The 72,089-nt window shown below is 38.1% G+C and overlaps 2 protein-coding genes across 2 annotated transcripts; one reads left to right on the forward strand and one right to left on the reverse strand.

Annotated features, from left to right (window-relative positions):
• The first annotated feature begins 7,513 nt into the window (after positions 1–7,513).
• Positions 7,514–26,763, forward strand: LOC136235389 (uncharacterized aarF domain-containing protein kinase At1g71810, chloroplastic). Its single transcript, XM_066025037.1, has 21 exons — positions 7,514–8,003; positions 8,687–8,731; positions 8,901–8,939; positions 11,019–11,189; positions 11,360–11,512; positions 11,614–11,649; positions 13,623–13,666; positions 14,940–15,030; positions 17,315–17,356; positions 17,468–17,576; positions 19,177–19,291; positions 19,382–19,431; positions 19,544–19,622; positions 21,871–21,921; positions 22,051–22,192; positions 22,278–22,322; positions 24,004–24,102; positions 24,186–24,227; positions 24,946–25,089; positions 25,618–25,737; positions 26,257–26,763. Exons 1-21 carry the CDS (start codon positions 7,626–7,628, stop codon positions 26,359–26,361), a joined length of 2,100 nt encoding a protein of 699 aa, XP_065881109.1. The 5' UTR covers positions 7,514–7,625; the 3' UTR covers positions 26,362–26,763.
• A 31,356-nt stretch (positions 26,764–58,119) lies between these two features.
• LOC136200984 (shikimate kinase 3, chloroplastic-like) lies at positions 58,120–61,934 on the reverse strand. Its single transcript, XM_065991501.1, has 11 exons — positions 61,800–61,934; positions 61,165–61,384; positions 60,842–60,900; positions 60,652–60,739; positions 60,472–60,544; positions 60,094–60,181; positions 59,403–59,485; positions 59,183–59,312; positions 59,023–59,101; positions 58,457–58,521; positions 58,120–58,370 (listed from the first exon to the last, which is right to left on the reverse strand). The coding sequence occupies exons 1-11, from the start codon at positions 61,845–61,847 to the stop codon at positions 58,302–58,304; spliced, it is 1,002 nt and encodes a 333-aa protein (XP_065847573.1). The 5' UTR covers positions 61,848–61,934; the 3' UTR covers positions 58,120–58,301.
• Between the last annotated feature and the right edge of the window lie 10,155 nt (positions 61,935–72,089).

Here is a 72,089-nt window from a genome sequence, read left to right on the forward strand (position 1 = left end):
TGCCGCTTCACAACAAAAGAAAAATATACAAACAAAGCACATCAAAACAAAAAGAGATCTTACACCAATTTTCTATACTTGTGTAAAAGCTAGATTGATTTTGTAAATCATCTAAGGTGTTCTTCATTTGAAAAGAACAAACTTGTATCAATTATAAATTGAGAGTGTTGTTCTGAGTATTTGGTTTTAAATACTCAGTGGTAGAGAAATCTAAGTATTCGGTTATAGCACTTAGTAGGAGTTGAGTAGACGAATAGAGGAAGGTACTCTTGCATATTCAACTGCCTTGTAAACGGTTTGTGCTCTACCCTTAAAGAGCTCAGTATTGGATTTAAAAAGCCCGGGGGGACTCTGGGGACTGGACGTAGGCGGAGAGGCCGAACCAGGATAAGTCGTGCTGAGTAATCTCTAACTCTCTCTCAATATATATATATATATATATATATCTGTATGTGTTGCTTGTTATATTTACTCGGTATATAAATTGTTTAAACTGACACTGAGTAAATAAGAGTGCTGAGTTGGAAGCTGACCACAAAAGTATCAATTCTCAACTCATATGTAAAATAGTTCTAGTCAACATCTAACTAGAGCTGTCTTACGCTACAATCGGTCGTGCTGACCAAAGCTGAGTCAATAAACTCAAAAAATTATATTAAGTCAGCATAATTAAATTTAGAAAAAGTTATATTAGTTCCTAACCCCCCCCCCCTTGGAACTAATCACACGGGACCAACACCTGGGGCCTTGGAGCCCCCCATGCTAAAAATCACCAATTGAACATCCTTTTCAGATATAGGTTTAAAAGTTGCTCGATACAAATCTTCCGGAGGCCTAGGAAAGGTTGTCGTAGTCACCACCCGCTGCCTAGGTCCATAATCACAACTAAAGAGCCTTTGATAGAAACCAACAGCCAAATTTTTAATCTCATTAACATCATATACCCAATTCCCCTGCTCATTATTGATTGCTTCCACGCGATTCTTTTGTCTTCTAATAACAGTGGATAAGTGAAAGTACCTAGAGTTTCTGTCCCTTTGGGTAATCCACTCTCTTCTAGATTTTTGGAACCATAAGAGTTCCTCTTAAGATAGAACCTTGAATAATTCTCGTTGCAGTTCATTGTGAAAATGACACAGATTGTCAACTGGCTGTGTTTCAAGTTGCTTTTGGATACTAGCAATACGTCTAAGTAAAGACCTCTTACGAGCAAGAATATTACCAAACACAGACTTATTCCATTTGGTTGCTTCCTCTTTGAAATTATCAGCTGCCAGAATAGCATCATTCGACGGTTTCCACATCGACTTAACAAAATCTTTGAAAAGAGGATGAGTTTCCCAAGCCAATAAATAACGAAAAGGTTTGGCCATCGGAGGAGAATAGCTGCCATCCAACCTAAAAAGGATCGGACAGTGATCAGAATTCCTAAAAAGGAGATTTAACACAGAGGAATTCGGGAACGCAAGCTTTCCAAGATCATTCCAGTATGTTTTATCAAGGCGAACAAAGGTCCTGTTTCGCTTCCAAGTAAAACGGTGACCAGAAAAACCAAGATAAAAAATACTAGAGCTATCCATCTCCCTTTTATGCCTCAAACAACGATTGATATAATGAGAACTCCCTCATTTTTAGTCCTACATTGAAGATATATCATTAAAGTCGGTCAACAGAAACCACAGACCTGAGATATCAATACTAATAGCATCAATATTTTCCCAAAGGTGCTTGCGATTCCACGGGATATGAGAAGCATAGACAAAAGTAATTTTACAAATTTCTTTACCATTCCCCAGGACAACACAATGAATGAACTGGGGATGAGTAATTAACGCAACAATATAAATAACGCAAGGGTTCCAAAAGATCCAAATTCCACCAGACCGACCTTGGGCTTCAGACCTAATACACTCCCACCTACGGAACTTGTTAATCACTTTATCCGCCATTGAAATATCTACTTGTAGAATAATTAGATATCAACTATTATGATTCCTCCATATTTTTTTATTAACTATTATGATTAGATGTGAAAAAATGTATAAAAAAAATTAAAAAATATTTTTGTCTATTGTACTAGTTGGACAAAAAAAAATTCAAAAGATTTCGCCGAATTTATAAATATTAATCTTAAATCCTATTATTAAATCATAAAAAAAAATGAATTATTTTTTTTAGAACCAACTGATATGGTGCGGGTTAAAAGATAAAATATATGTTTTATAATCCCTGAAATTGATCAAACTTGATAACGTTAGGGGTAAAATTGCTCTTGACTGCAACATTAGGGGTACAATTTCACCATTTTAGACGTTAGGGGTAAAATTGCTCATGACTGTAAATGTTAGGAGTATTTTTACCCTTTATCCCAAAAATTATTAATAAAAAAAATGAAATAAGGAAAGGACTAGTAGTGAAGAGAGATTCCTCAATAATAGAGAGGATGTAGATGTGGAGTACGGATGACTATCAGTGGGTACCCAGCACTACCCGATCCAAATGATTACTTGTACCATATATAAAAGTGTATGAGACGAGTATAAGTTCAAAAAAATTACATGTGACGGGTATGAGAATAATCTCCGAGTACCCGTTATCCGGTATCCCCATATATTTCACTTTTATCCATTGATTTAACCACTAAGCCAATTTATTTTTATTGATTAAGGTTGATCTAAAATTTTTGGATTTGGAATATTTATTAAATTTGTTGATGAATTTTTTGTGAATGATTTATTAAATTTGTAATGTTTTTTGTTCTATGTAATGATTATTAACAGGTAATAGTACCTAGGATTTAAATGAGACGTGGATGAGATTCATAAAGTATACTCGTTACAGTAATGAGACGAGTACAAGTAATTAAAAATATAAACGGGTAAAAGTTTGAGATTGACATTACCCGTGAGTACTCTACCTGTTGTCATCCCTAATAGAAAGATTCTTAATAATTTGAAGAGTCTTCAAGATGCCGTTGAAGTTGGGTTTTAACTCTCTCTACTCAAATTTCAACTCAAAATACGACTAAAACGCTATTGAAAATGCTATTAATCTCATTACTCAAGCCCCTTTTTTAAGGGTTTTTATACTCTTTTCTCTCTTTTGCTATACATGCCTCCTGTAAAGGTCTACTTTTTAATTTTTGTTTGGTTTATATATTTATTTACTTATATCTTTTTATCCTCTGTTTAATTTCACCTTTGAGGGTTCGGCTAAAAGTAAGTCTTACTTTGTTTTTACCACCATTGGATGAACTTACTTTGTTAAAGTCCATTACCATCCAATGGTGAAAAAAACAAAGTAAGACTTACTTTGTAAAACACAAAGTAACCATAGAAGACACCTCATTTTTTATTCTTTTATTTTATGTTTGATAAAATTTTGAAATAACTGTTTTTTTAGCATAAAAGCAAGTAAAATTCCAACAACAAACATTAAAATGGAATATGTAAAGGGTGTTGTTAAACCCAGCCCCAAATTCCCACCCCTAGCCCCATGAAAGGACGAAAATGCCCTTTCATGGGTTTTGGGAGGGGAAAAGCTATTTTTTTTGCCAATCCGACACGCGGGCGTGTGGATATCACGCCTTATCGCGTGGTCGGGCGTATGAGTATCACGCCTCACCGTGTGGTCGGGCGTGATAGCCCCATGCCTCACCGCAAGGTCGGGCAGTTGGCTGTCACGTCCGACCACGCGGTGAGGCGTGATATCCACACGTCCGCGTGTCGGATTGGCAAAAAAAAAATAGCTTTTTAACCCCGTAAATAGTTCGTTAAACCCGTAAATAGGCCGTTAAACCCGTAAATAGGCCGTTAAAACCGTAACTACAGAATTATACTTAAAACCTAAAAATACCATATAATTTAGTCCTAAAATCAGTAAAAATAATATAAGTTAATTAATAAATATTATTAAGCACAACATATAAAACTAATATAATCTAGTCCAAGCCTCTCTCCTTTCAGCGTATAGATTCTCCAAGTGACGAACACTTGGATGACAAAATAAACGCCATTGGGTGGCAATGGGAGGCACTGGAAATGTAGGATGTAAATAAAGACGTATGTAGTGATGATAACTCCCCAAATGACAAATCACAATCTCTCGCTCTGGTGGTCTTCCATCGTCCGAACGCATCGGCAGTATAGTGCAACATCCTAACTGTTGTGTAATAAAGAGAAAAATTACTGCGTTCAATATAGATGCATCAACAAATAAGTCATCCGGACTCACCATCCAGTGGGACTCACCACAACCCGCTCCTGCCCATTTAATACGTGTGAGGGCAGCATCAAATCCGTTCCCGTACACTGGCGCATATAGATCACAGTTTGCCCGCATCTCATTCTCTATGAGCACTCTCATCAGCTTCCACTCCTCTTGGTTATAGGTGATGGCATCGGCTAAAACACGAAATCCACAGTTACCATTTGCTACAACATCATGGAATCCAGTAATAAATGGTATGATGAGACCTTGAACCCGATGTAAATGGTGGTAACCGGCGATATCCGCATCAAATCCGACTGAAAATATTAATATATGAAATTTATCAATAAAAATATATTTACTTTAACTTCAACATATATATAAATGAAATAAAATATACCTGACATCTGGCTGTTATGCACAGATGAGGATGAGGAACGGCCTCGACTACGACTACTCCTCGAACCTGAGGACCGTGCTCGACCTCTTGGTGCCTGACTGTACTCCCATGCACTCGGATTTCGTTTCGTCGACGAATTTCCCTTTGGTCTATCCCTAACAGTGTCTTTGACCTCAGGTTCTTTGAAGCCACTCTGTTCCGGGTTTATCTGATCATGAATGTACATTGATATGCAACGCACCATTGAAGGATCTAATTTTTCAACCTTTTCCACAAGAGATTGAAAAAATCGGTGATTCTCAGACCCGTCAGCATATACTGGAGTAGTAACTGGTATGTCACTCAACCCTTCAAACGCAAGAGATCTCCAAAAAGGATGGATGCGGTCAACACAGACCGATTCATCTGTGTCAATATATGTTTTAAGCTCACATGCACACGGAATGCTATGAGTCATGGGCAACACGCATCCGCATTCACTTACCACATCCATACTCAATCCGTGCATCCGCTTGAGCTCAGCATTTAGTACAGCCAAGCAGTAATGTGAAACGTGTAAGTCGAGATACATGAAAGGTGCTCCACAGTGATTCACCGCAGATCTTCTTCTCGACTCCTCGAGTGAGTATCTGATTATATACAGTGAAGGATTACAAAACTAATGTATTAAATTTTAAAAGATTAAAGCAAATAACAGAATAAATGTCTTACTTGATCGCCTCGATCTGAGCCTCAATGTCCTTGTGCACCTTCGCCCACACTGTATCGAGTGCACCAGTAGATGAATTCAACCACTGTTTTAACTGTGTATGGGAACTCTCCACTCGACAGGTTGTGGTGTTTCCTAAGTGCAACACCTTGTTCGTCCATGCTCGACAAAACTTCTCTTTATGCACTAGCCATGTGGTCTCCACATAATCTATCACATGAGGCCAGTTGCCAGTAGTATTCTTCATGGCTACCACTGCCGCCTCATATTCGGCTACTATCGGGGCTTCAATTATACGTTTCCATTTGGAATTCTTAAAAATTTCACCAAACTGCTTCATTCCACTCAACTTGCCTACTCTATCCTCCACATCTTTATTAATATGCCATGTGCACAATAAATGATGACTATGAGGAAATACCTCACGAACCGGCCTCATCAGTCCTAACTCCCGGTCTGTAGCAATGGCTGTCGGATGCACATCAGGTTGGAGCAAAAGCTTCAATTTTTGTAACACCCACATATAACTACCCTCAGTTTCATTCTTCATGATTGCATAGGCGATCAAGAAGTTTTTGTTTGAAGGCGCCATTCCAATGATTTCAAAGAATGGCATCTTATACTTGTTTGTTTTATATGTTGAATCCATACCAACAAACAAGTAATAAGATCGGAACAGTGTGATCGATGTTGGATGTGCCATAAATAAGTGAGTCACGACATTGCTGCCCGGCACCGCTTGCGTCCAATGTATGTAGTCCTTATCTATAGCAAGCCGATAAAACTGACCGATTACATCCTGACCCTCAAAGCTCTCAGTCCTGATTTTCTCCCTGTAATTATAGATATGTCTTTGTGTCGGGCAATCCTCTGGATGTTTTTCTTTGATTGCAGCAAAAATCGCGCAAGACTTAGCTTGAGCTGAACTCATTTCACGAACAAGTTTTTTGGAAGCCGGGCTTAGTCCGCTCATCTGTCTGTAGCCCTGACGATATACAGCCAACTGATGACAGTGCTGTCCTCTATCTCCAGGAATCCCATTCACCACCCAACCGCCAAATTCAGCGATTTCCATAACCTTTATCTGGAATTTGCAACCACAGAACTTTGTTTTTGTATTCTTCCGTAGTATAACATCTATATCCATATCATTTTTCCTTTTATAATTCTTAACACCACGAGCACATTTAACCAATATCCACTTTGACTTGCACCCCGTCTTGTGCGACGCTGTGGTTAACTCGAACCCGATCCCAATTGCCGTCTGTTTTGCCCAGTTAACAGCTTCATGATATGTTTGAAACGTTTGTTTGGGAAAAAACTGCGAGCTGTAATCTATGCCGTTTCCGTCAAATTCTTCCCACGAAACCTCCTGTAAATGATAAATAACGAACATTACATTCCAAAACGTGACATTTCTACAGCGTTTCGGTGTCTAAACCCGAAAAACAGCCACAAATATGCTCGGGCGTGTGAGCATCACGCCCCACCTCATGGTGGGGCGTATGAGCATCACGCCTCACCTCATGGTGGGGCGTATGAGTATCACGTCCCACCATATGGTGGGGCGTGTGGCTATCACGCCCCACCATGTGGTGGGGCGTGATACTCATACGCCCCACCATGAGGTGAGGCGTGATGCTCACACGCCCGAGTGCTGAACCATATATTTTTTTTCAATTCAAATTACAGAAATGCAAGGAAGTTCAATCGGAAAAATACCTCCAATTCAGACACAGCATCACTCCCGTCTACTCTCGGTGATAACGGATCTTCTTCCATCAAACGTGTTGTCTTTGATTCGGATGAAAATGTATTTGGGAGACTTTGAGAGAGTTTGGGAGGGATTCAAATTTTCAATTTTTGTTCAAAGGGCGGTTAGGTCTTTTTCCGAGATTGGAAGTGTGAATATAGGGCTGGGTTTAGTAACCCACATATGTAAATTGAACGGTTTTAAGAGTGAGGTGCGTGTAATTGCTTGTATACTTGTGACAAGTTGTTATAAGGAGGAGGGTTAATGATTAATTTAAAAAAAAGGAGGGTTAATTAGTTGAACTTCTATTTTGTTCAATGATTGTAATTGAGAGCCAAAAATGTAGTAAGCTCCGCTAAATATTAAATAATGAAAAATATAGAAAATAAAACATGGATGTAGTGGATAATTGATAAATGGATCACAAAAACCGTGTGTAATACTATTTGTTACGGAATCTCCTCTTCCTCTGCCTTAAACGGGCTCAAACCAAAACTATATACTCACCTCTCATCATCTCTTTTCGCATCAGCGAAACGGAATTCATAATCCTAATGTCATTCCCCTCAGAAATGTCACTACTCTGTTCTCCGCGGCCTATGCCCCCTTTTCCCGCCATTTGGAACTCTAATTTTCCGCTCGGAACTCCTAAACCACTTCCGTACAGGTCGTTTCCTCAGCCTCTGCGAGCTGTTACCCGTCGCAATGAGGATATCGATGCTTTTACGCTGAAGTCTGGTTATATGTTCGAGCTCAGTGCCACAGAAGCCGACACTTTAATTGATTACGATATTAAAAGAATTGCTACAATTTATAGGAAGAAGCCTTTGATTTTGTTTCGTAGATTGTTTCAGATTGGTACCTCATTTGGCTGGTGGTTTGCGGCTCGCTATTATGATAGCCTCGCCGAGAAATCTGATCTCATGTTCAAGGTTTGAGAATTCAGAAGTTAGAAAAATTGTTTGATATTTATTATTACTATATTTTTTCTAAAAGAGTATATATCAGAAGGTGCTGATATCCATTGGACTAAATATAAGATGGACGTTTGAGCGGGGTTTTTAAGTGTTTAAATTTCGAAGGTTTTATTCTTATTTTATGTTTTGCGTGTTTTATATGTAATAGCTTTATTTCTGCAAAGAGCGATATGCATATGGTGTTGAAGGTTTGGAAAAATGGGCTAGAAAAGTTAGCCATAAAGATGCAGTGATATATTGCAGAAATAGGATAATTCCCTCCTGTTCTACTTAAGTTGGTGATGTAGTGACTACTTCCTGTCGTGTTTAGTTGATTAGAACGAATTGTGATTTCTGTTACTACGGAAACTTGAGCGTCTAAAAAGAAAAAAGAATAATAATGTTATCTGAGCATCTTCTGTTGTGGAGCTTAGTGAAATAGAAATACGATGAAGCAAAGAGTTAAAACTTAATTAACAGACAGACTTGAGGTTCCTCTGGATAAGGAATTTGTTTGTCTAACTTAGCCAGTAACAACTAGAAAATCCTACTTTATTCAGGGGCTGTAGTCCCAGCCTGTTCCTCTGTGTTCAATTTGATGTTGTTTTTTTAGAAAATCAGAATCATATTTCAGTATGCGTTAATCTTTCTGGTTGCAGGTTAGAGCTGCAGAACTTCGGCAAATATTGGTGGAACTCGGCCCTGTATGTTCTGTTTATTAATATGTTAAATTTTCTCTGCAAAGTTGTAATCCTAGTATTGTTCTCTTTCTGTGTTTGAGGTTCGTCCTTTTACAAAGATATATGTATATGGAGACAAATTCATTAGTTTTGATGATCTTTAGCTAAGCTGGTGCATCATTTCTTTTTTCAGGCCTTCATCAAAATTGCACAGGCTGTTTCTTCTCGATCTGTAAGTTTCCCTATCTCATAAGCAGCCAATTTTGTTGTTTCTTACTCATGTTATGTTATGTTACGCATATTTATTTTATGCTGAGAATTGTTGTTTATGCTGCTGTAAATGTGTTCTTAATATTGATGTCAACTAAAGATTTGAAGTGTGAAACAAAAGATCCTGACTTTTAAATTCTGAATCCACAAATGAGTTCTGAAATTTGTTACAAATTTTGATAATCACTTAGAAATGGTACGTCTAGTTATAAAACAAAAAGATAAATTGTAAAAATGAATAAGGTCAACAAACATTGAAAAAAAAAACCTTTTTCAATAAATCTTTTTACTCGCTCTTATTCTATGGTCCACTTATTTTGAATAATCTTCAGCTCGTTAAAGAGGGACTGAAACCTTGGACCTTGTTAAGAGAGAGCTCCAATCTCTAGGCTAACAATAAAATTCTGCTTCCATTTTAATCATTCTTCTGTCCTTTCAATAGGACAAGTTTAATACAAATAGGAAAGTTTAGTATAAATAGGAAACTTATAGTTTAGAAACTAAAATTAAGCAGCCTCCTAATTTAAGAATAAAATAAAGTCAATATATAAAATTAAGCGCCAATGAGGGTTGGTTCGAGTGGTTTGCCCTGACCTTGGGAGTGGGTAGACCTACCCTTACCTAAACTTTATCAAACCAAAAAAAAAAAAAAAAAGCAGATAACTAATTAGGGAGTAAATAAATCCGTAACATTCATATCATATATGACTTTGAAGAAAAAGAGAGAGACTATTCTTGTACTTCATTTTTGCAGTTTTTCTTATCTAATAAAATGTTAGTTTCAACAATCTATTAATGTCTTTATGTTCTTTATATGGTATTATCTTCAAAACTGTAAGTTTTTGCACTTGTGTCAGCTTCGAAACACCAGGAAAAGGAAAGAAGCTGAGATAGACAAAAGAAGAGAGAATAATGGGATAAACAAAACCAAGTTGTTTAACTAATTCATTTATTGGATCGTGAAAGTGATGAATCTAAGTGTTAACCTGATCTTCAAATCATAAATCATGTGTGAATTTGTTTTGTTCAAATTAACACTCAATTTGCATCATTTGCCTCTTAATTGAATTATAAATTTGACATCATTATATTATATAGCTTTGATTTATTTTGTCTACTTATTAACTGCAACTCCTCTCTCCCTCAGTAGTCATATATATATATATATATATTTTTTTTTTTTTTTTTTTTTTTGCAAAGGGGAATTTTGCATGTCTCTCATGGGACACTATCATCTTGGCTAACATGAGAGGTCAATTGGTGTCATGATATTGGGAGCCAACAAATCCTCTTTCTTCTTGGGGATCTTGGCTAGATTGAACTCATGGTTAAGCTAGCTAAAGTTAGACCAGCGTTATACAATGAAATCCTGACAGAATTTTAAGCATGAATGGATTGACACTAGTCAACACTCAGCTTAGACTGGCATTTATTAGGAGATTGCCCTTTCATAGCTGCATTGGTTATTTGATCATACGGATTCTTTAACCCTTTGAGTTTTTTGTTCAACCAAAGTTGCTTAATGAGAATGGCAAATCACAATTTCAAGTTCCTCGAATTTATGCATTTTCTTCTATTGAGCTCTTAACTTCAATTTTGTTCTATTAACCGCTAAACTTTATGTGTTTTTGGCATTGAGCCCCTAAACTCGATGTTCATTATATTGAGATCTTGAACTTTTTACTTGGAATCTATTAACCTAATATTTATCTCCTTTTTAATTGTTTTCATCTTTCATCACGAGCCTCTGGAGATGCATGCATGTTGTTTGCGTTAAAAATGGTTCAATAAATTATGCAGTTCAGGTTCTTAATAGAACAAAATTGAAGTTGAAGGGCTCAATAGCACACAAGCGTGAAGTTCAGGGGGTTCAAAATTGCATCTTGCCTAACGAAAATAGAAAACCTAATGCAAGTTATCACTTTATTATCTGTAATATACCTGTTCAAAGTGTGGTTTCTAAATCTTAAGTGTTTTAGTGAAAAATTGCATTCAATACCAAAGCAAACAGGCAGGCTAATATGGTTATATTTTTCCATAGGATTTGATACCACCATCATACCTTGATGAACTTTCACTGTTGCAAGATCGAATAGCTCCATTTTCCTCAGAAATTGCTTTAAATACAATAGAACAGGAGCTTGGATTGCCAATAGATGAGCTTTTCTCAGAGATCTCACCAGAGCCTATCGCTGCAGCATCCCTTGGGCAGGTTTGTACTTAGTTAATATATTAATATTCATGATGTAAAAAGTAATTTATGGATTTTGCTTTTGAATTACTGTGTACTTATACATACTGAATGCATGCATGTTTGAGTTTTTTGGTCACCCTGTTGAATACAATTACTTCTCTCTCCTTCCTGTGCACATGTTCAAACAGGTCTATCAAGCAAGGCTTCGTAAGAGTGCAAAGCTTGTTGCTGTTAAAGTGCAGAGGCCAGGTGTTCAGGCTGCTATTGCGCTTGACATGTTAATCTTGCGTTATATGGCAGGAATTGTGAAACGGATTGGAAAATTTAACTCTGATCTCCAAGTACTACTCTGAACATCTTGGAATGACGAATCTGAAAAATGGGTGTTTATCTGCTAAATTTTTGTTTGTAGTGACTAAGAATACTGTGTTTCTATTTGCAGGCAGTTGTTGATGAATGGGCCTCAAGCCTTTTTCGGGTAAATATTTATCTCTTTGTGCATTAATAAAAACTCATCATTCTCTGAGTACTATTTACCTTCAGTAGTTTCTTTTTCCCCAGTATCATTTGTTTGGTGATTTATAAAGATAGTCAAACTAGCCTTCTAAATTTAGGCCACTTGTAATTTATTTGCACATTGGAAAAAAACGTAGCTGTTAAATCAAGGATAAGGATTTATTTTCTAACTGAAAACTGCAAATTATTTTACTCTTCAGCTATTCTTCTTTTTCAGAAGACAGCAAGATCCATTTGTAAATCTGCTTTCAATCTAGTAATGGTCACATGCTCTCGCATTTTGACCAGATTTTTTTTTTAAAATTTACATCTTAAGGGATGCATCAATAACTTTAGTGATTATTTTTCAGGGTTTTATGTGCTTGTGAAACAATGTGACTTTTTTTTTTTCACAGCAAATCTATTTGATTGTATATGGGTAATATGTTTCTGTGTATGACCACACATAGTTCATTTATATTCATTCGACAAAAGGATTTTGCTTGCATCGAAATTATGTTCATAATGAATTCTGTTTCCTTTTCTTCTTTTTCCATGATTGCTGTGAAATTTGTCTATGGTCTTGCAAATGCTTTGCATATCAAATTAGTTGAGTAATTTATTTGTGTGATCAAAGGCTGAATAGGGAAATGCTTTATGTAAGAAATTCAAACCGATGGTTATGCTAAATTAAGAGTAGGCTTTCATCAATATAAAACATTGACATCATTAATATTGGATATGACTAGGAGAAAGTGGAATATAAAATTTTGATTTCATTATCTTCTTTCTATCAAACAATCATAGTTGTCAAAGGCGAAAGGTGAGCCGAGGCGATAAGGGCAAAATATCGCCTCGAAGCCTCTCGCACGTGAGTCGACAAACAAATAAGAGAGACACAAAAAATAAAACCGTAACTCAAATTGACTAGTTTACTTCTAAAGTTGTAAAACAAAATAGAACTTCTAAGTCTAATACTAAGATCCTAAATCCTAATAACATATCAAACAAACATCATCATCAATCCAAATACTATCATCAAGCTCAATGTCAACATCAAGGTTTTCTACTTCATCCACTTCCACGAATACTCATGTCCAAAAGCCTGCAAAATATGGAAAATCAGACACTTGTAAGCTACTGTTTCATACAGTCATACATTTTCACAAGCTTTCATACAGTTTTAGACACTTTCAAAACACAACTCACAAAATTTGGGCAGCATAACACTTACATAAGTCATAATAAAGAGTAAAAATTTGGGAGAGTGAAGATGAAGAAAAGAAAAAAAGAAGAAAGGAGAAGATTATAGAAAAAAAATAGAACAAATGAGTAGAAAGAAAACTAAAAAAAAAAAAAAAAAAGAAGAGACAGTACCTGTATGGCGATCGGTGCTGTTGGGTGGAGGAGGAGAGGAAGTGTCTGTCCATCGGTGCTGTTGAGTAGACGTGGAGGAGAGGAAGTTTATTCGATCGGCAGAAGAGGAAGTTTCTGTAACTTACCGCCTAAGTGCAGAAGGCGACCGCCTCCCGCCTGCAGTGGCAAGGCGGTCGCCTTCTGAATAATGCCTGCCTTCCAGTGCAAAAGGCAGGGGAAAGAACGAGGTGACCCAGGTAATCGCCTTTGACAACTATGCAAACAATCAAATAGGTTATGCTACAAACAAATAGATTGAATTGATTATGAACAGTAATTTGGCTGAAGGAATTAGACAGAGTATGACCTCCTCGTCCCTCAGTTTTTTGTTTATCATTCTTGCATACAAAGTGGGCAGTCTTTATCCTTTTGAAACGCTGAACGTCTTTTCTACTGCAGTTATCACCAGTTGAAATAGGCATTTCAATTTTTAAGATAATAAATTTTCTGCTATTATTTATTAGTTTTTAGGCTTTTAGCTAATTTGAGGAATATTCTTAGAGCTTCATATTGAATACAGGTAAATCACATTGAATGCAGGAGATGGACTATGTGAAAGAAGCAAATAATGGAACCAAGTTTAGGTAAGATTGATAGCAAATAATTCGGGACTTACGACTTTTTTACTCAATCAATTAATCTGTTTATACAAGTACGCTTTATTTGTTCTACTTCGTAGTTGAATTCTGTATCTAAAGTACTGTTTGACGTGGTGAAAGGAAAAAAAGTAGTCATGTAACATGATATCATGTGCTAAAACACTTCTCTTTTTAGGGAGCTAGAGAGCTATGGGTTTGCTTGGTGATTGTGATGTGTAAAAGTAGGTCATGAGATCTTCAAAAACAGAATTTTTGAGGTGTTTGGTACCTATCACGGAATCAATTGACCTAAAAGCTACAAAACCATCGGTTTGCTTGGTGATTCGGATGTGTAAAAAAGCAGGTCATGAGATTTTAAAAAACAGAATTTGCATGGAACCAGTTGACCTAAAAACTTAAGCTGATAGGTAAAGCCACGTAAATGTCCCTTAAGCTTGAAGCTGTACAACACATGTCTACTCTACCATGTGTTGAAATCAACAGTAAATGGTGCTTCCAGAATTTGAACCCTTGGCCGCTTGGTCCAAGAAGTCCTAGTACCATATCATGGAATCAATTGACCTAAAAGCTTAAGCGGATAGCTAAGGCCTAATAATATATTACCTCTGACAGTACCCAATAATTTAAAAGAAGCTCTTTACTTTTGTGCACTGAACCAGCTCATGATCTGTGGGTTGTTTGCGTACGCTCTAACTAAACATAAAAAGAGGAACAGAGGGTTAAAAGAGCAAAGAAAAAGGAGAAAAACATTGGTGTAAGAAAAACCATATATATTAAGTGGAGATGCCTTCGGAAAACGGTTTTGATTGATTTCATTCTCTCTCTTTTAACAATAAGCACTTCTATGTTGCCATTACATACCCTGAATTGCTTCCTACTTTCATGTCCACCCAAATAAACGTCTCCAGCTTCTATGTCAGTTTTGTGTTTCTCATTGTTTGACAATCACTGAACTAGTGTGTTCATCAAGATTTCCAACTTATCCGTATCTTTTATTTTTTTCTCCCATTATGTAAGCTTTGTCAATCCTCATTAGATATGTAGCTGCAGTTCGCATATTGCAAATAACTTGGATATACTATGTAGCTTGAGTTTAATATGTATTATCAATATCCTTGTATGCAATCATTATAGCCAGTGGAGCATCCTGTTTTTATTTAGGTTTCTTGCATCATTTTACAGGCAGAGGGATACATATGTATGTAAATTACAATATATTACTATGTAATTTTTTCTACTATGCATATTGTAAAAACAGGAAGCTCTACGGTGGTATAAATGATGTTTCAGTTCCAGAAATGTATATTGAGCACACAACTCGTAAGGTCCTTGTAATGGAATGGATTGAGGTACTTGCTGCTTTCTTCTTGTTTTTGTCATTGGTATGTCTGTCTGTTTGTCTCAGTGAGCAAATAATATAAGTCAGTAATAGAAAAAGGGTGTAACTTAAAAGACTACTGTGATTTTTTTGGTAGATACTAGTCTTCTAGTTTTTCTCAATTTATAATAAGCATATTTTTTCTTCTTGGCCTCTTTAAAAATGAATTGACAATAGGATTTCACATTCAACAATTTTTCTCGACTCCCTCTATCTAGCCCTCTCTCTCTGAACTTGAAGATGCCATGCAGAAAGGGGTGAACCAATCCTCTAGAAGATGATTGTCCATTAGAGTCGATCACACATTCTTGCCCCTTACTCTCAAGAAATATCAACTGATTGGATTTCATGGAGGACGGGAGGCATGCATTGTTACCTAAGAAAAATAAATCAATTAATTGTTTCCAACATCAAAAAGTTTTTTATTACCTCTACTAATTTTATACTCTCTCGTCAAAGTATCATCCTTTTCTTCCATCACTTCCACCCTCTGCAATCACTAACCGCAAAAAGGGAATTTATCAAAAGGATTTAGTTCCTACCTCTGCCACTGCCATGTTAGGTGTTGCTTTGCGGCATCCTGCCTCTGTTCATGATTGTTTATCTCCTCCATACACTGGCTAAAAGAAATTGTAGTTAATTTATTTTTGCATTGTCATCAGATAAGCCATGGGGAAAGGCACCATGATATGAATTATATTTTAAAGTTTAACTGCATACTAGAACGAACACCTCGCGTTGCTTCGGATATGTAAAAAATAATAATTATATATATATTCCATCTGTTCCATAATATTTGTCTTTTAAAATTAAAGCACATAAATTAAGAAATGTAATTAATTTTAACTAAAAGACTTTGTTACCATTGTCTTAATTGCATCTATTAATTAATTTGGTAAAAGTCAATTAATGTGCATGGATTGAATCAAAACGTCATGTATTATGGAACAAAAAAATCTCTAAAACGATAAATATTGTACAATGGAGGGAGTATAATTTATGTAAAGTTTATAATCTGAATTATTTTTATTTCTTTGTCAATGTTGCGTCATTGTAATAAAATTACAGGTAAGATTATATATATCTTTTGTTGATATATCATATATAATATAGGAAACAAAAGGGTTATCATAAATATAGATTTGTCAAGAAGAGGTGAGCAGGGTCCAAAAAGCTTCTGATACTGCAAATCATTTATGGATAACATAGAAATACAATCAAAGTAGGTTCTAAATATCTAATGTTGAGTACATTCAATTGGTAGGGAAAAAAATTAAGAACATGATGCTTTATCATGGTTTTAAACTTAGTTGTCCCATACTCCTTTGAACTTCCTCTATTATAGAGCATTGTTCATTATGCATCTGCAGCACTGAAAACAACATGCAATAGAGTTATTGGAGTTTGTCTAGGATATGTATCTCTTGTATTCTTATATGCAACTCATAAATATTCCTCTTCTAAGGAACTTTAATTTTTGAAAATTTTCGTTTTAAGGCCATTTGGGTGTTGTTTGGTTAGGAGAGATAAAGTGAATTTTTAGAGAGAAAAAGCTCCAAAAAATATGATTTTCAAAAATAAAAAATGTGGTTTCATGGTAAATGTCGTTCTGGACAACTTTAATTCTTGAATATTTGCATTTTGAGGTCGTTAACGATCGTTAACGGTTATTTTGAGAAGTTAGTTAAAATTGAGTGGCCACCGATATTAAAAAGTGTAAAGTTCAGTGGCTATACCGGTAAGAAATGAAGTTCAATAGTTATAATGTGAAAATGGGTAAAGATCAGTGGCCATAGGTGTAATTTACCCTAAAAACCTTTAGTCAAACTACGTCGTTTTCTGAAAAGTTGGGATGTAAATTTATGTTACCATTCAAGGACATAACAGGCATCTTAAAAGTAGAATTGAAATTGAAATCAATTTTACTGTTCATTTAGCTGTTCTCTTTTAATTCTATAGTATAATGTTTTATGAGGGTAGCCCCTGCCTAACATTATTATCTAAATCTTAGCATGAAATTAAACCAAACTTTAGAATGAGGGCTTGAAATGAATCATTGACCACATGACAGAATTGTAGTTGGCTTGTTTAGGGATGTAAATCACCTTCTTAAGAATCACTTTCCACCGGCCACCTGAATCGAAAGAAATAAAAATGGAAAAATCATAAACCCATTTATATATCCATGTGCCCTAAAAAATTTACCATGTGTTTATAGTTCTTAATTTTTTTTTTTTTTTTTGAGATTGTTTTAGGGGCAGAAGTTGTCAGAAGTGAAGGATGTTTACTTGGTTGAGGTATTGTTGAAACTAACTGTCGTTCTGTGGTTATTTAAGTGACATATATACACACCACACACATTGGGCAATGTGGCTGAATTGGATTATTCTCTTTGTGGGCCTGACTAGATTGGAGTTTACTGCTCGTTTAATCAATTATTGGAGTATGGATTCTATCATGCTGATCCACACCCTGGAAACTTTATTCGTACAAATGATGGAAAACTGGCTTATATAGGTATACTTCTCAAAATTTTGAGTACTTGGCATTAAGGCTTCTATTTCCCTCTTTGAATACATTATTTCTTTACAATTGCTCCAAGTACATGTTATTTTTATTTTCATTTGGACTATGAAACTCAACGGTACAGGTTTCCTCAACCGAGATTCAATCCGGAACTAGTTGAGACTAAGATCTGTTTCCTCTTCTCCACCCAGTTTACAGTACAATCTCAAAGTCAATTTTCAAAAAAAGTATAATATATAACATTGTTTCTTTCTTATAAAATTATTTATTTTAGATAGTTAATTCTAACTAATACTTTAAAGGTCATTTATTTTGTAGATCATTTGTCAATTGATTTTTGTATTACTTTTATAATAAAATTGGTTGATTCTATATTGTAAAGATCAATGTGCACATTGTGCAGGCATATGAATAATCATCATTAAAGCTGAGTTCTTTTATTTATTAATGTGAATTTCAAATGGTAAGAGTAATAATAAAAAAAAAAAAAATCTTTTTCGTATCTCATTGTGATTTGTTATCCTATTATGGATCTACGTCAAAAAGATTTGTAATTTTTAATTTATCCTAATAAAAATCTAACTTAGCACTTAAAAACACAGTTTTTTTTGTTCCAATATAACAAAATCTTTTATTTCATAGGGATTTATAGAGTCCATGGAAAATAGAAATGATCAAATAGCCCTTGGCATTGCATTTGAAAGTATGAAAGGCTGTAGTCTTGCTATAGTATAATGCACATCTCAGCAACCCCCTCCTTGTTCCATCTCAATTCAAGGAAAAAGAACTCGTTTTCTATATATTTTGCCAATCTGGAACCAACTACAGCTTGGGTAATGCTAGACAGGTAATGAGTACTTGCGACATAAATTATTCCCCAAGGCAATACCTTTAATGTGCTAGTGGAACTATTTGTGTAAAGGATCCATTTAGGGGTATATTAGTGATGCTGGAGGTTAAGTTTTAAGGACAAAATTTTAAAACCTTAATCTTAATGTCTGACTATCTTTATGACTTCTCTTCATCTTTTACCACAATCTCTAGTGCTAAATATATTCTCTTTGGTAGTTGGCAGAACTAGGGGAAGATACAGAATTTCATTTAAGGCCTGAATTCATTGAGTTCCACTCTGAATTAGTATGTGCGGGCCAAATATCTCCTTAAACTTGTGATCGTCTCATTTATTTTCTTTTCAAAAGCTGGTAATGAACACCTTATTGCTTCTGAAAATTGAATATATCTCAGTTAAAACTGCAGAAAAAAAACCATGCATGGAAACAGCTGGGAAATGTCGGTGAGCTGACCAACTGTATTCCAAAGCCTTTTGAGAAAATAATTTGGAAGTTAAAGAAAGATCGTACACAATTTTTAGTTCTGGGAACTTCTCTTGCTGATTTTTATCCAGCTTGTTTGTCAGAACTTGCCATCCAAATTGAAAAAAGCAAGTTATTCTGTGTGAAACACAGCTGGAATTTTTGTTTTCCTGTATTTATATTCTTTCGCCTACATATGGGAATTGCATAATGTAACTATCATGTGATGAAATAAGGTATACACTGCAACTTTAACTCTTAGCCTCTTTCTGTGCCAGATTTCGGGATGATGGGTGAATTTAAACAAGAACTCCGTGATGCATTCATTGAAGCTTGTCTCCATCTTGTAAATCGTGATTTTGATGCATTGGCTAGAGACTTTGTTACTCTTGGGTATTTGTGCATGCTTCTGTCCTATACACTAAAGAAATTATTCTCCTTGAGATGAGTGTCCACAAGACTCATTGACTTGTTTGCTCATAGGTTCGTTCCATCAACTGCGGACAAGGATGCTGTTACAAGAACTTTAACAGGTTTCCTTCCTTTTTTTTTCCCTTGCACTATTTATGTGCAAATGAGGCATTAGTCTACAATTGTTGCATTTGTTGGATTAGATTGTATATGATGTAAATTGCTTGTCTGCAGATGTCCTCCAAAATGCTGTTGCAAAAGGAATCCGTAATATAAGTTTCGGGGACCTTTTGGGAAACTTGGGAACTGCCATGTAAATTTTTCTCTTTGCAACCTTAATATTGACAAGTTTATTTCTCCTTTCACTAATATTTAGCGTTAAGAGAAAACTCATGAAATTGATTATATTGTGTTTCCAGGCATACCAGTTACTGATAGAAATGAAAATATAAGATATATCGTTCAGAAGCATGAGAATATTATAGGGGTATTGCTATTTACCGCCCTTAAATTCCTTACTACCGCCATCTTTTGACAATTTTACCCTTTGCATAATTTTTGATTCAAAATTTGAGAAAAAAAATTTGAGAGAAAAATTTAAAATTTGGCCTAAACGGATGCGGCATCCGTTCGGCCCATGGTGGGGGCGGACGCGGCACTCCGACCGACCCATGGCAAGAACGGATGGCGCATCCGCCCCCACCATGGGCCAGGCGGATGCGCCATCCGTTCTCACCATTGGTGGGGCGGAGTGTCACGTCCGCCCCCACCATGGGCCGAACGGATGCCGCATCCGTTTAGGCCAAATTTTGAATGTGCAAAATCGTAAAATTTTTAGTGACGAAAAATACTAAATCGTTCAATTTTTTATGACGAAAAATGCAAAATTCCCCAATTTTTTGTGACAAAAAATACAAAATCGTCATGAAAAATATGTATTATTTTCATGAGTTCTTTGATAAAAAAACATAAATTTTAATGTTTCCGACTCGTAATCGTCCATTTTCGTGGTTCAGGTTGTTACACATCAATTATTTTCATAATTTCAATTATTGTTTTTCGGGTTTATGATTTTGGAGAGAGAATTTTTAGTTTTTGATCAAAATTATGAGAAGGGCAAAAAAGTCCAAATGAAGGCGGTGATAGTAATTTGAGTGCGGTATTTAGCTGCTCACATATTATAGATACAACTACTATAAATGGTAGAGCAAGGATAAATTTAATAACAGATGACGTAATAAAAAAAGAATTATCAAAATTATCACATAAAGAATCAAAGAAATATAGGAATATTTACTTTGGAGGAATAGAATTCACTATAAAAGCATATTTTCAGAAAAATATCGATACTCCTATTCAAATATATGTATTAGATGATCATGAAATTGATTATATTGTGTTTCCAGGCATACCAGTTATAAAAGAAAACTTTGATAAGACATCAAATTATAAAAGAAAACTTTGATAAGACATCAAATTGGTGGATAAATATAATGAGAAAATTAATTACTTGTTGGAACCAAGAACTTCATATGTACACTTAAAGTAGAGAAAACTTAAAAGGAAATCCTATTCATCGTGGTAGCACTTTCCAAAGAGCATTTGGTAGCAAGAACAAGATATTAGCTTGCATTTCCACATATGGATTTTGGAGTGCAGAAGTTAATTGTATATGAACTACCAAGTATTCAGCCTAAAGCTTGTACATGAGAATGGTAACTTACCCGGTAGATCATGCATAGAATTGCATCATCTCATATGGAAAGAGTTATGCGCCATAGGTTGATAATATGGCATGAGATTTTAATATTGTATTGATATGTTCGTCATAATCTTTTAACTTGAAGCTATGGGATAAAGGTCGAAATTCCCTCCAATTTATTTAGGAAGTTTAAATTAAGGCTCTAATTTTTTTTTTCTTTTTTCGGTGGAACGTTAGGTTCTTTTTTTCTGTGCCTGAACTCAATCTTAAAATCAAGCAATGTAATCCTCAATTCTATTTATTTTTCTCTATCTGTTAAGCCTAATATTTTTGCCCTAGATTTTACCCTAATTTGGGTTTGAGAGCTAGAGCAAAAACTTGGGACCTAATATTGCACCAGAAAGTAATAATAGTAAAATATTTGGGTCTTAAATTAAACTTACTCAGGTGTGTTGAGAGAAATTTGGACCCTTATCCTTTAGGCTATTTTCTTGCTGGTTCTTTCCATGTTGATATTAACCACATCCTAATGTATTTGTCATCATCGTGCATATATCTCATAAATTTTATGCATCATCAAATTATCAATAAAGGCTGATAGTTAGGTAATGTACCCATGCACATAATTATCAATGATGCATCTAGCAATATATCTTTGGGCACCACATGATGATTGGGTCCGGGAAATCGTGATTTGGATACAAGGATATCTCCCCAGAATTTACATAAGTCTTAAAGTTAATGTGACTGAGGCTGAAGCCCAGGCTGAACACAATGTCAAATATGAGTAGTCAGAGGAAATTTTTTAGATGTTGATTATTATTCTTAAATGAGACAAGTGTTTATTCTTTATTTACAGGTACAAGTTCAAATTTCAAATCCCTTCTTACTTTTTTCTCGTCATTCGGAGGTATTCATGCCGTTGCTTTATCTGAAGATTGTTATTTCTGTAGACTTATTAATGTTTCTATACCTCCTCTTCTTTTACAAATACTAACATTCCTTACCCAAAATTCACATTCTTCTTCCTGAATCTCAGTCTTGCAGTCTTGGAGGGCATTGCTATCAGTTTTGACCCCAATTACAAAGTTTTAGGTAGTACATACCCATGGATTGCTAGGAAAGTTCTAACTGATACCTCACCGAAACTGAAGTCTTCTCTCCGAAATCTTCTTTATAAGGCAAATCCAAAAACAAACATATATGTTTCTGATTGCAAGTATCACTCTGTACTAATGCTTGTTGAATTTGTGCTTTCTTTATCAGGAAGGTGCTTTCAGAATTGATCGTCTAGAATCTCTAGTTTCAGAGGTGAGTTTTCTATGGTCCCTATTCTCCAACTTGATTTTTGTCAGAGGTAATATATAAAAGCTAGTTTTAGATCTTTTTAGCTATCAGCTTAAGCTTTTAGGTTAACTAAGTCAATTGGTTCCATGACATGGTATTAGAGGCTCTTAGACAAAGAGGTCGAGGGTTCAAATTCTGATAGCGCCATTTGTTGATTAAATTCCAGCATAAGATAGAGTAGGCATATGTCATACACGTTTCAAGTCCAATGGGGCATTTTCTGTGTGTCAAAGATAATAAATAATAGCTATTCTTGTACCTTACCTATCAATTGGTTCCATGACTAAATTTTTTATCAAATTAAATGGCTACTAATGTTTTTAATGAAATAAGTTCCTTTCTCTATCGGATTAACATGATTCCTTGCGAATATGTTTTTTAATTATTCTGAATAATTTTTGATGCATTTTGTAGAAAATATTATTAAATTATTTCCGTCAAGCAGAGTTTTTGAATGGAGACAGCCAAATTTTGATTATTTCTCTGTTAATTTATCATGTGATAGCTGTTGTGGTTCTGTATGTAGGATTTTATGACCATATAATAAATATCATCCATCTTTTATAATTTCTTTCTTACCAAAAATAGTTATACTTGATCCATTTCATCATGTCTTGACTTATTCATAGCTGTTATTAGCCCTGATCACCCGACCCACTGAAAAAGGAAGGTTGGACAAGGGACTTTTGTTCTATGCCTGACCTGCTCAAAGCCCTGCTAGTATTTGCGTCGGGCCTGGAATGACATTTGCTTTATTCTTTTCCAATCCAGCCCACATGTAAAATTAGAAAAAGACATGCATGCATGTTGGACTGCACATGGTTAGGGTTTGATTTTAGCTTGAATGGATGTGTATGTTATCAGTTTTTCCCTCTGTTATTCTGTTGCCTGAAAGTAAAATTAGAGAAACCATTTTTTGTGGTTCTCTGCTATTTTCATTAAATAACCGAACCAAGCATATTTTGGTTGAAATTTGAGTTAAATTATTGAAACAAAACCAAAAACCAGCAACCATACCAAACAAGCCCAACAATTTAGCTTCTTTAAACCTAGTCTGGTCTGTCTTATACTCTTATGGTCACTTACAGCTGTTAAGTTCTGTTTAACTGAATGTAAATTGCACCACTATGTTAGGGAATTTTTTGTTAGATATGAATGGACTGGATAGCGATTAACACATGGCATAGGAAAGAAAGAAAATAAAGGATTAGTCAATTGCCTGTATTGCAGTGTATCAAAATTTAGGAAATTTGAAATATTAATGGTAAATTGAAGGTGATATTTTTATTCCTTCAATTTTGAGGGGGTAAAAAAAGGGCTCTGAATCTATCAAAAAAGGGCTCTGAAGGAATAACTTACCCTCATAATCTTATTTGTTTCTAAACTCAACTCCAAAACAAGGAGTAAATATTATGCCCTATCTTTTCTCTCGTATTCCTCCAACCAAACAATTCGTAAAAATAAAAGTATATTTTTTATTAGCTTCTTGTGATGGTTGTTGTGTCATTTCTGAACCTATGCACTTGTTATAACTTATAAGTCATTATTCAAAAATTAACCCTTGTACTAATGCCATTTCATGGTATATATATATATCATTTTGGTCAAAGTAACACATCATAATGTTTGACTGCTTTGGTGGTAGTCCCTTCGTACGGAAACCGCCTTGGTTAGAAGGCAAACAGAAGAGAATGATTCGAAAGTGGCTATAAAGCAAATCCTTTCTTTCACATTAACTGAGAAGGTTTTTTCCTTTCACCTTTATTTTCAATGACTGGGTGTTTTCCTATAATTTTGTGATTTATCTAATCTGGCATGCATTGGTAGGGTGCATTTATCAGAGAAATACTTCTTCAAGAAATTGCTAAGGTAAGATTTGGGGCTTCGTATTTTTCATCTCTATTTTTATTGAAAACCAAGAGCACAAATGGAAAATGAGGTCAATTTCATCTCCATTTATTGATCCTGATCTGCATTCTGTACATACTGTTAAGTATTTTATTGACTTCTTCCGGGTCAGTTTGCTCGTTTGACATACTAGGCTACAGAGAAGTATGATTAGTAGATCTAGGCTATAGTGACATTTATGAGGGGATTGTTTGTTAGATATCATGTAAGACTATATTTGCCGAAACTTGAGTTAATTATCAGTAGGGACAAAAAATTCCTTGTGTAGTTTCTATTTAATCATTTGGACCATACAGTTGGTCTAATCATTTTTTATATGAACTTTTTCTGAACATGTATTTTCCTACATGCTTATTTGGACATCATGTTTATTGATTACAGAGGATATAGCCAAGTAGTTAAATTAGTAGAGTCAATTTATCGTTTTGCCTGGCATTTGAAACAGAAAGTCATGTTATCCTTACCATGGCTTTGTTACATGGGCTGGTATATACGGTTAAAAAATGATATTGGATCCTATATGGTATCTTGCTTGTTGATTAACTTTTTCCTTCCACCTTTTATTGGAGTGAAGCATTCTAACACAGAAACTATACCTGCCATGCCACCATTTTCAGTATATTTGTATGTGATAATAATGGCTTTAATTTCTCAAACTGCTTTCTGGGAATGTTTACAGGGTCTAGATGCACTTGCAGTAGCAACAATTGATTCTGTAAGTTCATCCTCTACCATGACCAAGGAAGACATAACGAATTTGAGAACTTTACGCCGCCTTATGCTACTGTTGTCAGGATCAAAAAAGAATGCTAGTTTTGATGCGGTAAGAGCTTTTACTTATCGGCATAATTACAACTAAGCATTGCATTAAAAAGCAGAATGCGCCTGCATTATCTCTACAGAGGAATATACATATTATCTTGCAATAAGCTACTTTGTCAAAGAAAAGAAATGGAAAATGTTGTTGCAGTGGCTCTATTAGTTTGTCATTTCGTAGATTTTATCTGAAAAAGTGCATTGAAGCCTTTCAGAAACTCATTCTTAAACATAATACTTAGATTTCAGATTTTTGTGGTATTGCTAGACAGAAATTTAACTTAAGGTAGTGAAAAGATTGTCGAACTTAAATTGTTTCTATAATAGTCTGAAGGATAACTTCTATTCTTCCTTGATTCTTCAGGAGCAAATTCATTTGGAAAAAGTATAAGCTCAAACAATAATATGAAATGATCACTGGCATCGCAATTCAATTGTTTAATAATTCCTATTTTTATGCTAAATGACATGTCCTGCCATTTGTAGTGTTGCTTCTTATCTAATTATCATAACGTTTGAACCCTTGATTATGTAGGAAACAAGAGAGAGTAACACACACAATAATCAGAATACATATCTGGAAGAAGTATTGCCTGTTTTTTCTCAGCTTTCATCAGTTCAAGCAATTCTTCCCATTGTTGCTGTTATCCCTGAGGCAAGTTCTTGTGGGTTTATAACTTGCATTTATATAGATACACTGCATGCGTAAATTGTGACATTCGAGTAACCACACTGAACAAAAAAAAACATGCGCACAATTCCTATATTAAGGATTACGATGCTGCCATGAAAGTGCTGGAAGTCCAAACTGAAATTTGGGTACCTGGTCTTAACATTTTTAGTCAAATTAGTCCAATATGATATGTATCAACATTAAAAGATCCACAAATCATATATTGGCACATGTTGCTTCCGGACTAATTTGAAAAAAAAAACAATTGTCAAGTTACAAGACTCCATTTTGGACAAATTGATCGGGCGAGCCAAGTCAAACCCAAATTACCCTTCATCCAAAGTCCAAAGCAATACAAAGAATCCTAAAAAGCCTGTGTGTTCTTCTCTCCAATTCTCATTCTATTATTTAAATTCACTGCGAATGAGTCTTTTACATTGACTAAATCATCTCCCAAATGATAATTTTGCTGACTATTATTTATCAACATTACTACGACAGCTTCCTCGAGAAATGCAACAGCAGTTTCTTCTTATGCCAGCTGATCTGGCTGGAAGATTAGTTTCCAGAGCCACTGCTAGGACAATCAGGAGGATATTTCTGTGATGATCTTAAAGGTAAGCATTCTGTTGATTGGAGGTAAAACAACATGGATGATAATCACCCTATGATGAGAAGAATAGAGACCATAGCTACCTAAAAATGGGCAACAGTCTTCCACATCTACATTTTTCCTTTATTTTATCCGTCATATACCATTTTAGTTACTTGTCTTCTCTGTATTAAGCTGGATATATTACATGTTTGAAGATAACGATTACCATTGTAACCATTGTATATACTCTTATTTAACACACATCAAGTGTGTTTATATAGTGTTACACACTAACAGAACATAACAGAGGAAAGGCAACAATCTGTTAACTAACAGATTTATTAACAATAAAGTAAACAGTTTATAACTTCCAATAGCCTCCTCTCAAGATGTAACTATGCGAGCATTAAACAGCTTCATCTTAGTTAATGCAGTAGCCATTTGAATCCCTTTCAATGGTTGTGTAAGCAAATCAGCCAATTGACCAGTTGTGGATTATACGGAGTGTGTATAAAACCTCCTATTAAGTGCTCTCTGACTATGTGACAATCAATGTCCACGTGTTTCATTTGTTCATTAAATATTGGATTAGCAGCAACATGTATGGTTACTTGGTTGAGGGGTATAAGAGTAATTGGTGTAATCTGAAATTCACCTAGGAGATAGCTTAACAACTTTAATTCACATGTAGATGTAGATGTAGTCATAGCTCTATATTCTGCCTTTGCACTTCCATGGCACCAAAGATGAGGCTAAAAGATATAATACCTAGTAATAGATCTTCTTGTCACTTTACATCTCCCCCACTCAGAATCACAATAGGCTATCAATACTCATGTCTGATTTTGCTGCATAAAACAATCTCTTATATAAAGTACCCTTAAGATACTTGAGCATATAAAGAACATCATTTACAATTCAGTAAGGTATCGAAATCATGGGAGGATCTTCTGAAATTAGTTTAAACCCAGTAAATGGAAGATTTACAATAAAAAGATCATCTAGAATTGTTTGACCTTCGGACGAAGCTGGAACATCTTGGACAAGGGCGTCTAGAAGAGATAAATTCCTTATGGGACCGGAAAGAGCTTTCAGTTCGCACCGAAGGAGTAGGTTCAGTTTGAGCAACTTCGACTTCAGTAGACAAGGGACATTCGGGTTGATCAGTCAAAGGTTCTACCCTTGATCCTCCAACAGGCAAGGAAGCGACAACGACTTTATGAGGTACTGAAGTCTTCTTTGCCTCTGACAATTGATTAATTCAAGCTATGAGTTTGGAACGAAGAGACATATTCAGGATTACCTGCATCCAACAAAATAAAAATAATAAAAGGATAAAGTAGGGTCACCTTCTTTTCTTTGAAATCTTTTTAAGCCTCTATAGACAATTTTTTCCTTATTGGTTACAAAGGTTGAAGGAGTGTTAGGGCGGATCATGCCAAACATCTTATGGTAAGACCATTGCTTGTTGTACAAATGAAGAAGCACAAGTCATTCTTTCTCCCTGGAGGCAAGAGTGCTGGTTCGAGTTATATGGAGCTTAATTCCATTTAGTTTCAAAAGGAAATCCTTAGCAGTATGTGCCTTCAGGGTTTGAAACAATTGGTTTTACCCAAAACCACTTCGGTTTGAAATTTTTTACACTATGTATCTTCTTATATATGAAGTTTCGGCGTTATGTGTTGACCGACTAGTAAACCATATCTTTGGTCACTTTCTTATTGGGACGCCAACAAGCCAGAAACAAGGGTGCGGTCATGTTGACACTAAGATCCAAACACACCTTCTGAAATGAAAGCAACTCTAACCAAGCGTTTAGAGTAATTTGGCAAGGGCTTAGGTTGAATTCATTCAGAGCAGCAACAACTCATCGAGGTAGTGGAACACGCATATCCCATTGGAGATATCGTGTAAATATTCCCAGAGTACCTGGAGGAGGATCTGAAGCCCTTTGATTTTTTAGTGGAAAGGCTAACAAACATTTGTTCTAGCCATGGGTAAAGAGCTATACTTTCCACTAAAGTATTGGCGGATAAAGTAGAGGGTTGAGAAAACAGATTCAAGTTCACTTGTTTGACTCTGGTGGGAGCTCTTTTAGGATTTTGAGTAGTCTCAGAAGTGGAAGCTTTTTTGGATTTGGAAGAAATGGCTTTTTTAAGGTTTGGGGGCTATGATTCGAAATAAAAAGAAAATCTTATGAAACTCTTATAAGTTAAAAAAAGATTACAAAAAAAGTAGAAGTAGAAAGCAAATGAACTTACGGAAATCACAAAGAGGAAGATGAAGCAAAAAGGTGTGAGCATAAATCTTTACTTCCGTTGTTTATAAAGGTAAATTGGATGGATTCCCAAAAGGCGGCAGGTTCATGATCATTACCTATTCTTTAGGTCTTCTCAAGAAATGAGGGATATGTAATAAATGCACTTACCGAAACGACAGGTGCTAGACAGTTTTTAAGGAAGGGAAGCGTTTGCAAATAAGAGAAAGTGGGATGCCAAAAATAACAAAATTGGGCTCATCCTTTCAAAAAATAATTAAGTTAAAAACAAAGCCCTAAAGAGCTTCGACTCAATCCAATGGGACATCTGATATCGTATTAAATAAAAGCATGGACTGTTGAAACACATTTCCACATGATTTTGATTTGACAAAATTATTTAAGTTAATCCATGATTAAGACAATTAAATTTAAGTGCTTTGATTTAATTGTACTAATGTGGTTGTTCAATGTTGAGTATAATTATAAATGAAAACAGAAATAAAAAGTAAGACAGGACGAAATCAGCATGAGACACAGCACAAGCTGAGTAGAACACAACTCAGCATTATAGAAGGAAAGTCTTCTTCAGAACAAACGCTTGAAGACGAAGCTGACCGAAGAAGCTGAGTAGAACGTGACTCAGCCTCACCAAAGACAAAGATCGAAGGCAACGTCTATTAAAGTCAAGCTGAGTATTCATCAGGACAGCGCCAATGATCCGTTTACTAAAAGACAAGATCCGACAGAGATCTGCGCCAATTCAGAAGCTTTGGAATTACGCAAGGAGACATTTTCGAGACGCATGGGTCAACTGGCCTCTGGCTAAAAGACGAAACTGACGCTAGAAGACGAACCTGGCGGAAGAAGACAAGCCTGACGCCTGCTAAATTCAGATGACAGGATTGGCCTGCAAAACTGTATGCTGACTAGTGAATGACGCAAGAAGACCGTTTGAATTCAACGGATACATCCGAATTCAAATGATTGCAGCCTCAGAATTCACTATAAAAGGACAAGCTCTTCACTTGGATCTTTTGCCGAAATACAAAGAGAAAAGCATACATACAAGCACATACAAACAAGAAAAAGCAAATACTTACACCCAAATCCTATTTCTGTGTAAAAGTCTAGATCGAATTTGTATTCATCTAAAGTGTTCTTCATCTAGAAAGAACAAATCTGTATCAATTGTAAAAGTTGAGAAAGTGGTGCTTAGTAATCGGTTTTAGTACTCAGCGGTAGAGAAAATCTGAGTGTTTGGTTATAGCGCTCAGTAGGGGTTGAGTAGACGAATAGAGGAAGGTACTCTTGCATACTCAATTGCTTGTAAACGGTTTGTGCTCTACCTTTAAAGAGCTCAGTATTGGATTGAAAAAACCCGGAAGGATTCTGGGGACTTGACGTAGGCGGTGAGGCCGAACCAGGATAAGTCTGCTGAGTAATTTCTAACTCTTGCTCTCAATATATATATGTATGTGTTGCTTGCTTAAATTACTCAAGATATAAATTGTATAAGCTGACACTAATCAGAGTGCTGAGTTGGAAGCTGACCTAAGTGTTAATTCCCAACTCACAAGTAAAACAGTTCTAGTCAGCCTCTGACTAAAGCTGTCTTACATCTCTCTCGGCCGTGCTGACCAAAACTGAGTTAAGTAATTTAAAGAATTGATTAAGTCAGCATAATTAAGCGAAAAAGTTACATTAGTTCCTAACCCCTCCCCCCTTGGAACTAATTACACGGGACCAACAAGTGGTATCAGAGCGCAGTAGCTCACTACTCAAAGATAAAACTATCTTGAGCTGATCCCTGTAAATGGCTGAGAACAGCACTCGTTTCCTTCCTGGAAATCAAACAACACAGATACTCCCTGAGGGATTATCTATTAGTCGGCCTCCCTTGTTCTTCGGATCAAATTACACATTTTGGAAGAACATGATGAAATTTTTTATTCAAGCTACAAACATGAGTGCGTGGCTTGCAATAGTTCAAGGCCCGTTTGTGCCTTACAAAATGGTTAACAACGAGAAAGTTGTTAAGAGTGAAACTGAGTGGTCAGAAGATGACCTTAGAAAACTACAAAATAATGCTTCGGCTATCAATATGCTTCACTGTGCGTTAGATGCTGCAGAGTACAATAAAATCTCAGGTTGTGAGTCAGAACAGGAAATATGGAAGAAGTTGGAAGTGACCTATGAAGGTACCAGCAAGGTCAAGGAATCAAAGGTGAACCAACATATGAGACTATACGAGCTGTTCGAGATGAATGACAATGAAGACATCTCCAAAATGAACGCTAGATTCACCAACATCATAAATGAGCTGAAAATACTCGGCAAGAACTTCACAGAAGAAGAGCAGGTGAAGAAAATCTTGAGGAGTCTATCCAAGAGCTGGCAAGCTAAAAAGACAGCTATGGAAGAAGCTCAGGACCTGACCACATACAAGTATGATGAGCTCATAGGATTTCTGCTGACCCACAAGATCTCCATGAAAAACTTTGAAGCTAAAGAAAAGTTAGAAGACAAGAATCAAAAATCACTTGTCATGAAAGCTGACTCAACAGAAGCTGACTCATCAGATGATGAGGAGATGGCCATGTTCACAAGAAAGATGAAGAAGTTGTTCAGAAAGAATGACAAGAACAGCAAAAGGCCATTCAGAAGAAGCGATAAGTACAAAGCTGAGTCCAGCGACAGCAGATACAAGAAGGACAACTCCAAGCCTGTCACATGCTTTGAATGCCATCAGACTGGGCACATTAAATCAAGATGTCCTACTCTGAAGAAAGAAAAGAAAGGTAGCAGAAAAGCAATGGTGGCAACATGGAGTGACCGTGATGAGTCAACCTCATCAAAAGCTGATGCCACGGAGTCAGCAAACATATGTTTTATGGCTGATGAATCTGCTGACCAATGCTGATCTGAGCAAGCTGGCCTCTCAGATGAATCTGACCAAGAGGAACACTCCAATGAGGTAACATCTCTTCTCCTGCTTAGAAATGAAATGGTTAACGCCCTGAGTGATCTATATACATTGACCAAAAAGTGTAACAAGAAAATAAAGGCACTCAGCAGGCGATGTGATCAGATTGAGGAGGTCAAACTAAGTGATCTCCAACATCTGCTTCAGGACAATACTAGGCAAGATGAAAATTTAAAAATAATGTATAGATTTGTCTCTGAAGTCCAATCAGACTCTAAGAAGCTGAGAAAGGACATCACAACTATACAGAACCAGCTGAGTACATCGGCTAAGAAAAGGTTCTATCCCAATGCTGAGTATCAAGGTACTGGTCAGCATCGACAGTACACTCAGTAGAACAGTCAGTGTGACTGTTGTGGAAAAAGAGGACACACTGTAAAAGTGTGTTGGTATGCTCAGCACCATCATGCTGACCAAAAGAGGAAATACCCTCAATGGGTAATCTTTTGTGACTATTGTGGTAAAGATGGCCACACCATAAAAGTATGTCGTCACAAATTAAAACATGATGTGTCACCTGTTTATGCTAACCAACGAGGACCCAAAAGGAATTGGGTACCTAAAGATGAATAGTTTAAAATGCAGGTGAGCCTGAGGTGCGCAGAGAAGTCAAAGCTTTGGTATATTGACAGCGCATGCTCGAGGCATATGACTGGTGATGAAACTCAATTCATCACACTTGAGCGTAAACAAGGTGGAAGTGTAAGCTTCGAAGACAACAAAAAGGGTAAGATAGTAGGTTCAGGTACTATCGGAGGTAACCCTACTATTGAGTCTGTCTCCTTAGTCAGGGGTCTCAAATATAACCTATTGAGCGTGGCTCAGCTGTGTGACAGCGGTAGAAAGGTTATATTTGATGCCACTGAGTGTCAGATACTCGAGGGAAAAGCAAACGATTTGATTTTAACTGCCCCTCGTGTTGATAATGTTTACATGTTGAGTTTAGAAAAGAATTTTTCGAAAAATATATGCTTAGTGTCAAAGGAAGATAACTCCTGGCTATGGCATAGGAGACTTGGTCATGTAAGCATGGACCTCCTTGCCAAATTAGCAAGAAAGCAATTAGTTGAGGGTTTGCCCAAACTTAGATTTGAGAAAGATCAATTATGTAATGCTTGTCAGCAAGGTAAACAAACCAAAAAGTCTTTTCAAAGTAAAAATATTGTCTCAACCAAGCGTCCATTGGAATTACTACACTTGGATCTTTTCGGACCTGTCCAACCACTCAGCTTGGGCGGTAAGAGATTTTCCTTGTTCAATATAGATGATTTCTCTCGGTACACTTGGGTCATCTTGCTGAGTAGCAAGGATGAAGCTTTTGAGACGTTCTCAACACTGATCAGAAAACTTGAAAATGACAAAGATTTAAAATTAGCTCACATCCGTAGTGATAATGGCGGAGAATTCAAAAACCAACAGTTTGATGAATTCTGTGAAGTCAGCGGCATTGACCACAATTTTTCTCCTCCTAGAACTCCTCAACAAAATGGGGTAGTTGAAAGGAAGAACAGAACATTAGTTGAAATAGCTAGGATAATGCTGAGTGAGAATAGGCTTCCAAAGTATTTCTGGGGTGAAGCTGTCAACACAGCATGCTATATACTCAATAGGGCTTTAGTTAGACCTATTCTTAAGAAAACCCCCTATGAACTTTGGAAAGGACGAAAGCCCAACATTGGATACTTTCGTGCTTTTGGTTGTAAATGCTTTATAGTCAATACGAAAGACAACCTTGACAAATTTGATTCTAAAGCTGACGAAGCGATCTTTCTAGGGTACTCAACTAACAGTAAAGCATATAGGGTGTTTAATAAACGAACTCAAGTCGTAGAAGAGTCTTTCCATATCGAGTTCGATGAAACTGACCCTGCAGGAAAGTCAAGTCAGTCTACCGAAGATGACCCAGGCTCAGCTTCCGCTGACCAAAATGGAGCCGCTGAGTCATTACCACACGGGCTGACCAAAGGTAAAAACAAACCTGAAATTACCTTTGCTGGCCAATCTAAAACTGCAGAGATTGTTGAAACACCTGCTCCTGACAACTCAACATTACCCAAAGAGATCAAAATTCCAAGAGGACACTCAGAGAAGTCCATTCTTGATGCTACTGAGAATAACCTGATGACAAGAAATCAACTCAGGAGATACCTTAGCAATGTTGCGTTCATCTCAGTCCATGAACCAAAGAATTTCACTGAAGCTGAGCACGACGAATTCTGGATCAATGCTATGCAAGAAGAGCTTGATCAATTCAAGAGAAATGAGGTATGGGATTTAGTACCAAAACCTAGGAATCAAAAGACCATAGGAACTAAGTGGGTCTTTAGAAATAAGCTAGACGAGCAAGGCAATGTAGTCAGAAACAAAGCCCGACTTGTAGCTCAAGGCTATAGTCAGCAAGAAGGCATTGACTACGGTGAAACCTTTGCTCCAGTTGCTAGGTTAGAGGCTATACGAATATTATGTGCATATGCTAGTTTCATGAACTTCAAACTATATCAAATGGATGTTAAGAGCGCATTTCTTAATGGATTTATAAACAAAGAGGTATATGTTAGTCAGCCTCCAGGGTTTGAAGATTCAAAATTTCCAAACCATGTTTATAAACTCAAGAAGGCCTTGTACGGCCTGAAACAAGCACCACGTGCTTAGTATGAAAGGTTGACCAGTTTCCTGCTGACTAGGAACTATGTCAGAGGCAAAGCTGACACAACCTTATTCATTAAGAAAAAAGGTAAAGATACCCTGTTGGCACAAATTTACGTAGATGATATTATCTTTGGTGCTACTAATGAATCTATGTGCAAAGAATTTAGTAAACAGATGCAAACTGAGTTCGAGATGTCAATGATGGGCGAACTCAACTTCTTCCTTGGACTACAAATTAAGCAAGGGAAGAACGGCATCTTCATTAGTCAGTCTAAGTATGCCAAAGAAATGTTAAAGAAATTCGATATGGAAGAATGTAAGCCCATATCTACCCCAATGGGTACTGACACTGTCCTTTGCGCTGACGAGAAAGGTAAGTCAGTAGACAGTAAGTTATATCGAGGTATGATTGGCTCTCTACTTTATCTTACTGCTAGTAGGCCTGACATTCAGTACTCAGTATGTTATTGCGCAAGATACCAAGCTGACCCCAGGGAATCTCACCTTATAGCTGTAAAAAGAATTTTCAGATATTTGCAGAGCTCAGTTAATGCAGGTTTATGGTATCCAAATACAAATGACTTCACACTCATTGGATACACTGACGCTGACTATGGACGAGATAAGCTAGAGCGTAAAGAGTACTTCAGGAGGGTGTCACTTCCTTGGTGTTGATATTGCGGAATGTTTGTATTGAGAGAGAGAGAGATTTCAGTGAGGTAGAGAGAGAGAGAGAGTGATTGTAATTCCCTTGATTAGGGTTTGTATTAAAGACAGGTATAAATACCTTTAGTAAGTATAATCTTAATACAACTCTGAACAGTAAGTATAATCCTAGTCTATCACTTAAACTTAGGAATACAACTATAACTCTACAAGCTAATTATCCTGCAGATAATTGCTAGTATTATCTCTATAATATTTGATGAATATCCTAGAGATAAGGGACAGAGATAATACAGAATATTATCTCTAACACCCCCCCTCAAGCCGATGCCTATCCTGAACGAGTAGACGGGAGCGAAGCATAGTGAAGCGAGCACTAGGGAGCGGCTTGGTGAGGATATCAGCAACCTGATCATCAGTATGAATGAACCGGACATTGAGAAAGCCATTACGGACTTGTTCACGTACAAAGTGATAGTCGAGCTCAATGTGTTTCGTTCTAGCATGAAACACTGGATTGGACGTGAGGTATATAGCACCAACGTTGTCACACCATAGTTGTACTGGTTTGGGCATCGGGAGACCTAAGTCCGATAGAAGAGAGCGCAGCCAGAGAAGCTCAGCCGTGGCGTTGGCAACAACTTTATATTCACTTTCCGTAGAGGACCGTGCAATAGTCGGTTGCTTTCGCGCTTGCCATGAGATAATGCTCTTTCCAAGATAGACACAGAATGCACCTGTGGATCGTCTATCATCAGGACACCCACCCCAGTCACTGTCCGAATAACAATGAACATAGTCAATCGGTTTAGGTGACATGGTAATGCCAAAGGCCAACGTGCCTTGTAGATATCGGAGTACCCTTTTTACACTCTTCCAATTCTCATCTGTAGGACAATGCAGAAACTGACACAGTTTGTTCACCACAAATGCAATGTCCGGTCTTGTCAACAGTAGGTATTGGAGAGCACCAACGATACTTCTGTATTCATCACCTGAAGGAAGACTCTGTCCAAGTTCCTTTGACAGCACTGGTGTGGTGGCCATTGGTGTTGTGATTGGTTTTGAATCTACCATCTTGACACGTTCAAGGATATGCGCTGCATACTTGGCTTGACACAAGTGTATGCCATTGCTTGAGTATTGAATTTCAATTCCTAGGAAGTATTCGGCTCTACCCAAGTTACGAATAGGAAATTCTTTTTCAATAGCTGCAATGGTGTGCACAATGTGATCAGGGACATTCCCGGTGATAAGTATATCATCCACATAACATAGAATGTATGTGTGATGTGTGCCTTTGTTGCAAACGAAGAGGGAATTGTCGGCAAGTGACATCTGAAAACCAAGTGAGAGAATGAACGTTTTCAATCTGGTGAACCATTCACGCGGCGCTTGTTTTAACCCGTAGAGGCTTTTACGAAGAAGACAGACGTGATCAGGTTTGTCAGGATCCCGAAAGCCTTGAGGTTGTTCCATATAGATGGTTTCTGACAGATTTCCATGAAGAAAAGCATTGGATACATCAAGTTGGTTAACAAACCAGTGGTTTGATGCAGCCAGTGCAAACACAGTGCGAATGGTAGTCGCTTTTACTACTGGACTGAATGTCTCCTTATAGTCAATCCCAGATTTCTGTGTGAAGCCTCGCGCCACTAGACGTGCTTTGTAGCGATCAACTGAACCATCTGTTTTCTTTTTGGTACGAAAGAGCCATCTTGATGTTATGATATGACGTCCTGACGGTCGTGGGACCAATGTCCATGTGCCATTTGTAACAAGTGCCTGAATTTCATCAGACATCGCCGCTCGCCATTCACTGAGTTTCTGTGCTTTGCTGAAGCAAGTTGGATCAACCATTCCACCTGGATGCTCCGCATATATTGCCGCAAACTTCCCTCAAGAGTGCATGGTGGAATGACGAAGTGTCATTACATGTTTGCGTCGGGTTGGTGGAGCAGCAGTCCGTGGAGCATTTGCGCAGAACCGAAAGATTGGTGAAGTGGGTGCTATCGTATTTGTTTGCACAGTCGGTGTCGTGGATGTAGTTACCACAGGACTTCCTGAATGCGCACGAGGAACGATAGAGGGCACAGTCGAAGCCACGGGCGTTGATAGCGCAGTGTTTGGTGCAGTGCCATTTACCGCCTCCGACGCGATTGGGAGGTCGAACTAGGGGGCAGGAGCCGTCGTTACCGCAGACGTCGTGGGAGGCACTGGCGACTCGGATTCCGCTGCTGTCAATGTAGAGGGCTGCGATGTTTGCTGCTGATCGCAGCCGATGGTGGCCGCATCCGACGCAGGCATTTCTGCAGTCCTATTGTGAACAGCCATGGTGGGTGAATGAGTCCCCAAGGCATTTCCCAGGACAGATGCAGACGAGATGTGTTCATTGTTTGGTAAGGGCTCAGACGGTGTTGCCGGGACCGATTCACCAGATGGCAATATCGGCTCAGAGGATACAGAATTAGAAGTTGGATTAGTGAAGAACAGAGAATTACCTGGATAAGGTCCGAGAATAGACGGAGGTTCATTCGATGGTGCTCCCGACCCGGCACTAGTGGAGATAGGCGACGGCGCAGCTTGCATAGCCGGAAAGATGTCCTCATGATAACGCACGAACCGACAGACGTAGATACGTCCAGTTGAAAAATCCAGACACAGATCTCCCGAATGATTAGGAGACGGACCCAAATAAATGCATAATTTAGAACGGAAATCAAACTTGTGTTTGTTGTAAGGACGAAGCAACAGAAAGATTCCACTACCGAACACACGGAGTGATGAATAAACCGGATTTCTTTTATGAAATACACGAAACGGAGATTTATTGTTCAATGTTTTGGTAGGCAGATTGTTGATTAATCTCATGCTGTGGGTCATGGCATAATTCTAGAATTTGAGAGGTAAGGAAGCATTTGCTAACAAAGTTAGACAAGTATCAACTACATGCCTAATCTTTCTTTCGGCTATACCATTTTGAGCATGGGTATGAGGACATGCAATTTTGTGCAAAATTCCATGGGATTGAAGAAACGGTTGAAGTTTTTGAAATTCACCTCCAAGATCGGAGTAGAAATTTTTGACATGTGCATTATATTGATTTTTTATCATTGCTAGAAAATTGTGAAAGACAGAAGCTACTTCACTTTTATTTTTTAAACAAAACAACCAACTAAAGCGAGTAAATTCATCAACAATAATAAAAAAATAACGATGTCCATTAAATGATAGAACAGGGGCAGGACCCCAAACATCAAGATGCAAACTTTCAAAAACAAAAGTACTAGAACGACTGATAGAAGGTAAAGATGACTTGGCTAATTTTCCTAGAGGACAAAAAAGACAACTACTGACTGGTGCTGAGGAAGATAGATGATTATCCTTCAAAATTTTGCTAACCGTTTGATTCTGACAGTGACCCAAGCGCGCATGCCACCGTTCAAAAGACACTTTTTCTCCAACTAGCGCCTCTTTTAAGTTGGGTGGAAGCACATAGAGCCCATTCTTACTCGGACCTCGTAACAGGATTTCCCCAGTTGCTTGATCCTTCACAAGAAAATGATTAGGCCAAAATTCAAAGAAACACGAATTATCACGTGAGAATTTTTGAACAGATAAAAGAGATTTGGTGAGTTTAGGCACTAGCAAAACATCATTAATATGAAGATTATTAATTTCAGATTGCCCAAAGTGAGAGATTTGCAAACCTTGCCCGTTGCCAAACTGAACCGTATCATATCCGGGATATGGAAGTAGGCACTGAAGTTGATTAGGGTTAGCCGTCATGTGATTTATGGCCTCCGTGTCTGGATACCACGGCTGAATCGCTCCACTGAATGGGTCTGAAGGTGCATGCCATGTCAAATATGCTTGTGGACCATTCCTTGCTTGTGTCGCATAACCCTTCGGGCGTTTGCATTTGTCTGCCCAGTGATTAAGATCCCCACAATTGAAGCACTTACCACCTCTGCGTTTTTTATTTTTTTTATTTCCACCATTGGAGTTGACAGTGGAGACATGTGCTTCAAGAGAATTGGTACTTGGGGCGGGTAGCAGAAACTCAGGTTTCTTGGTTGATTGCACTAGACCTTCTACCATCTTTAAATTGCTCAATAGTTCATAAAAACTAACATGCATGCCTCTTTGAGTGATGAGATTTTGAATGGATGATTTGAATGCTTCACCAACGTTTTTATATAATAAAGACGGTAGCAAATGCATAGGATAAGGACTTCCTAAAGCAGCAAGATCATCCAGGAGAGTTTTGAGCTTGTGCATATATTCAGTTATGGACATATCATTCTGTTCTAGAGCTTGAAGCTCTAAACTCAATTGAAACTGTTTAGAATCAGTGATGATCCCATAAGCTTCCTCTAACGCAACCCAAATATCATGTGCATAATGAAAACAAGTGATTAAAGGATAGATTTCTTCAGTGAGGGAATGTAACAAAATTGACATCACAGTTGATAACTAGTGGAGAATTTCCGATTGTCTTCCGTCCCTGTGGGGGCGTCGTTGGGTTCGACGGGGGGAAGCTCCGATGCCAAAGTCAGTAAGGAAGAACAAGAGAGCAAACTGAATTGACAAAGGGTAAGTAAAAGTGTACCTTGATAGCCTAGGGATGTAGGCTATATATAGCTAGGAAGTCGTAACCTTCAGCAACTAGAAGGTCTCCATTAATGCTCCATTAATGGCGGTTACTGGTTACCTTTAAGCTGGCGGTTACTGGTTACCTTTAACCTGGCGGTTAGCTAATTGATAGCTCATTAATGGTCTTTATGGCCGAGTCGGCGGTTAGCCGTTACTGTGATGAATCAGGTGAAAGAGGAGATTTGCCTCATAGGTTCGCCAGCGGATCTCACTGAGCTGAACCGTGGAGATCCGCCATCCGGTTCTTCTTGCGGCGTTCTCAAGGTGAATATCCATTTTGGTCCTTGGGATAATACTCTGTCAGTAAGATGAATATCCCTTTTCGTATTCTTTGATCCGTCAAGGCGTATGTACGCTCTCCTTGAGAGCTATGGCGGGTCTCCGCTACTCGCTCTCTTCGGGCATATCTCGTTATGGCGTATCTCGCCATGGTCCACGTGGCGTGGCATAATGCTAGAGACTCCTTCCTTTTCCTCATTATTTGCATATTCTCCCCTGCATTAATTATCATTAATTCCACATTAATCATGTATAAATATCTCTTTTAGAAGGAATAATGGTTTGCCATTATTTCTATTAATTTTTCCTTATTCCTTATTCAAGAATAATTTGGGTTGTTATCAGAAGCCCCCCCTAAAGGTATAAAAAGCTCTTAGGGCTGTCTAAATGGTGTTTTATTTTTCTATCTTGGAGGAAAGTGGACCCGCCCTAGATGGGGGATCATATATGGAAATGATGCGCCTTTTGGGGCTTCCTTATGCGGGATCTTGTGAACAAGATCCGCCCTATGTGGGATCATATATGGATATGATATGCTTTTAGGGGATTTTGCTTCTTCGTGGATAGGTGGCCAACCGTATCCATTGTTAGCCTCTAGGGGCTTCTTGAGAGTTATATTTCCTTTAGAAAGGAATAACCTGCCCTTTATGGGACCATTTGTTCCTACCCCATAGGATTATGATTCGCCTTTAGGGACTTATTTTCTTCAGTTCTGCCATATTGAGGAGAATGACCCGCCCTTAGGGATCAGTAAGAATGATCAGCCATTTAGGGACTTTTGTGCATTTTGTGGAGGCGAGACTTTGTTATTTCTATGATGAAGATGAGGATTCATTACTTTGATGAAAACGAGACTTCATTGTTTGGATAAAGACGAGACTTCATTAATTGGATAAAGACGAGGCTTCATTGATTGGATGAAGACGAGGCTTCATAAATTGGATGAAGACGAGGCTTCATGAATTGAATGAAGACGAGGCTTCATTAATTTGATGAAGACGAGGCTTCATTGTTTGGAGATGAAGACGAGGCTTCATTGATTGGATGAAGATGAGGCTTCATTATTTGGAGAAGAAGACGAGGCTTCATTACTTGGAGATGAAGACGAGGCTTCATTATTTGGAGATGAAGACGAGGCTTCATTACTTGGAGATGAAGACGAGGCTTCATTACTTGGAGATGAAGACGAGGCTTCATTATTTGGAGATGAAGACGAGGCTTCATTACTTGGAGATGAAGACGAGGCTTCATTATTTGGATGAACCCTTTGCTTTCCAGAACTATTTTTACTAATGCATTATATCTTTTAGCAAGTAATTTTCTAGAATCTGGTTTAGGATTTCTCCGATTGTTTAGGGTAGGTGGCCAGCCGTACCCCAATGTGTGAACCTTTGTGAAGGTTTAGAAGCTGTTCTATTCCTTCTAGAGGAAGTAAAGCTACCTAGGGGATCAACTTGCTACCTATCTTTGAGGTGAAGCGATCCGCCCGTAGGACTTGTGAACCCTTCTTTGGGAAGGGAGTGAGAGAGTGTAAAGTCCTTGCGTCCAAGGAATGTTTTAACTCTTCCTCGAATGGTGATCATCTAAAGATGGATCCGCCCATGAGAGTGTTCTCCTATCTTTGAGGAGAAAGTTGAAGGTGTAATGATCTCATGTTTGAGACGATTTTAACCCGCTTTTGATGGTGGTCAATCCTTTTCTTGTCTTTGAGGAGAGAGTTGAGCTCATTTGAAAGCTCCTGAGGGTCTGTGCTTCTTATCTTTATGGAAAGGGGATCCGCCCGTGATGGGATCAATTGTCCTATCTTTGAGGTAATTGATCCGCCTGTGGAACTTTTCATTCGCCAGCCACTGGGCGTATATCAGCACTAAAAGCTAGGCAAATGAATATAAGAAGTATGGCGAGAAAGAATAAATTATAAAATGTAGGATACTATAACAGTTTAATGCACATATAAGAATATGTAAAAATACTGATTTTTAGGCCCATGGTTCCGTCTTTTCTGAGCAACTAGAACCGCAGCCTCAATGATGTTTAACTTATGAGTAATCACATCTGGGCTTACTCCTGTGGGGATCTCATTCTCCTATGTAAATATGTTTTCAGATTCAATGAGAACTTTTTTAACATCCTCTTTGATCTCAAGTTTTAATCCTTTGGCGATCCGCACCCGCTTTCCATCAGCAATAAGGAGCGTTTCTGTGTCGCCCAAAGCTGTAGTGACAAGTTAATATTTCTCACCTTCGTCCTCTTTGGATTGTGGGCGGATTGATAGTGACGCCGAGTATAAGTCTCTTTACCCACCTTTTGGTTCCCGCTAATCATTACTCCTCCTTTGATAGTGGGAATGTACATTGTCAGATGACGGATGGAAATTAGGGCTGCAACCTCTGGCCCTTGGTCTGGATAGTGTGACCCGTCACTCCAATGATGTCAACAATGGTTGTTTCTATTTGGATCGGATCAACCTTTAGTTTGGCGAATGCACCTTTGGTGATGACATTGCGAGAACTGCCCGTGTCTTTACTCGCTTTATTTTATCTCCCATCCTTGAATCGCCATTGTTACTACCAATGCATCTGCATGTGGAGAGATTACTGGACCTGTTTCTGCAAAAGGAGCAATGGAGGGATGTTTTATTCAGAGCGGATATTTTTGCTTTTTCCACGGGTGGCTGATACACTGGTCCATCTTCTATGACATTAATGACACTTTTGAATTTCTTTTTGGGATCTGTCTTCTGCTTGTCGTCTTGTTATTTGTTATTCTGGACAAAGCTATCTAGTTTGCCAGCTCCCAGCAAGCTTCAGTGTGGTGGCCAACCAATGTGGTGGCCAACCTGTAGTACGCTTTGGCGTTTCTTCCAACGGTTACATGCTCCCCTCCTTTGGGTTCGGGATATGTAATGTCCTGCTTATATTGATTCTTTTATATTATGGCAAGTTGGAAGCTTTAAACATTCTGTCCGCTTCGTACCCCAGGATCCGTGCTGTGAATGGCGAATTCATGTTAACTTGATGGCGTACCTTTCTGCATTGTTCTCTTGTCTATATAGAGCGGCATGCACTCGCCTTTCAATCTCATCATTCGTGTGTTCAATGTTGAATCATGATGGTGAAGCCGGTTCTTGATCTTGATCTCGATCATGTTGAGTTTATGCTTGGAGATATGGTTTAACGCGGATGGATGTTGTCACAACCGTGGGAGCCATTTTATCTAACTTCTGATATCTTGTCTCCGCATCCTTCAACATTTTGCTAACATAATAGATGGAGAACTGCTGACCTTCTTTTTCTTGAATAACCACGGTGCACATATCTTTATCCATGACAGATTGATACAAATGCGGGTCTCCCCTTTAGATTGGTCTACTCATCAAGGGTGGTTCTGCTAGGAATTGTTTTATACCTTGATATGCTTGTTGACAATCTCTCTAGTATGATGATCCGTCCGTTCAACCTCTGGATCCTTCTCACCCATTGTGGGGTTTTCATTTAGGCGCTCTTTTCACCTTTTTCCTCGCATGGCTTTTATTTTATCTGGATTTGCTCTAACTCCTTTTTGGCCGATGATATAGTCAAGGAATTTTTCTGAAGTGACTCTGCATATACACTTCTTTGGATTGAGCTTTATTTTTCATATCAGTGTTTGCACTGGTTGTAGTATTAGCAACTCCCTTGTACCTGTAGGTTAGCACTGAAAGAACTCCAGAAGTGGGGCATACTCTGTCCATTATTAAAAGATTGTGGTAAGGCATAAAAGCTATATTCACTTACCTTGGGGATCAATGGCTTGATCCATGGAACATACTTCAAAGCAAAAGAATGTTTACATGGGCCTTGTTGGCAAATATCATATATGATGCAATTCTCTTGATGGAATTTTTAGTTCATCTTGGAATCAACTTAATAATTCCTTCACGTTGGTCACTGCCTCTAGAATGAACTTAGTCAAAGGATAAAACCGAGTAAATATTATATGTCAAACAAATTCATAATAGAATTTTAATTGTGCTTATTTTAGTAATAATATCACGTATAACGGTCATAGCCATAAAGATTGCTACTGCACATGAATATCATAATGAATTCTTAATAAATAACCATAATGAGAATGGTTTAAGAATAATGTCCTTTTGTATTTCAATGCGCATTAATATCCAAGATAGCATATTTATTTTAAACGTCATAAAAGTTATGACATTCTATATTGGGTAAGATATCTTACATAGTTGCTATTTACTTGCAATTAATATTGTACATCCATACATTAATGGCATTCAGATATCATTAAAGCCTCATTTGAATGAGGTGTAATTAAAGAAAGGTAAGTGATGATTTAATAATATAGTTATATATAAAATTACTCTTATATTATTTCATTTGTACGAATAAAATAAAAGAGAAAGGGTAATTTTGGAAGAAAAATACATGTACCATGATTCTCCTCCAATTTGGAGTGTAAGGAAAATTACTCAAAATCCACTCTCACCTACCTTCACATACAATCCTCCAATCTTTAAGGAATTCTCATGTATATCCTAAGAATTTTGCATAAATTAATGTTCTGATTCGAAACCGACACTTGCACTATTTTGTAGTTAGCTCAGGACATGAAAGTTTTGTTTATCCAATTTGGTAATTCATCAGCCCATAATGGCCTTAATAGTTAGGGACAATTACAAGATAATTACAAATAGACTCAATATTTTCAAGTCTCTTGTGTTGGTAACAGAAATTCTAACAATGTCAAATAAACAGTTTTTATATGAATAGACACATCCTTGTAAAAAAGGGAATGAAATAATTGTTTGACAAAACAATATTCAAAAATATGAATTTTTGATATTAAAAGTACTATATAGGAGAAAAGCCATATATAGATGGTGAATTGTACAAGGAAAAACCAAATATGATTTTTTTGTAATTTCTTCTAATAGTTATATGCATGTTCATCCAAAAGACCGACCAGATCTAAATCATTTGTAATTACATGAGCCCTTTTATGATATTTTAATATCAAATGACAAAATCACATTGAATGGATGATTTTTTTTTTTTGTAAATCCCAAGATTACGGGTCTTATACATGCGTTTGTACTAATTCAATGATAATATCATATTACACTTGTCATGCATAAAAATATGAGGGCATAGTAAGCATGCAAGATTTAATGAAAGATTTGTGTCTATGACTTCATCTTTCACAGTTTATTAGATTTATCATAATAACATGTAATGATATTCATAGCACTTTATAAGAGTGAGAGATCTCAATTTTCTTTAATTAAAAATGGAATAAGAAAGAGGAGGAAACTTATCATTTTCATCATAAAATTTCAGATTTGATGTAGAAAACTCTTTCCCACCAATATATGGAGAACTATATATTTGGATAGATTTGTTGTACTGATTGAGCCAAAGTTTGAGATTGTGATTTCTATTCCGTTGACTCCATTGTTTTGTTCTTTGTGAAACTCTATACAATCAAGATTTTGTGATCTTCTGTTTGTTAGAGATCCACGATCACCGCACCAATTGATAACTAGTGGAGAATTTTCGATTGTCTTCCGTCCCTGTGGGGGCGTCGTTGGGTTCGACGGGGGGAAGCTCCGATGCCAAAGTCAGTAAGGAAGAACAAGAGAGCAAACTGAATTGACAAAGGGTAAGTAAAAGTGTACCTTGATAGCCTAGGGATGTAGGCTATATATAGCTAGGAAGTCGTAACCTTCAGCAACTAGAAGGTCTCCATTAATGCTCCATTAATGGCGGTTACTGGTTACCTTTAAGCTGGCGGTTACTGGTTACCTTTAACCTGGCGGTTAGCTAATTGATAGCTCATTAATGGTCTTTATGGCCGAGTCGGCGGTTAGCCGTTACTGTGATGAATCAGGTGAAAGAGGAGATTTGCCTCATAGGTTCGCCAGCGGATCTCACTGAGCTGAACCGTGGAGATCCGCCATCCGGTTCTTCTTGCGGCGTTCTCAAAGTGAATATCCATTTTGGTCCTTGGGATAATACTCTGTCAGTAAGATGAATATCCCTTTTCGTATTCTTTGATCCGTCAAGGCGTATGTACGCTCTCCTTGAGAGCTATGGCGGGTCTCCGCTACTCGCTCTCTTCGGGCGTATCTCGTTATGGCGTATCTCGCCATGGTCCACGTGGCGTGGCATAATGCTAGAGACTCCTTCCTTTTCCTCATTATTTGCATATTCTCCCATGCATTAATTATCATTAATTCCACATTAATCATGTATAAATATCTCTTTTAGAAGGAATAATGGTTTGCCATTATTTCTATTAATTTTCCCTTATTCCTTATTCAAGAATAATTTGGGTTGTTATCAACAGTATTTTCAATATCATCCCAAGCAGTAAAGGCAGGGTTAGGCATCATATTATCATGATCAGACAAAAAGCTACTTCGAGGCAAGAACTTTGAGGGTGGTGGTTGATTACTAATGATGTGCTCGAAGTAGTGATGAGTTTTTAAGGTAGACACAATAGCCATTCTCCAGGCTTTGTAGTTATGGGGTGTTAATTTAATGTGAGTTGCTATATGTGGAGGAGCAGGGCGAGTCACAGTGACAGAGTTGGCGGTGGAGTTAGAATAAATGGGATGATGGGATGAAGCGGGTTGTTCATGATTAGGGTAAGAGAGAAAAGAATCAGAATTATGTGAATTTAAGGAAGTGGGTAATTGTGAACTGTGATATGAAGGTGGAGGTCCAAACGATGGTCTGATTATGGGTTGAGAATTATTACCCGGTGGTGGAAATAGATGAGGAGCTGTTTGTATATGCCTGGTTCGTGGTATTGATCCAGAATCCTTATTGTCGAATAAGTATCTGGATGTCACAGTTGATTGTTCAGGTGTTGTGAATGGTGAATCAAATCGCCATCCAGACGATGGTTGCAGCGAGGAAGCGGAAGCACTAGCCACCGTGTATTCAGAACCGGCGACAAACAGGGATGAAATTGCCGGAGCTGCTGACATAGGTGCCGCGGCAGAAAAAGACGGAGCAGCGGACAGGGGGGCCACAATCTCCGATTGCGTAGCAGCGGCTGCGTTAAATTGCGGTTCCGTAGAAACGCTGATCGACGGCTGGGGAAGGGAACCCGAGGCTGCCGGACCGGAACTTGCTCGTGATACCATGTTGATATTGCGGAATGTTTGTATTGAGAGAGAGAGAGAGATTTCGGTGAGGTAGAGAGAGAGAGTGATTGTAATTCCCTTGATTAGGGTTTGTATTAAAGACAGGTATAAATACCTTTAGTAAGTATAATCTTAATACAACTCTGAACAGTAAGTATAATCCTAGTCTATCACTTAAACTTAGGAATACAACTATAACTCTACAAGCTAATTATCCTGTAGGTAATTGCTAGTATTATCTCTATAATATTTGATGAATATCCTAGAGATAAGGGACAAAGATAATACAGAATATTATCTCTAACACTTGGAAGCTGTCTAGTATCTTGGTTCAGCAAGAAGCAATCGTCAGTGGCCCTGTCAACAACTGAAGCTGAGTACATTGTTGTTGGAAGCTGTGTAGCACAAGTCCTATGGATTAAGCAATAGCTGGAGGATTATGGAGTAAAAACTGAAACAATCGAAGTCAATTCGACAACAAGAGTGCCATTGACTTATCTAAAAATCCAATCCAACACAGAAGGATGAAGCATGTCAGCATTCGGCATCACTTCATTAAAGACCATGTACTCAAAGGTGAAATCAAGCTGACATATGTACCAACTGATGAACAGCTTGCGGATATCTTTACGAAGCCTCTGGCTCGTGAGCAATTTAACATACTAAGGGAAGCTATCGGTATGTCTAATCCTCTTCAATAAAATTCTATGTTTAATTGAACGTTGAGTGATTATCATGCTGAGTGATTTGTGCTCAATTAGTAACTATTGCATGCTGAGCTAAATATGAATTATATAAAATCACCTTATGCTGAGTATACACATATACTGAGTGGTTATCATAAGCTGAGTTACTAAGCATACAAATACTTCCTCTACGTAAAACTGAGCACTCAGAATGTCAAAAACGTTTAGTATTCTAGATACTGAGTAAAGCCAGTAACATAATAAATGCTAGCACGCGCATTAAGTAGCCACCTAGGATGACGTAAGCACAATAATTAGAAAACACATGCGCCGAATGTGCCATAAATGCCAGGGATAACTGTCGATTGATCATCTCGAGATCAAACCGCCTTTCCGACCTATCAGATCAACTCGGCACCTCTATAAATAGCGGACGATTTCCCACTAGATTCTCTTTAAACCTGAAATCTTTGGCATTCAATCTCCTTCTTTCTCTCAAATCTCAAATCCTCTCAAAATCTCTTAAAGAATAATGTCTGACGATTCTCAAAACATTTTCGGTGTCGATTACGATGACAATCGCTCCGATGAAAACCCTCCGTCTCCTGCTGAGCAAGTCTATGAGGAGACTTCAACTGAGTCTCAAGGGGATGGTCAGCATGACCAATCTAAGGTCAATACTCCGAGCAAAAACCCTAAAGCTGACCAAGCAACACCTTCGAGAAAGAAGAAGGAAAAGAAAGACAAGCAAACTAAGGAAAAGGTATTCATTCCTGTGTATAACAGCGTAAAGAATTGTGAGGTACTCTGTTTCCGTTGGTTCTCCCCAAGTTTCGTAACGGCTGAAAAACCCTTCTACGAGTGGATATCCAAGAATGGCTGGACCGAGCTATTCTCTCTCCCCGGTAACACTTACCCGCAGTTGGTAAGAGAATTTTACGCAAATCTCCGGGTTGACGAGGACAATATTAACCACTTAGTGACAAAAGGTCAAAGGGAAGGACATCACAATCACTCCGTCCTATCTCGCAACTCTGCTAAAACTGAAGACCAAAGGTTCAGAACTCAGGACCACAAATGACTACTCGAAAATTGACTACCCTGTTGAGTTCTGCAAACCAAAGAATCACAAGGGAGAGATAGCCAGCACTTGCATGGGTCAGCCTCAGAAAATGGCTCATTACATCCTGACTAACTTCATATTCCCCAAGGTCAACTCCTCCTCATCAGCATCTAACTTCGAGCAGTGCTTTATCTGGCACATGCTGAATTATATCCCACTCAACATGCCCGTCTTTCTTATCGGCGCATTCCAACGAAGCACCGAGAAACTCAGGATGGGCTCCCTCATCATAAAAATTCTTCAGGACTACCAAGTGAACATGGTCGAAGAAATTGAGATCTGGGATACAGAAATCACAGCGGCACTACTGTTCGGATTAGCATTCGACCAACCCATTAAGGCCAAGAAAGGAAAAGGGGCAGAAAAAAAATAAAGAAGGGGATAATATGGTTGAAGAAGCACATGATGTGCCAACCAAGAAAGGGAATAAGGTAATGGTTGAGAAGGCACCTGCTGACCGTACAAGGCAAGATAAGAAGCGAAAAGCTGACCAATCCACAAGGGATATTAACACCGCGCCGAAAAAGATTCGGATTGTTTCTAGTGCCAAGAAAGCCGCTGAGCAAGCTTAAGGGGAACCTAAGTCAGTGGAGAAACAGAAAAGGCAAGTTGAGCCTGAGGAAGAAAGTGAGGAAACTCCGGAAATGCCTCTGAAGAGGAAGAAAACCTTTAGGTTAACGCCGATCGAAGCAAACCCCCTTGACTTCGTGGTCACTCCGGAATCACACTTTGTGCGGAGTCAAAAAATTGACCTTGAGAAGACTCCTACTGACCAGGAGGAAGAACTGGGAAATGCTGAGGGACAGCCTCAAGCTGATAAGTTGGGTGATGCTGAGCAAAATGAGCAAGTTGATACTGACCAAGCTGAGCATCATGCGAAGTCACCAGTGAAGGACAATGTGATGGAAGGCCTTGACACTGACCTTAACCTCTCTTCTGAATCCCTTGAGCCTATTCATGCTGATCCCTCTCCACCAACCAAATCCTCTAAGGAAGGTTCAGATAAGCGTTTTAAACGCAAGGCTTAAAAGCCAAACCTCATTGATCTGATGGATGACTCCCCACTCAGAGATCCCATCACTGGCCTCACCAAGCTTCAGTTCCAATTCTTCTCGACTGTCACTGAGCCCTCTCTGGAGAAATTCAAGGAAAATCAAGCCTCTATTTCTCAAGCTGAGGAACAAGCCGACCCCACAGTTCCTAAGGGCCCAATCTCTGCCGACACTTCTGCTCAACTCCCCACTGAGCAAGTGCTCGAAGTTCCTACTGCTCAAGACAACGAGTTAGCAAAGGAAAATCCTGCTCAAGTCAGCTCTGAACTGCCTCCACCTTCTGCAAATACTCAGCTTCAGACTGACACTGAGCAGGTCAATATCTCTGCTGATCCACCTCTTCCCACTCCAACAAGGCAGAATGAAAACCAGTCAGCTCCTGCTGCTGACCTAAATAAAAGTCCAGCTGCTGACCATGCTGGCACCTCTGTTTCTGGACAGCACCAAACACCTCCTCCATCCGGTGCTACTCATATTCTGGCCTCTGAACCATAAACTGATGAATCCTATGCTTACCTGCATGCTACTGAGTCTGGACGAAGAATCATTGACTCAGCTCAAGCCTTACTTCAGGATATTCATCAAACTCAGGTTGATGCTGCTGGGTCTGATCATGTTGAGCCAATACAAATCTCGTCTGTCACTCAGCTTTTGACTGAAATCAAGGGTCTCAAAGACTTGATGAGTGTCATGACCTCCTTTGCTTCTCAACAGCCCAAGCAAGAGTCAATCGTAAAGCTGGCCGAACTTCAGCTGATGATGGTGAATCATATGAACGCCATCCAAGGTCAACTCAATACCCTATCAGCTGCGCACTCAACATATGCAACCTCTACTGAGGTTAATCAATATTTCTCCCAGCTGACCTCTGAGCTGATCGGAGCTCGTGATCTTATCTCCTCCTCCTCTCAGTGTTCCATCGAACAAATTGGTGAAGCCATTCGCCTACTCAACCTGAATAAAGCAGAAATGGACACTGACCTAGTGAAGACTAATGAGATTCTGCAATGCTCTCAATCTACCCTTAAGCAGGTTCGGTACACCAACGTTCAACGTCAGCAATATGACACTGCCCTGCTCAGGATGTACCATCAATCATATGCCAGAATGACAGAATCCATAACTTGGATCGGGAAATCTCAAGAGTATCTCTTAAGTATGCTCAGTGCCAACATTAAGATCCCCGCTTCCACTATGTCTGATGGCATGGAAGTCTTCAACAGTCTTCGGGCAAGTACGAGTCAACTCCAACTGTACTCATCGAAACTATCTCGTGCTGTTCAACAAGGAATTTTCTATCCTCCTCCTCCCAATCCCGATGCTGGCAAAACGGGGGAAAAAGAAGAACGCGCTGCTGGAACTCAGCAGAAACAAGGGGAGATAACTCAGCCTGCCGCCGGAACTCAGCAGAAGTATGGTTCAACTTCTGCTAACCCGAGTAATCCAAGTCAACAACAAAGAACTGTCAAGGGCAAAGGAAAATCCCACCAAGTTCAAGTCAACATAAAGAGATAGATTAGAAATAGTTTTAGACTTGTAACTTGATATTTGGCATGTTCTATTTTGCTGTGCTGACTATTCATATGAGCATCTTTTTATCCAAACTGACTTATCTATATGTGATGCTTACCTGTTATAATTATATGCTGATCTGTCATACTTAGCTATCCATTGAACAACAAATTAAATCTTGTGAACATAAGGAAAATACAAGTAAAATATACTCAGCACACATGACTCTAATGCCTATATGATAACTCTGATACCTATGTGCAACACTGAGTAATAACTATATGTTCCAAGTATTGACCATCTTTTGAAAGCTGACCTAGGCTCATCTGAATTAGATCTTGGAAGCACTAGAATTGAACTAAGTCAGTAAAGGCATGTCTTAATTTCACTCGATTAAATCTTAGAAGGTTTAGAGTCAAATTGAGTCAATAAATGCAACCCTTACGGGGGAGTAACTTCAGAAGAATAAAAGGTAAATCAATCATGGGGAACTTTAATGCTGAGTTCCATAATTAAATATTTTTGCCAACATCAAAATGGGGGAGTTTGTTGAAACACCTTTCCACATGATTTTGATTTGACAAAATTATTTAAGTTAATCCATGATTAAGACAATTAAATTTAAGTGCTTTGATTTAATTGTACTAATGTGGTTGTTCAATGTTGAGTATAATTATAAATGAAAACAGAAATAAAAAGTAAGACAGGACGAAGTCAGCATGAGACACAACACAAGCTGAGTAGAACACAACTCAGCATTATAGAAGGAAAGTCTTCTTCAGAACAAACGCTTGAAGACGAAGCTGGCCGAAGAAGCTGAGTAGAACGTGACTCAGCCTCACCAAAGACAAAGATCGAAGACAACGTCTATTAAAGTCAAGCTGAGTATTCATCAGGACAGCGCCAATGATCCGTTTACTAAAAGACAAGATCCGACAGAGATCTGCGCCAATTCAGAAGCTTTGAAATTATGCAAGGAGACAGTTTCGAGATGCATGGGTCAACTGGCCTTTGGCTAAAAGACGAAACTGGCACTAGAAGACGAACCTGGCGGAAGAAGACAAGCCTGACGCCTGCTAAATTCAGACGATAGGATTGGCCTGCAAAACTATATGCTGACCAGTGAATGATGCAAGAAGACCGTTTGAATTCAACGGATACATCCGAATTCAAATGATTGCAGCCTCAGAATTTACTATAAAAGGACAAGCTCTTCACTTGGATCTTTTGCCGAAATACAAAGAGAAAAGCATACATACAAGCACATACAAACAAGAAAAAGCAAATACTTACACCCAAATCCTATTTCTGTGTAAAAGTCTAGATCGAATTTGTATTCATCTAAAGTGTTCTTCATCTAGAAAGAACATATTTGTATCAATTGTAAAAGTTGAGAAAGTGGTGCTGAGTACTCGGTTTTAGTACTCAGCGGTAGAGAAAATTTGAGTGTTTGTTATAGCGCTCAGTAGGGGTTGAGTAGACGAATAGAGGAAGGTACTCTTGCATACTCAATTGATTGTAAATGGTTTGTGCTCTACCTTTAAAGAGCTCAGTATTGGATTGAAAAATCCCGGAAGGATTATGGGGACTGGACGTAGGCGGTGAGGCCGAACCAGGATAAGTCTGCTGAGTAATTTCTAACTCTTTCTCTCAATATATATATGTATGTGTTGCTTGCTTAAATTACTCAGGATATAAATTGTATAAGCTGACACTGAGTAATCAGAGTGTTGAGTTGGAAGCTGACCTAAGTGTTAATTCTCAACTCACAAGTAAAACGGTTCTAGTCAGCCTCTAACTAAAGCTGTCTTACATCTCTCTCGGCCGTGCTGACCAAAACTGAGTTAAGTAATTTAAAGAATTGATTAAGTCAGCATAATTAAGCGAAAAAGTTACATTAGTTCCTAACCCCCCCCCCCCCCCTTGGAACTAATTACACAGGACCAACATGGACATGTGGACCAATAAGGAGCTTTAAACAAAGCATAGCCTCTAAGACATGTGCTCCAATCATAACGCCGAATTACAAAGGTACGCTCCTAATCCCTAAGAAATTTTGTAATTTATGGTAAAGGGGAGACATGCATAGAAGCACACAAAATATAGGCCAATCAGATGTCATTACGTGGAAAGCTACTCATCAGTATATAGCTTTCAGTTATCTGTAATAGCCAATCCTAAAGGAGCACGATGCACGTAATCAAATCTATTTTCACTCTGCTTTTAAGTCTTACTTACTTTCTCCTTAGTAAAATTACTGACTTAAGCATCGGAGAACGGACGTCGCACACCTATTTGATAGTTTATTAATTCTGTTCATGTGACTCCAGCTCAGCTTGATCAACCTATTCTGTAGATTGGTGGACATCATAAATTACTCTTCAATAACATTTCCATATTTTGTATCTGTTTCAGAAACGGAAACCAATACAACACATTTTTTAGCACATTTCCGTAAATACTAAAAATGGGAAACACATTGCATATAAGGAACCATTACCGCCAGCAATTACAATTCAATTCCAATTTCGACTACAATTCTAGCTAATAAACTTCATCTCTAACAAGAGAATTTTAATTGATAATTTCAATTTCATAGTTTGTAAATTTCTATTTTTCACTCAATGCTGAAATTTCTAATTATTTCTTTACATGGTGGAATAATGACATCCTTTGTTATAATCAATGTTTTAAAAACCGGACCGGACATCGAATCGGTGTGGCAAAGGGTTCAGGGGTCAATGGGTTCAACCGGTTGACTCGGATTGGTTGAACCGGATGACGTCATAGATAAAAAAAATTATATATATATAATAAAATTCTAATAAATTAAATATCACAATCAATACACCCAAATATATAAATAATCAACATTACAATAATTTCTAAGCCATATGTATATACTAAGCAACAAAAAAATTCTATGCCAAAATGATGTTTGTTTTTAAATTTTAACTCTATAAAAAACCAAAACAAGCATTTTTTATGGGGAAAACGTCAAAAGTTCGATTGAATTTGCCCTATGTAAGACGGTGGGAGCCGGGAAGCAGAACATAAGTGAATAAGGTGTGAGAAAAGGTGTAAGAACAGGATTCTCAATTCCATTCCAGGCCCGCTCAATCTTCTATAACCCATATTAGACTACCAATGCTTGAGAAGGCAGGCTTTGAGCACCCAAATTTCGACTTTCTAGAATAAAAGCATACCTCTCGTCGATGTGCTTAGGAACTTGTAAACCAAAGTTTCTGTGTGGAACAGATCTGTGTTTGGCAAGAACTTGGGAGCCAGAGCATCCGTTTACCAAAAAAAGATACTTCTAGCACTAGATGGAAAGAGAGATAGATACTTCTACTGCACCCTGACGGACGGGTAGTTCAGCCCCAGTTGAACAAGAGAGCATTGAACTCCTTCTGACCCTCGTCTTAGCTCTTTTTTTCTTGATTCGGAGTTCTTTCTGAAAAAGGAAAAAAATGCCTAAGCCATAGTAATTGTAATTTGAAACAAGGATATAGATAGGCACAAAAATTTTGAAACTAGAAAATTTGAAACTACAACTAGTAATTAATATTAAAAAAAATAAAAAGGAATCTTGGATAGGTGGATAAGCATATATGCGTACAAATGAAAAAAAGTTCAAATCTATAGAATCCCACATCGCTTATTGAAAACAACAGCAAAGAATAATTTTTTTATACAAACCGGGGTGAAACCGGTTCACCAAGTTGATCCCGGTTCGCCGGTTTCACCCGATTTACATGGGGTCACTAGCAGTGATCCCAAAGTACAATAACCGGACCAAATGTCTGACCGATTTGCGATTGAACTGGTTCAACCGATCGGTCCGGTCCGATTTTTAAAACCATGGTTATAATGCCTTAGTGGTCCTCTAACCTCCTCTCTACAGCTAGCCTTAGTTGCATGAAAGGATTCCCTACCTAGTCTATTACCTATCTCCTTCCATTTACCTAAACCTTACTACCTTGCTTCTCTCCTCTCAACAAGTTCCCCTCACAAAACCCTCTTCATGTTAACCTCTACACATTCCACCACGAACACCCTCTTGAGGAAATGTTGGCCAAGATTAAACTTACAGATCCAGAAGATAAGGTCATCGACGTAGTTGAGACCTCCGTAGACAACATCCCAAAGATGGAATCATTAAGCTTGGTAAGAAAGGTCCTATCAAATAGGCCTCTCAATATCATGGGCATGGACCAAGCCTTTATGGTTGCCTGGAGAATTAATGAGTTCCAACTAAATAAAATAGGCAATGGCATGTTCTTATGCCTTTTCGGGTCTGGAAAGGATAAGGATAGAGACTAGAGTGGTAAGAGATAGTCCATGGCACTTCGAGCGGTAATTGGCAAGACTCCATGAGATGGCTAACAATGAATAACCGTCAGAACTGTGTTTTGATACATGTGATTTCTAGATCGGGATATGCAACCTCCCTATGAACTGATGAGATGCGAACTCTATAACTAGGGTAGCAAAGTGCATGGGTGAAGTCTTAGAACTGGACACGGAAGGCATAAACTCATGTAACACCTTTGTTAATGTGAAAGTGCAGGTAAAAATAGATGCTCCTCTACTTCGTGGCATTAAGATAAAAAATGGGAAATGACATATAGTTTAGGTGAATGCTAAGTACTAGAAACTCCTAACTTCCTCATCACGTGGAACCCACCCATCAACCCATTGATTATAATTGGTGGAGAAAGGACGAATCCCATAATAGCCAATGAGATGAAAAATACTCATGCATCCCATAATGCAACCCTACCTCTAAACAGCAACGAGAATAAACAACAAGCTCCAAGTGGGAAAGGACCGAGAGCAAGGGGACATCGCATTTCAAGAGGAAGAATTAATATGGAAGAAGCTGATTCGGAGGCCCTAGTAATCGGAGAAATGAGGAAGCTGCAGCTAGAAGAAAACCAGGAACATGCGAATGCACCTTATGCTGACCCTTTGTCAAAGAAGTTACATGACAACATTGATGAGAACTGGGGGACTATTCATGCAGAGATTATGTACCAATCCTGTCGCAATCAATGAAAATCTTGAGCTGGCACGTTCGAGGGATGGGCAATTCTCGAACAGTCTGAGAGGTATCTCATCTCATGAGATCTAATTGCCCAAACATAGTATTCTTGATAGAGATGAAACTATGATGAAATGAGATTGAAAGGGTAAAAAGAAGGTTCTCTCGGTATAATTTTTTCGATGTGGACACAATTGGCCGGTCATTGGGGCTTCTTGTAATGTGGAAAAAAGAAGTAGACCTCACCATGTTAGCCTTCTCCTTGCACTGTATCCATGTTATTATAAACAAAGGTGACAACAATACATGGAAGGGGTCGTGAATTTACGGATGGCCGAAGGCAAAAAAATTGACTTGGAGTTCAATCTACGAACTTAAGAACAGAGAAAGACTCCCGTGGTTTGCTTTGCTGACTTCAACAAGGTCATGTTCTCCTTAAAAAAGAGGGAGGCCAACTTAGATTCACACCATCAATGGATGATTTCTGTAATTGCCTTAGTGATTGTGAACTCTTTGGCAGTGGATTCTTGGGACCTAGCTTTACATGGTGGAATGGAAGAAGGGGACTAGATGATATCCTGGAAAGGTTAGACCACTTTGCTCTACCAGTTGAATAGGAGTACATATTCCCCAATTCTATAGTTCATCATCTGGGTCGAACTGCCTCTGATCATGCTCATATACTTCTAAATTCTGAGGGATTCAATACCAACACCAACAAACCTTTCAAATTTGAATCCTTTTGGGCTAAAGAGCTTCAATGTGAATCGATCATTACCGAAGCTTGGACAAGCACAAGACAAGGCATATCATCAATCCTAAAAAAGTTCTTAGCCTGCTCCACCAACTTGAAGCGGTGGCATAGGAACGAATTTCGAACTATGGCAAAAAAAACTTTGTTTCCTTCAACAACACATTACATTGTCCAGTTACAGAGTCTGAGATGGAACGATGCAATTGAAGTTCAAATGAAATCAGTGGCTACTCAGATTGAGGCAATCCAACCTAGCCCTGAATCGGAGAAAAATCAGTGAGGAAGTGCATTGTCTAAGTTGTTAGAGCATCTCCAAGAGCCTCTTAGTTTGACTCTTAAAGAAGGAGAATTAAAAACCTGCTTCAACAGCCTCTTAGTGGCTCCCTAGCTATTTTTTTTTAGAGAATGCACTAAGAATTTCTTGGAGATACTCTTACAGCTCACAAGAATACAGCATCCATCCGCATTATGAGTGTACAAAGTTTGGGGATGGCATTTCAAAGAATGGCTTATCAACCTCATGAGTTTCCTAAATGTGAAGGAAATCTGCCTGTGCAGTACAATTCTTTGGCTTTTCTGGTTTATTTGGAGGAACACGGTCATCACTAATCATAACAAGATGCAATTGGAGGAATCCCGTGTAAAGCGCAGACAATTCTAGATGAATTCCGAGTCAACTCAACCAACACCAACAATCAAAATAATAACTAACAGCAACCTCCATCGCGATGGCAAGCACCTCCTCCCCCCTTGATAAAGTTCAACTGTGACGCATCCTACCGGCTCAACAGCCTCCACTGCACAGCAGGTATCGTAGCTCGCGACAGTCAGGGATGAGTAATGCTATCAGCATCCCTCCCAATGGCTAATTGTGTGAACCCAGAATTTTACCTTTCAATTTCCTTAAATCTTCTTAGAAGATAGTCCTATTGCTATTTCACCTGTTGTTGTACCTTGTAATGAACTGAAGCTGATGTAATATCTCTTTAATTTTAATACAAGGTTTCTTTCTAATATATATATATATATATATTTTTTTTTTCTTTACATTTGACAGAATGAAGTAGCGTTGATAATTGGTTCGCATATAAACAAAATTAAGAAATACAGTAAAGAGACAAATGAGAAAGGTTAACAAAACTTTCCCATGGACTTGCTTCCATCATCAGCCAGTAGATAATTCTGGATTTTTACTAGCACCTGCCCAAATTAAAGCCCAACAATTCAAAATAAATAAAAAGAATTCTTGATAGTTTTCAAAAATATGCAAATGGAACACTCAGGACCTCGAGTGCTATAGCAGCCGGTCCAATATCAGATACATCGTCAATGCCCATATTACTGCCAACATCTGTAAGCATCAAAACAGACAATGCAAAAACTCTAATGAGATTTGAAATTGCACAGGCTAAATCTGCTCTCTCCATAATCATAAATTATATTTGTACTTTATCCCTATATGAAAATGGTAAATGGGTCGTGTTAAGCGAGTTGTCTCTATAAATCGTTCAAATAAGTGTCGTTTTAGAATTTTCACACAAATTAAGAAACACAATTAATATGCACTTAAATTAATAAATTTAAGTGGATTAACTAAATAAAAATTCTCTCTCCTATAATGATTGGAGAAGAAACTTTGAAAGCTTAAAAAAACACATAAATCAAGACAAAATTTAAATGCTTAGACCAAAAAACTATACTAAATTTTATTGAAAAACGAAAACGACACTTAAAAAAGAATAAAAACAATGATCTAAAACGACACTTATTTGAGAATGGAGGGAGTAATAAATTGCGAAAACGCTGATGAAACAGGGATATGGTAACATCAGCATCCAAATAGAGAACTTACCTAAAAGGGAAATGGTAAGATCAGCATCCAAATATGCCTCCATTCTCTTTTTGGAAAGAGTAAACAGTCCCATAAAAGCCTACAAGGATAGGATATTCACATGAGAGCTATTAATAATCATAGTTTCTAAACAAAATGAATTCTTAAAAGGCAATGTGACCTTTGTGTAAGGATCCCCAGAATCGAAGTGTAGTAGAGGACGAGAATCTGTCCCTACAGCACTTATTCTCCTTGCTACTGCATCCAATGGTACATCCAAGAAAACACTGATTCCTTCTTTCATGTATTTCCTTCAAATTTTGGTGCGCAATTCATTCATTCATATAACCAAACAACCCTTGTTATAAAAGAATTTTATTCAATCAAACATCTCTATTTACCAGTTGGTCGGACGGACAACTGCACCACCACCTGTTGCAACAACAAGCTGAGGCTGTAAAGACAACTTCTGCAATGCCTGGCTCTGTCAACAACATCCAAAACAATTGTTCCATCACAAATAATATGAACCAAATAAAGAACAAAAAGAAATCATGACAGTACAAGTTATGTCGATGAGCAAATGCCATAAAACTTTTTACAGATGAATTGTTTTTATATTGAATAATGAAAGCTCATTAAGCATAGGATTCTCTTCTGCAGCTACACATTATGCACGTTGCCGTAAAAGATGAAGATTTGAATTTACATAAATTCTGAGTCTCCTGTAGCAAGTGAGGCAGTGAGCAAGAAGTATGTTTTTGCAAAAATGATTCCATAAATGATCTATGCAAGAACATAACTTACTGAGAATTTTTAAGGAAAAAAAAAGGAAGATAATATTTTGCTGTAATATATCAGTAAGAGCCATATTAGGAATGTCAAAACAGAAGTGGATATCATGATAGGCGTTCTGGCTCTGAAAAATCTATGAGTGTTTGTATTTGTCAAGAAAAAGAATAACATTAGTTTCATTTCAAGTTTATTCCATTTGGGAACTCCTACCCACAAAATTGGGCTAAAATCTATTAAGGATATATGTAAAAAAGGTCGTGGATGCAATAAAAATTCACTGGAAAAGGAACAACAAACCTCGGCATCTCTGAAGAAATTCTCGCCATACTGCTGAAATATCTGAGCAACTGATAAATCACCGACAGCTTGCTCAACGTATTTGTCACTGTATCAAGAAAAGAAAATGTCTGGTGTCAATACAAATTGTGCAAATCTGAAAAACCAGACATAAAGCAAAAAACTTGTTAATGAATAAAATATCACCAAAAACCATGTTAAAAGTTCTAAATGATAACCCTCAAACACAAAGTAAGACTCATTCAAGGAGGGAGGATAGTAGATGCAAAGTAAAATTACTGGAAAATGTTTTATCAAGTCCAGACAGTGGTAAATCCTATTTAAATATTTGTAAACTATCCAAATGAGATATTAAAAGAAGCCAGTCATAGAACTAACCTGTCAACAAAAGCGTAATTTAGCGATTCTGACAAAATCTTTCCCACTGTCGTTTTTCCAGAGCCCATCATTCCTAAATTTTGCATTTTATACACTTCAATCACAGCTTCACAAAATAACAAAATAAAATGGAAAAAGAAAGAGCATTGTTCCTTCTACAGATTTAGAGAATGAACGAACCAACAAGAAATATACAGCACCCATTTAAGCATAAGCTGACCTCTTTCCCCTTTTCCTGTAACAAATCAACCAGTAGGTATCCCTTTTCCTGTAACAAATCAACCAGTAGGTACACTTAAGATATGATTCTGCTCTCCGTATAAGAAGCCATTTTATCAAGTTTTCCATGGGCTTGAAGAATATCCCCTACCTTTAGCAACCAATTTCCATCAAAAGAGGAACAAACGTTTTCTGATTGCAGCGGAGTAACTACAGGAAAATTATAGCAATGAAAAGTAGTCAAAGAAAAGCTAAAGTATGCAAGAGCAAGAATCATATTTCCAAAATTCAATTCGGGGTTTCTACATAGAAGTCATAATTAAGAGCTTCTCTTTTTTAGGGATGAATAGGTGAAGTGACATGGAATGAGATTATAGTGACTTGATGAAAACCATATGTAAATACAAATTTCCCAATTCAAAGATGTCAAAGCACAACTAAGAGCATTAAACCGGCAATAATATTATTGCTCACCGTGTGAATCTTTACAAGCATTTGGTATCCTTCTCTGCTGCAAAGACAATCTTTTACTTTGTAAATTACCAAAATAATTTGGCCTAATTCTACCTTCAGTCCTGCATCTACTGTTAAACTCAAAAAAACACTTCCGTTTGCCTCCAATCCGCCAAGGGAATTGTACAAGTGAACTGTAAGTTGCCTCCATGCCTTCAAGTCGGATATTTACACTCTCTTCCTGCAGCACACATTTTTAAATGCTGTGTTTTATGATTTAACAATTAGAATCCAGAAACAACTCTAACTAATTCCTAAAAGCAGACGAAAATCAAAGTAGTAGACATAAAATACAAGGAAAATTTATCCAAAAGTAAATCCAGGAAAAAAAAACAAATTCTTCTCTGGTGATGGTAAACAGGACTGGCTATATTGATCTTTAAAGCAAAATGAAGTTACATGCGCTGCTTGGTTGCCGAGCAAATAAACTGAAACAGAAACTTATATTTGACGTGTAAGTGTAACATATTTCCGAACCTCTTCTGGAATGCCGGGTTTCTTGTATCTCATCAGTTTCTCGGAAGCCAAACAGATAGATAGAAATGAAAAAGCAAAAAGTCGGAAGAAAAAGATGGAAATAATGAGACGGTACGTACCAGTGGAGAAGCAGCGCAGGACGACGAGAAATGAAGAAACATGCGCATGATAGCAGGGAAAGAGAGAGAGATGAGCTCGGGAAGATGCAGCGGAAGAAGAGGGAACTGTTCCTGTTTTCAATTTATTTACTTTCACCGAGGAGTTTTTTTATTTGTTTATAAAGATCTGACCAATAAATATTTTATTAAGCTCAAGCAGAAATTATACTGTACATACATCTATTAGAAAACAACACAGTGCTCTAAGTAAGGCTCTGTTCTTTATCACTGAAAAAAACTGAACGGAACTGAACTGAATGCTACTAAATACTGAACTGAATTTAACTGAATGCTACTGAACTTAACTGAATGCTACTGAACTTAACTGAATGTTACCGAACTTAACAATAATGATGATATTAGATTTTAAAATAATTTTAATGATAATATTGGACATTAATAAACTTATAATAATAATAATGGTTCTAATAAATTTAATAATATCAATAATAAATAAATATATTATTAAAGATAAAACTAAATTGAATATCAAATAAAAGCTCGGGTTGATAAAATCTTGGCTCGATAAAAGCCTATGAAATTAAATAAAAATGAGTCTAATTTAAATTAAAAATACAAATTACATACAAACACAAATTTACATATAATTTAAAGCCTATGAAATTAAATACAAATTTTCATATGAATATAAACTCTTAACTTTTTATTCTAATTAAGGGTTAAAGTGCAAACATAACGTTTTGGGTCAGGAGTAATTTTACCCCTAACGTCTAAAATGGTGCAATTTTATTCCTAACATTGATAAATTCGGTAAATTTTAGAAATAATTCATAATATGGATGCAATTCCTAATTTTTAAATATGGATGCATACTTTAGTTTTAATTTTTTTATTAAACGATATCTACTTTAATAAACTATCATTTCTTAACTTTTATCTAATTTATAGATAATGATAAAGTATAAATAATAATAATAATAATATATAATAATAATAATAAATAATGATAAATTATAGATAAATAATAATTATAATAATTATAATATAATAAATAATGATAAATTACTAAATGCTGAAACTGAATGCTGAAACTGGATGCTGAAACTGAATGCTGAAACTGAATGCTGAACTGAACTGAACTGAACTGAATTGAACTGAACTGAACTGAACTGAATTGAATTGAATTGAACTGAACTGAATTGAACTGAACTGAACTGATTGTTACTGAAATTAAGTGATAAAGAACATGGCCTAAAACTCCTTTTATTTTTATTTTATTTTTATGAAATAGTTGTATCTTTCATAAATGAACAAACAAGTACAGCAAATAAACATAAGGAATAAAAACCTTACAAGATCTATAAAGGCACTAAAACGACTACAAAGAGCAGAAATAACCATAAAAGGTATTAAAAACATAAAAAAACAAGAAAAAATATACTTCTCATAAATCCAAATCCGTAGAAAAGCATATGCAATCCACTCATCATCATTTAAGTCATTTTGAATATTCGGATGTAAATTCTTTCTTTTGTTGCAACCACGTAGATCCATTGATCCACGAACAAGATAAGTCGTTTCCGCTCGTGCTAAATTCCAAAAAGGTATAAACGAAAGAATAATAAAGAACGAGCGGGAGGCGGAAGAAGGAAGACAAACTTCCCTCTTCCTCTTCAAAGTAAATTCACAAAATAAAAAAAATTGTGTATTTGATAGATGAAGGGGCTTTGAGAAAAGGGGGGAAAAGAGAAGAGAAGAAGATCAGAAAGAGAAGAGAAGAAGATGAGGAGGTTGGGCAGTATTTTTTTTTTCTTTTTATTGCCTTGAATCTTTATTGGCTCGGTTTTTATGACTCAAATAAAACTGTACTGAAATAGCAACAATTAAAATAAAAAATTTATAAAAATAATAATAGTTCTAATAAATAATAATAATAAAAATAATTATAATAAATAATAATAAATTATTGAACGGATTGATATTGAAATTAAGTAATAAAAAACATAGTTTTTGATGCGGGGCATCTTATCCTAGGATCGGGTCCGGATGAGGAAGTTGGAGGAAGACCCAAGCACGAGCAACAAGCGAGTAAGGAGGCCAAAACAGTGCCACACAACACACCAACAGATCAGACACGCTCCGCGTGGACAAAAGTACGCTCCGCGTGAAAGAAGGTGACCCGGAGGAGAGTTCATCAGCCAATCCACGTCCCGCGTAGATCTGGACACGTCCCACGTAAAATGGCTACTGATCCATAGAAGGGCTCATCAGCCAATCCGCACCCCGCATAGATCTGGGCACGTCCCGCGTAAAATGGCTACTGATCCAGAGAAGGACTCATCAGCCAATCCACGTCCCGCGTAGATTTGGGCACGTCCCGCGTACTTTCACTTTTCAGGATCTTGTTCCTTACTCCAGCTCCTCCTTATTTACAATGCTGTCACTCCTTATTCACACTTTTGCCACTCCCTAATTACAACTCTACCACTCCTATATTTACACCCATGCCACCCCTTATTATTTAACCCAATTTACCCCTATATTATTATTTTTTTGATTAGCTATGCTCTTTACCCTTTTATGTAATTTAGCATTTAGGTTTTAGATGATATAAATTCATCTCTTTCATTGTAATTGTTTAACTTTTTATCAATCAAATATTAAACTTCTTCAAGAAGCTTGTTAAGGTTTTCACCTTCAACAATGGGGATTTCATATTCATATGGATTTAGTCCATGAAACTTGGGATTCACTCCTTCTAGTTTAGCTAGAGAAGAACATCTTTGTTAGTTTACGATTAAAACTAACACGTCACGATTTCAGATAAAACCGATCTGTATCAGTTGGTATCAGAGCCGGTCGTTTTCCTTGAACGGAGACTTCTTTCGACTATGGTTCAACCAAATTTATCTCCAAGCTATGAAGAAACCTTCAACAAGGGGTTGGAGAACCTCAAAGCCATGGTGACGAGGTATCATGAGAGTTGGAAGGAGGAATTTCGGGTATTGAACAAGCTAACGAGGGAGTTTGTGGCACCTTTGGAGAGTCGCAAACAAGGAGACCGAAATGATTCCCAACCCGTCGTGGAAGTTCCTCTTGAAGGTCCATCACCTATCTTCTCTCCTTTACACATTGAAGAGGTAAATCCTAAACTTCCAATTTCTTATATTGAAGTTATGGATAGTTCTATTGCTAGGAAGAAATTGGATGTTTGTGGTGTTGTTTCTAGTGTTGAAGTGGATTTAGATTCTCATTGTGGGTTATTTGATAATGATGTTGTGAATGAGAATGTGGATTCCTATGTGGATGAAGAGGAAGGGGTTCTTGTAGGTGAGGATGTTGGGAAAACCCATGTTGCAAGGGATGCTCCCCACGTGTTTGATAAAATGCCTCTTAAGCATAATCTTATTTGTAAGTTTGAGGAAAGTGAAGGCATTAATCTAGAGGAAGGGGAGAGTGACTTTGGGCTTATTAATCTCTTTGAGGAACATGATGAAATTAACTTATATGTGGAGGTTGATGACTATGGAGATGGGAGAGATGTTGGTGGTTCAACTATAGTTGGTTGTAACATGTTGGTTGGGTCGGGTAGCTATTCAAATGGGTTAGCCGGCTTGAACTATGGGGAGAAGTGTGAGGAAACGAGAGGTCGTGGGAAAAGACGGATCGTGGATGAAGATGGAAATGAATTTGACTATAACCATGAAGAAGAGGAGATTGATGAAGAGGAGAACCAATTCGAGAATGAGCTAGTAAGACATGAGGAGTGTGATTATTATGAAGGCGAATTCGAGGATGAGGTTGAAGAGAGAGAGCACGCTTCCGAAGGTGAAATATGTGAAGATGGTGAACGTTGTCATAGTGCATATGAGTTTGATTATGATGAAGATGGTAGAGTTTACCATGGGGAGAATGAACGTCGACGCATTGAGTGGGACCAATGTGGGACCGCTTATGAGGAAGACGGAGATGGGGTCTACTATGATGAGAGTGAGCATTGGTGTGTTGAGTGGGATCGACACGGGGGTCCGTATGAAGATGATGAGTGTAGATTTCATTGTGATGATGAGTTGGAGGATGTTGACCGGTCCTATAACGAAGACACTTATGAGCATGATGAAGGACGGTTCCGAGATGACTATGAGGCGAAAAATATAGAATGGGGCCGAAATGAAGATGCTTATGTTGGTGAAGAAAATCGGTTCCAAGATGAGGATGAGTCAAGAGGTGTTGAGTGGAGCCAAGATGAAGACACTTATGAAGTTGATGATGATGGCAATGAGCATAATGTGTATTTGGTGACTAGGGTGCCAATGCCTAGTGAAGAGGAGCCTAGCCAACGTCATCGATTATTTAGAACTCGATGCTTAGTTCTTGGGAAGAAGTGTGAGATGGTGATCGACGGAGGAAGCCAAGTGAATATCATTAGTCGGTTCGCCATGAGAAAGTTTGGGTTAGTTCCCGAGCCACATCCTAGACCTTACCGCCTTGGTTGGGTCAACGAGGTGGAAAAGCTTCAAGTTACTCATTGGTGTAATGTTCCTTTCACTATTGGAGCTTATGGGGATGAAGCTATGTGTGATGTTGTGGAGATGGGTGCTTGTGATGTGCTACTTGGTAGGCCATGTCAATTTGATTGTGATGCCTCACATGCGGGAAGAAGCAACACCTACACCATACGCAAAGGCGGAATCCGATATGTCCTTACACCTTTGAAGAGTTCTCCTAGTAAGAAAATGGAGACCACTTTGGAAGATTATCCAACTCGGGAGTTGAATGTGAATGGGTGCATTAGTGGAACGGTTGAGACATTAAATCATCTTGACTTGGGTTCCATGGAGGAATTAGCTAGCCACTCTCCTAATGAAGTCAAATCCAAAGAGGAGAATGAGGTTGAGAGGAGGAAGACCACCTTGAGAGCTTATCCAACTTGGGAGTTGAGTGAGAATGGATGCCTTGGTGGCACGGAAGAAATGTCGGTTCACAAAGACTTGGGTTTGGTGGATGGTATACCTAACCTTTCTCTTAATGAAGCTAAAACTAAGGAAGAGAATGTGATTGAGAAGGGAAAGAGCAAAGTTGGAAGTGAGGAAGTCGAGCCGATGTCCGAGGGTGACAAGCATGTGTTTTTCAATGAGCCATCTAAAGGGCTTCCACCTTTGAGGAAACTACCACGAGACATAGCATGGGATCCGGGAGATAGTGCACCTAGCCCTACATATGGTGAGTTGAGCTCTAGAGAGGAGGAGGAAGGTTGCTCTATGAAGCCTATTGATAGCACCGAGATGCCTAGCACATGCCACATGCAAAAGAATCGAGTCACTCATTGGGTAAAATCTGAACTTATTCTTTTGTGCTTTATTGAAATACATGTGTTGGAAGCTTGGTTGTGTATGTTGAGGGAGAATCTTTCCTATGAGGAGCCCATGAGGGATGATCTTGTCATGAGGAATGGGAGTTTTATGTTGAGGGAGGATCTTTCCTATGATGAGCCCATGAGGAGTGATCTTGTCATGAGGAATGAGAGTTTCATGTTGAGGGAGGATCTTTCCTATAATGAGCCCATGAGAAGTGATCTTGTTGTGAAGAGTGTGAGCTTCGTGTTGAGGGAGAACATTCCCTATGATGAGCCCATGAGAGATAATCTCGTTGCGAGGAATGTAGACTCTATGTTGAGTGAGAGCCTTCTCTATGATAAGCCTATGAGAGGCAAGCTTGTTGTGAGGGATGTGAACTTTATGTTGAGGGAGAACATTTCCTATGATGGGACCATGAGGGTTGATCTTGTTGTGGGCTTTGGGGATTGTTTGTTGAGGGGGAATGGATTCCCGTGGAATCTAGAGAGGATGGAATGAGGTCAAGACTTGGTAAATTCGGAACTCACTATGTTGTGCTTTGTTGACATGAATGAGTGTGGGTATGTGGTGTGCTTGTTGAGGAAGCACCAACCTTATGAGTAGACCTGTCCACGGGCCCGGGTACCCGCCCGGCCCGCCCAGGCCCGTGTCCCTTGGACCGGGCTTGGACAATAAAAATTGTTCATCGGCCCAGCCCGACCCAGGCCCGCCAAAGCCCGCCTATTTTTTGGGCAGGCTTGGGATTAATAAAAATAACACGGGCCGGCCCAGCCCGGTCCGCTTATTAATATTAATTAATAAATATATATTTATATATTAAATATTTATTTTAAGTATAATATTTATTTTTTTATAATTAACAATTATATATATATATATATTTAGGTGGGCTTATATGGGTTGGGCTCGGGATTTGATTTTTAAGCCCGAGCCCAGCCCGGCCCGAGCCCGCCTAAATTAATTGTGGGCTGGGCTGGGCTTGGGCTGAGCATTTTTACTTAAAAACCCGACTGGCCCGGCCCGAGCCCGGCCCAGCCCGGCCCATGGACAGGTCTACTTATGAGAAGTCAATCAGAAGCGATCTTGTGATGAAGAGAGTGAGGTTTATGAAGTCTTTGATGAATGGGGATAGCCACCCGAAAGATGTTGAGGAGGTAGGAGAAATTCAAGACTTGGGGAGTAATGGCCAAGTTAGTAAAGTGGCAAGTCTTGAAGTTCCGGGATTGTTAACCCAAGGTGAGGGAAGAGCTACTATATGTGTGCTTGGGTTCACTATGTTGTGGGTTGACAAGTGTCGCAGGGATATTCCGTTTGATGTGGGCCATGGGCAAGGAGAGATTGAGCATCGTAGCCGGGTTAGCGGAATGAGTGATAGCAAAGTCCGGGCATATTCAAGTCAAAATCATGTTTGGGTTGTGAAGAGTACTCAAGGGATCGCTCCAATTTGGGTTGATATATGGCGTGAGGACATGTCACTTGAGGTTGGCTATGAGCGAGTGGAGGTTGAGCCTAGCATCCGGGTTGATGGCGTGAGGTACATTGAGGTCCGGCCATATTCAACTCAAGATCATGTTGGGGTTTTGAAGAATATTTGTGAGATTGATTCTAATTGGGTTGATACGTGTCGTCGGGGAATTCAATTCGAGGTAGGCCAAGAGCGGAAGAAGATTGTGTTGATTCCTCAAGTTCGTGATGGGGAGATCAAGAGGGTCCATGGGTGGTTCGTGCAACCAAATGAGGGACGTTGGAAGATCACCCAAGCAGTTATGGGGAAGTGGTTTGACAAGCTTCGCCAAGACATACCATTCGATGTTGGTAGAGCATCCGAGATTGGTGGAGATTGGGAGATGAGTACCACGGAAAATGAAGTCCGGGGTGAGGCACTTGTCGAGATATGGGGAAAAGCTCGTGAGGAGAAGGTGAATCTGACAATATGTGGAGTGGACTCCTTGAACTCATCTCGAACAACACTTTGGTTCGATTTGAGGGCTTGGGTTCATTCACAACGAACACGTCTCATCAATATGTGGCAAGCAACTTGGGGTCAAGTTCTTTTTAAGAGAGAGTGTATGATGCGGGGCATCTTTCCCTAGGATCGGGTCCGGACGAGGAAGTTGGAGGAAGACCCAAGCACGAGCAACAAGCGAGTAAGGAGGCCAAAACAGTGCCACACAACACACCAATAGATCAGACACGCTCCGCGTGGACAAAAGTACGCTCCGCGTGAAGGAAGGTGACCCGGAGGAGAGTTCATCAGCCAATCCACGCCCCGCGTAGATCTGGGCACGTCCCGCGTAAAATGGCTACTGATCCATAGAAGGGCTCATCAGCCAATCCACGCCCCGCGTAGATCTGGGCACGTCTCGCGTAAAATGGCTACTGATCCAGAGAATGGCTCATCAGCCAATCCACGTCCCGCGTAGATTTGGGCACGTCCCGCGTACTTTCACTTTTTAGGAACTTGTTCCTTACTCCAGCTCCTCCTTATTTACAATCCTGCCACTCCTTATTCACACATTTGTCACTCCCTAATTACAACTCTACCACTCCTATATTTACACACATGCCACCCCTTATTATTTAACCCAATTTACCCCTATATTATTATTTTTTTGATTAGCTATGCTCTTTACCCTTTTATGTAATTTAGCATTTAGGTTTTAGATGATATAAATTCATCTCTTTCATTGTAATTGTTTAACTTTTTATCAATCAAATATTAAACTTCTTCAAGAAGGTTGTTAAGGTTTTCACCTTCAATAATGGGGATTTCATATTCCTATGGATTTTGTCCATGAAACTTGGGATTCACTCCTTCTAGTTTAGCTAGAGAAGAACATCTTTGTTAGTTTACGATTAATACTAACACGTCACGATTTCAGATAAAATCGATCTGTATCAGTTTTTCTCCTCTCCTTCAACCTATGGGCAATCCTTATTTTTTATCTGCCCAGGTTATTAGATATTCTCTCCATGTTCAAAACTTTTAACTCGTTTAAATTTGAGATCGGATATTTTCTTACCGTTTAAGACTTTTAACTTACTATTTAAATTTAAAAAAGTGAACCATCCATACAAACAATTCCAAGATAACAACAAATTAAAAGGTGCTCAATTCTCAAACCCATTTTTTACTTAGTTTTTTTATTTTTAAGTAATAAAAATTATTAAAAATTGCAAAATAATTAAGGGAAAATTACAAATCTGGGTCAAATGGGAAGCCCATTTACATATTAAACCCATTTACTAATTCTACTACATATCTAGACTGATTTTGTGTGACTTTCCAAAAATACCTCTGACCTTCCCACTTCCCCCCTATCTCCGCGAATCACCGCTCCCCCCTATCTCCTTGGTTATGCGAAAAGTTGCTCCTACATTAATGATTTCAAGACTTTTGATCTTCCTTTCTTCCTTTAAATTGCACGAAATCTGCACCATTTCGTCAAAATCACAATGAATTTCTCGTTTTCCTCTTTTCATCTCTTGATTCTGCAACTTCCGAACCCTAGAAAACGAAGCCATGGTTTTTCATCTTCCTGTTCGTTGCTTGGTTTCTTTCTTCTTGTTACCATCAAAGAAATGGTTTTTCTACGTTATTTCCTTCGTTCTTTCCATGTTATCATATTGTTATTGTCGCTTTTGGGGGTGAAAGGGGCGAAAAATGTAAGTATCTGTTTTTATTTCTGCGTTTTTTCATGAATTCACTTCGCAATCGATGGTTTCGCTAAGCTTTGCGAAGAGAACGAGCCTGAAAAGTGATGATCTACTTCGTGTATTGATGATTTCGCGACGTTCTGCGAAGAGAAAGAGTCTGAAACGTATGGATCTACCTTGCGAATCTATTAGTTCGCGAAGTCTGCGAATAGATCCTCACGTTTCAGACCTCGCAGACTTCGCGAAAGCATCGATATGCGACGTAGATAGTCACATTTCAGACCTCGCAGACTTCGCGAAAAAATCGATATGCGAAATAAAATCACCTCTTCCCCTGCACATTTACATTCGCATGCTTCGCTAATTTTCATTTCGCGAAGCCAAAATCGTCCTTTTTCATAACTAACACGGTTAATTTTTTCTGTAGATGGTTGAATACGTAACATCCCTTTCTGGAAGGCGGCGTACTGGGCTGCAGGGAAGATGATTTTCCTTCCTGTATAGGGATGAACTTCCCCAAGATTGACACATTCACTCCTGAAATGATTCGTTAGGAGAGGTTGTGTCAATCTCGGGGTGCACCATGGGACACGTCCATCCCATGGTGCCAATCTTCAAAGTGGACCTAACTTAATCTGGTGCCAATTTTGAAGCGGATGCGTAATCTTGGTACCGGATTAGTTAGTTTCACTTTGAAATGATTAGTTAGTAGAGTTCATTGTGGCAATCTTGTTGTAAATTTTGATAATGTTATGATTTGAATGTTGTTATTGTGGCAATCTTGTTGTAAATTTTGATAATGTTATGATTTTAATGTTCGAATCTGTTGTTGTTTGCCAATTTTTGTTATATACCACTTCGCGTATTAGCTTCAAATCATATCCAGCATTCGCATATGCGAACTAAATTCATCAAGCAAAACAAACTTCAGCTTCGCAGGCTTCGCATATGCGAACTAAATTCATTAAGTAAATCAAAACATTAACTTCGCAGGCTTCGCATATGGGTGAATATGCGAAGTCAGACGGGATGGGGCGAGCTCCGCGTAAATATTGGGGGTATTTTTGGAAAGTCATACAAAATCAGTCTAGATATGTAGTAGAATTAGTAAATGGGTTTAATATGTAAATGGGCTTCTCATTTGATCCAGATTTATAATTTTCCCAATAATTAAATTAACTTCCTAAAATTATACAAAGAGGCGATGCAATTGAAAATTGAATAGTTTCTTCCTGTAAAACTTTCTGAAATTTTCAAACATGGATGGTTTATAACA

This window comes from Euphorbia lathyris, chromosome 7, assembly GCF_963576675.1.
Source record: "Euphorbia lathyris chromosome 7, ddEupLath1.1, whole genome shotgun sequence".
Classification (NCBI taxonomy): Eukaryota; Viridiplantae; Streptophyta; class Magnoliopsida; order Malpighiales; family Euphorbiaceae; genus Euphorbia; species Euphorbia lathyris.

Coding starts and splice junctions, on each gene's coding strand:
- LOC136235389 (XM_066025037.1), top strand. CDS start 7,626: ATGTCATTCCCCTCAGAAATGTCACTACTCTGTTCTCCGCGGCCTATG. Junction 21,922..22,050: donor TTTTTTCTCGTCATTCGGAG/GTATTCATGCCG, acceptor CCTGAATCTCAG/TCTTGCAGTCTTGGAGGGCA. Junction 25,090..25,617: donor AGAATGCTAGTTTTGATGCG/GTAAGAGCTTTT, acceptor TTGATTATGTAG/GAAACAAGAGAGAGTAACAC.
- LOC136200984 (XM_065991501.1), bottom strand. CDS start 61,847: ATGCGCATGTTTCTTCATTTCTCGTCGTCCTGCGCTGCTTCTCCACTG. Junction 61,385..61,799: donor CCTGCGCTGCTTCTCCACTG/GTACGTACCGTC, acceptor TGTGTGCTGCAG/GAAGAGAGTGTAAATATCCG. Junction 60,545..60,651: donor GTGCTGTATATTTCTTGTTG/GTTCGTTCATTC, acceptor TGCAAAATTTAG/GAATGATGGGCTCTGGAAAA.